The following is a 58,517-nucleotide window of genomic DNA, read 5'->3' as shown; positions in this document are numbered from 1 at the left end:
TTGAAAGCTTTTGTGATAACGTTCTTTCAGATATTAACAACGCAGTAACATTTCTTACAAATGCAATATGTCAAGCAACACAGTGTATGAAACGCAAACATGGCATAAATAGACAAAATTCACAACCTTGGTTTGACAAAGAGTGCACATTTCTAAGACATGAGAAAGACAGACTTCTGGGGTGTTTTAGGCATTTTAACGATGGAGCATCGCTACGAAAGTATGTACACGCCAGAAACAAGTACAATTGTACTTTAAGATCTAAAAAAAGACATTACTACGGATCTGTAAAAGATAAATTACTTACAAATCTGAATAACTCAAAATTGTTCTGGAACACCATGTGCAGGCTTTCTTCATCTAAGAATTCTATTCCCAACATAACAATGGACTGGTGGTATACACATTTCAAAACCATATTTAAACATACGGATACATTTAATGTCGATTTACATTCTATCGATCATGATATTGAAGAAAAGATAGATCAAGACAGCCCTGGTATACTTGACGCTCCTATTACAAGAGATGAGATCTGTGCAGCGATTACAGAACTAAAATCGTCCAAGAGTGCTGGGCCTGATCATATCATAGCAGAATTTTTTAAGTCCTCACAGGATACATGTATTTTAGTTCCCTATTCAGTTGCTATTCAATGTTCTGTTTGATCGAGCGTATTTTCCAGAATCGTGGTGTATGGGTCTTATTGTACCTATACATAAAAAAGGGGACACTAGTGTAGTTAACAATTACAGAGGTATATCAATTACAAGTATCTTCAGCAAGCTGTACATACATATTCTGAATAATAGACTAACATTTTGGTGCTCTTGCTATGAAAAAATCGTTGAATCGCAAGCGGGGTTTCGCAAAGGTTACAGTACTATTGATAACATTTTTATCCTACAGTCCATTATTGAACGCTATCTCTCAAAAAAGAGAGGTATGCATGTTTCATAGACTTTTCCAAAGCCTTCGACTTCGTGAATAGGACAAAACTGTGGAATATTTTAAGGCTAAGAGGAGAAGGCAGCAAAATGCTTAAATCAATCCAAGCCCTCTATGCAAGTGTTAAAGCGTGTGTCAAATTTAATAATAATTTATCAACATGTTTTGATTGTCCATTGGGTCTACGACAAGGGTGTATCCTAAGCCCTCTTCTTTTTTCTATTCTTATCAATGAACTAGCTTATGAAATCGAAGCATGTTGCGTACCAGGAATTCAGCTTCATCCTGAACTTGTACAGTTATTTCTTCTGTTATTTGCTGATGATGTTATGTTTATCTCTGATACAGTGTTTGGTTTACAGAAAAGACTTGATGTCCTAAAGATATTTTGTTCTGGGAATTGTTTGACGGTAAATATGAAAAAAACAAAGGTAATAGTCTTTAAGAAAGGTGGAAGATTGTCGAAGTATGAAAAATGGTTCTATAATGGTGTACAAATAGAATGTGTTTCCTGGTACAAATATCTAGGTATTGTATTCAGCAGGTCATTAGTATGGACCAAACACATAGAAAATGTATGTCTGTAGGCTAAGCAAGTTTTATTTGGTATTTTTAGATCACTGTCAATGTTTAAGCCCTTACCTTTTCACTTGTTCTTTAAGTTTTTCGACACCAAAGTTTGTCCAATTTTATTATACGGTGCAGAAATATGGGGACTGAATGTTGTTAACGAAATAGAAGTTATACATGTAGCAGCTTGTAAACGATTTCTAGGAATTAAATCCTTTGTATCAGCGCATGTTGTGCGAGGCGAATGTGGAAGATATCCATTGTATATTTATACCATCAACAGGTCTATCAAATATTGGTGTAAAATATTGAAAATGTCAAATGAGCCATATGTAAAGAAATGTTATAACATGCTTGTACAAATGGAAAGTAATGGTTGCAGGAGCTGGGCATCTAGGATAAAGCATATATTAGAAGTCTATGGATTTGGATTTGTTTGGCAAGAACAGATGGTTCGAAGTGAAACGCTATTTTTAAATGAATTTCTTGGTAGACTCAAAGTTTCGTATCAACAGGACTGGCATTCTGCACTAATAAAAGGCACAAAAACATTTGGATACACGTTGTTAAAATCTATGTTCGGTGTTGAATCTTATATCTTCATAGTTAGCTATTTTAAACATAGACGTGCGCTTGCTCAGTTTAGATCGGGGTCTCATAAACTACGAATAGAAACTGGCAGGTATATTGGTGAGGCTAGAAATGACAGATTATGTAATATCTGTAAATTGCCATATATAGAAGATGAATATCACTTCTTACTTATTTGTAATAAATATCAAGTATTGCGGCGACTGTGTATACCTTTACACTTTATGAATATCCAACAATCCAAAAATTTAATACGCTTCTGCAATCATCAAATGCAAGCATCTTAAAACATTTATCGGCATATATATATCAAGCTATGTTACTGAGACAGTCTTCATTATAACATATTTTCTCACTCTGTAATTCTCAAAGTGTAACCTGGGCCTATGGCCTATATTACTTTTCTGAAATAAACCACCATATGAACCATTTGTTTAGTAGTATTCCTAGTCCCTCTTAAAAACAGTGAACATTTTTCAAAAGAAGTGTTATCAATTCATTTGGAAGGGTAAAATTGATAGTATCCAAAGAAATATCAGCAGTTACCACCTAAGTGTGATGGTATCAGTGTTCCTGATGTAAACACTGTTATTGCTGCAGAAAAACTGAGATGGATTAGGAGATGAATCTATAGCAATGTCATCTGGACAAAGCTGGTCTCAGAATATATGTCATACCAAAAGACGTTAAAATATGGTACTTGTTGGTCCCTGCCTGGCGCTCGGCATTAATGGGTACAACAAGGACTGGTCGGCTCGGAGTCAGTATAATGTGTCTGAGTGGGGTATTCATGTTTCACTGCGTCATGGTATCTCAGTGAGCTAGCACTATAAAACCAGCTTAAGTCTGGGCTAGTACAAGCAGCCACACATACACATACACACGCATGCACGTCGTCATATGAGCGAAATATTCTCAAGCACGACGTTAAACCCAATTTCACCTCACCTCACCTCACCTCAGAATATATCATAGATTTGAATGTACTATATTTAGCAGATTCCAATTTAACAGTTCACAGTTCACAGTTCACCGTTTGTAGATTCTCAAAAGAACCCGCCAACGGTGGTACATGAGAAAAGTACAATGTAAAATCACCTATGATAATATATATATTATCAAGATGATAGGAATATGAGGTAAATGCATATAGTGAGTGAGATTTTCAGTGAAATATGACAAAATTAAGTTAACATGAGTCCCATACAGCTGCGACTAATCTAAAGATGATGTTGATGAATGTAGGCAAGTTTTTCACAATTTTTACTATAGTCCCCGGAACCATGTTTCATTATATCGAAGAGTACTCTCCTCATGGCTAACATACTTGCACTGCTCTGATAAAGGTGAAAACAGAAGTGATGAAGACATAATGTCAAAATCTATTTGGTATAACCATGCTATTAGAACTGGGAGTGAAACTATTTATCTACAGCAGTGGCATAAAAAGGTGTAACATATTGTAGAGACATGATCGATGATGATGGAAGAAGATATGATTATAAAAACTTTGTAAAAAGATATAATATCAAAACAGACATTTTGACTTCTAAGAGAGTGAACAAATCAGTGTCATCCTTTTCATACAACACCAATCCTTGTATCGAACCTAATTCTAGGCCCATTCAGAATAGAAGTTTTACAAAGTCCAAAACACTCTTGAAATGGGAAGATTATTTTCAAAAAGAGTACACTGATACAGAGTGGAAGAATATTAATCTTATGGCAAACCGATGTACACAAAGTAGTGAATTAAGATGGTTTCAACTGTAAATCATTCATAATATATTGAGTACCAATAACTTGTTATTTAAGATGGGAAACGTTGAATCCCCAGCATGCTCTCTATGTAATGATTCATTTGAAACCATTGTACATGTTTAAATGCCTGTCAATTATGCCACAATCATATGGAGACAACTTTCAGCATGGCTTGCAAAATATACTGAAGGAAACATCGAATTCAATGAAGAGAATGTATTATTTGGATTATATGAATAATAACCCTTTGATTCCAATATTCTTATAACAAAATCTATGCTGTACAGATGTACAATTAAGAAAATCAAACCTAATTTCAAACCTTTACAACAAGAAATATATAGATACACTACTACCAAACAACGACAGAATTTACAGCATTCTGAAACTGTAAACAAGCAAGCTTTCATGCCTTTTGGTCACCTCTACATATGCTTTTCAGCAACCCTGTGTAATTGTAATTTACCGACTCCATTGTTATGCCAAACAAACACTCTCGGGCGCGCAGTGTTTGCTCTTAACCCTGAAAAGCTGCAGGCCCAGAACCATATAACGTTGTGGGTCCTCATCAGATTGTGTAGGCCCTATATTTAATATGGAACTAATACTATTAGTTATTGGGGATGAAAAAGCTGTCGGCCATAAGGACCTGCAGAAAACAAAAGCTGTGGGTCCGAGTGGTTTTCAGTCGGCTTCGGGCCTAAGGTCATGTAGCGCCAGCACATTTCCGAGGTCATAATGTTGCGTCACCTCGGAAATGTGCTGGCACCATACCACTGTCCCCCGCCTTGATATTGCTGGAACATTGCTAAAAGCGGCGTAAAATCATACTCACTCACTCTGAGACTTTGAAATTCATAATGCACTCATTTTACGTACATTGTCGTATTTTAAACCAATTTTACGAGGTGATTGCTGAAAAAAATATCATCTTTTTTTTTATTCCGTGGAATATTTCTCGAAACATTATTTTTTCAGGGTAAAAATCGTTTTCAAGGATAGGACAGTAACTATTTGTATTACCCCCGAAATATAAACCGCTTGTGTGATTGACCGAGTGAGCGAGGGATGGTTGGTCAGGTACAAGACAGTCTGGGTTACTGGGTTAAGTCAAGGGCCCTACCTAGCAGAGTTGATATTCAGAACGCTTTCAGGGCCAGGACGCTAACAACCGTGCGGTGATAAAATGGATCCAGGCGTCTACATTTCCTTGATTTTAGGATTTTATTCAGTGGCCTGTCAGGATGTGTTTGTGACCGTGAATGAAGGAACTTTGCGTGGACGTTTAACCCGTGTTGAAGACAAGGATTTGGAAGTTTATCTGGGTGTCCCATTTGCAGAGCCTCCTGTCGGTAGGTCGCCGTGATCGTGATAGTCATTCACAGCAATGACCCACCAACCAGCACAGGTTTGCCTTATTAAGATAACTGAAAGGCAGTTGGAAGATATAACGCTTGCCATGGACTGTTTCATAAATTAAAATTAAAATCTTTTCAAAAAGGCTTCTTGCAGTCAATTTACACATACTTCCGACAAAATGTATGCAGTCGTTTTAGCCATACGTCCAGAAAAGAGCCTCTTGCAGTCGTTTTAGCCATACGTCCAGCAAAATGGCCTCTTACAGTCATTTTTTACCAAACATAAAACAACGGATCTGTTGAATGCATTTTATCCATACGTCCAGCAAAAAGGCCTATAGCAGTCATTTTATCCATACGACCGATGCAAGGTGATTCTAAACACAAACATATCCATTACGTTTGTGTGTGTCAGCGTGTTTACTCAGCGTGTTTACTTATTCATGTAGGCGAGAGGAGGTTCCAACGGCCCGTCTCTCCGAGTACCTGGGAGGGGCCTCGGGACGCCACATGGTACGGACCAGCATGTCCTCAATGGAACCTCAAGCCACAGTTCAATGTGACGATGGATGAAGACTGCCTTTACTTGAATGTGTACACAGTATGTCTGGTGGATTATTTACATTGGTTTCAATTGCATTTCATTTGTTTGCTTTTAAGAAAGGCCATAGGTCACATCAGGGTAAATAATGGTATGTATGAAATTACTGCATACATGTGTACGTTATTATGAGTGAGTGAGTGAATACGCCGCTTTCAGCAATATTCCCATTCCAGCAATATCACTTTGGGGGGACACCAGAAATGGGCTTCACACATTGTACCAATGTGGGGAGTCTAACACGGAACTTTGGCGTGACGGGCGAACGCTTTAACCACCTGACTACCCCATCGCCCCACATTATTATGATAAATACAGTCACACACCGTTATGTTGGCGGTCAAATATTGTTAAAAATCCCTGATTCGATACAGTGCACATAATGTCTAAATTGCTGCTCCTCAAGCACTGTGCATAGTGTCGTCTACTCTCTGTACCAAGATATCAGAGTCATGTCTGGATGTGCTGCGGGGTGATTCACCTGCAGTTCTTCGTGGGTTAACAAAGTGGTGAAAGTAGGTGACTTGCATCTTGGGGTTCCTCATACTAACTTGAGACATATAGGTGAAGTTATTGCTCGAAGCGCCATTAAGGTTTCACTCACTCACTCATTACTTTGTGTTGTAGAGATCCACATCCGTGCCTACTCTCCCTGTCATGGTATTCATCCATGGTGGAACATTTTTGACCGGATCTGGTTCTTTCTTCGATCCATCCATGTTGGCTGTCAGGGACGTTGTCATGGTGACCATAAACTACAGACTCAACGTCCTAGGTGAACAAATTCACACGGTTACCAGTTCTGAACCCCGTTTGTATCCAGTGTATTATGATTAATATGATAAATTGCAGTGATTAACCGAGAATAATGTCTGCATCTCAAATTGGAGTGAGTGCATGAAAGAATGAGTGAGTGAGTATCTGACGATGAAAGAAACCCTACGAGTGAGTGAGTGAGTGAAAGGATGAGTGAGTGAGTGAAATGATGAGTAAGGGAGTGAAAGGATGAGTGAGTGAGTATCTAACGATGAAAGAAACCCTACGAGTGAGTGAGTAAGTGAAAGGATGGGTGAGTGAGTGAAAGGATGAGTGAGTGAGTATCTAACGATGAAAGATCCTCTATGTGTGTTCCAGGCTTTCTGTCTACTGAAGACGCTGCTGCCCCGGGAAATTTTGGCATGATGGACCAGGTGATGGCCTTGACCTGGATCAGGGACAATATTGCCAAATTCGGTGGTAACCCTGGTGACGTCACAATCATGGGCTACAGCGCCGGATCTGCTAGCGTGTCCCTCCATCTGTTGTCTCCACTGTCCAGGGGTAGATGACGTTACGTTGACCTTCTTTAACTGAGATATTATCTACTCTTATTTATTAACTGCGTCGCGGATTGGCTTCGAAATATCGAAATTTACCTGCATATACATTATTACAAAATTTATTTTGTATTGGTCAAGGTCAATTCGAAATGTAACTCTATACGTTGTGTATTTATAGGATTGTTCCACAAGGTTATTGCTCAGAGCGGAAGTAGCCTAGCTGACTGGGCGGCGGCAAGCGCTCGCGATAATGTGTCTCCAAGAGACGTGGCCTTCACCTTGGCTAGCGAGGTCAACTGTACCGGTTCAAGTTCCGAAACTGTGGTTGCCTGTCTACGAGGGGTCAGCGCAGACGACATCGTTAACGCCGGCAGAAATGTTATGGTTGGTAATGTTGGGTATTTATACGCAAATTATTAATCTAAGATTTCTGCAAAATATTGTAGAACGATGACGTTTTGTATACAATTCTGAAATTGACAAAATGTTTTGTTGATCTAAGGCAATTCATGATTTAATTTTACAGGAAACACAAGCTTGTATTATTTGTAGTTCATGACTCGGATAAACAGTTCCAATAGAAATTGAAATAGTCAGTGATATGCATTTTTAGACCTTCCGCATTTTAGAGGTAGCACAATACATTGTACGTAAATTCGTCACGTGTTTGGCGTCACTACTTTATGGAGAAAGGAGTGTCATCTCAAGATGTCCATCTGATGTGCAATTCTCCTGGCCCGGGTAGCTTCGAGTTTTCGCGTCTGACCGTTTTTTGGTCAATATTAAAATGTCACCCATTCATGTAATAAGGAAACTTATAGAATCTGTGATATTCTGACTATTAGTCAGTCATGGCAAGTTTTGTACCGCATGACGCATGTCATTAACATAGGGTCATATAGAAGCTCAAACACACATGGAAGCATATGAGTACCATTGTGTAATTTTTGTTATCGTCTACGTAGATGATACTTAACTTCTAGGAAGGTGATATCTGGTAGTGTGTGGGTCGCTTATTTTCATTTGGTCTTTTCGCAACTGAAATCAATTCAAGTGTCAGCGTTATAAACAACCAAAAAGTGTTATTGAACTAAACTCTGACATATGCAAATGAAGAGGTACTTCCCTGAATGTGCTGATGGTACCGCAATAAAGGCACATCAAGGATGAAAGTAAAAAAAGTCATACATTATTTATTAAGCCAGAGGTTATGTAAAACTGACCGGGAAGTATTGTCGATTACTCGAGAAAATACCAACTCGATAATTCTATACTAGATGATACCTTCTCCGTAAGTAGATAATAATGTCATATATACATAATTTAAGTATCAACTACGTAGGTGTGAGTATCATCTACGTGGATGTGAGTATCATCTACGTGGATGTGAGTATCATCTACGTGGATGTGGATTGATATCATCTACGTGGATGTGAGTATCATCTACGTAGATGATACAATTACGTGGACACCTACGTAGATGATACTCTTCGTGGACACCTACGTAGTTGATATCATCTTCAAATTATGTATATATGACATTATTATCTACTTAGGGAGAAGGTATCATCTAGTATCGAATTATCTAGTATATGTCATCTACGTAGACGGCAATATCATCTACGAAGATGTGAATAAAAAACTGTCTCTAATACGCCCCCACAGTCACAGACGTTGAATACATTCTAAAATCTCTAAAGATGAGGATTTTATTATTCCTGGTTCCCACTTTCAGCGTCCCCCAAGAAGACTAACCTGGTCCCCGGTTATTGAGACGCTGTACGGCTTTCTCCCAGACTACCCCCGGGCCCTGGTTGACAGGGGTCAGACAGCCAATGTCCCGGTCATGATCGGAGTTAACAAAGATGAAAGTTCCAGATCTGTTGGTGAGCCTGTATGGGTGAAGTGGAAGTTGGAAGCATAACCAACAATGTAACATTCAAAATACCTCGTAATTATTTGGCGACGTGTTTGCATAAAAAATTACAGTTAATTTGTTTGTTTGCTTGATTTATTCCTGACTGAATTATTTGCATTCTCTTAGCATGTCTTATTTTCCCAATTACATGTGGGCGTTCTACTTTCTGCCGTAACTAAACGTATCTGACAGTTTTACATTCATACACATGGAAAATGACCAAAATCTTGAAAATCTTGAAACTTTGCGGGAATGTACTGTCTAAATCTTTCAATAATTGAAATTTTGATATCTGACATAGCTGCACTGCCCGGATCAAACGACGGAGTAAACGCCAGCGTCTTCAGGGACAAGATCTTTGACTTTGCCTCTAAGGAATATCCCGAATACACGTACACCGTATCGATGGCTATGGTGAAAGCGTACTTGAAGTATTGGATGGATCCTTTGGCTATCAGGGCGTCCTATGTCAATGTAAGTGTACTTGAAGTGTATAAACTGGTGGGAATAGTTGGTTGTCAGGGCGTCCTATGTCAATGTAAGTGTACTTGAAGTGTATAAACTGGTGGGAACAATTGGTTGTCAGGGCGTCCTATGTCAATGTAAGTGTACTTGAAGTGTATAAATTGGTGGGAATAGTTGGTTGTCAGGGCGTCCTATGTCAATGTAAGTGTACTTGAAGTGTATAAACTGGTGGGAACAGTTGGTTGCCAGGGCGTCCTATGTCAATGTAAGTGTACTTGAAGTGTATAAACTTGAAGTGTATAAACTGGTAAGTGTGTACTTGAAGTGTAAAATTGGTTGGTTGTCCTATGTCAAGGGAAGTGTATAAATTGTCCTATGTCAGGGCGTCCTATGTCAATGTAAGTGTACTTTGAAGTGTATAAACTGGTGGGAACAGTTGGTTGTTAGGGCGTCCTATGTCAATGTAAATGTACAAACTGGACTTGAAGTGTATAAACTGGTGGGAACAGTTGGTTGTCAGGGCGTCCTATGTCAATGTAAGTGTACTTGAAGTGGATAAACTGGTGGGAACAGTTGGTTGTCAGGGCGTCCTATGTCAATGTTAGTGTACTTGAAGTGGATAAACTGGTGGGAACAGTTGGTTGTCAGGGCGTCCTTATGTCAATGTAAGTGTACTTGAAGTGGATAAACTGGTGGGAACAGTTGGTTGCCAGGGCGTCCAATGTTATGTCGATGTGGGAACATTGGTAGGATAATTCAATATTCAGAGTTGCCAATGTGATAGTATACTTGGTGTCGATACATTGGTGGGATAATTCAATATTCAGGTTGTCCAATGTAATAGTATACTTTGTGTCGACAGCCTGGTAGGATCAGTTGGTTGTCAGATTGTCAGAGGTCGGCGTAAGCGCAAATACTTCATTCTCATTCTGCATATATTGTACTATAAAAGGCACGTAATAACACACAGATTGCAGAACATAAGTGTAAAGTACAGGCGAGGTCGTTTGACTCCCTCCTGAAACTAAACTCAGAAGTTAGCTTCAGAAACAGTTCAGACAGATCATAACAGAGCTAATATTCATACTCATGCCTTTTTTCTAGTTTCTGACCGACTATTATTTTACGGCGCCTGCCATTTTGGAGAGCGAGCTTCTGACAAGTCGACCAGGCAGAAGGTCACTATACTTCTACCGGCTGGCTCACAGACCGGCCAACAACTCTGACCCGCAGTGGCAAGGTGAGTTCCCAGTAGTCCTGGTTCGCTGGAACTTGTGGAACTTGTTCATAGGGCGGCCTTGTAGAACTTACGCAGATGGCCAGTATAGACAAACAAACCTGACCAAAATATACCAATCGCTGTATATCAACAGGGTATTCATAAACAAAGGAGGACATGTTTTGTATCCCTTATTAATGTACAATCGGCCCTGCATTCTGTATACTGAGCATCAAGTTCCTCACCCTATTCACGTACAATGTGAGATATATTCTTGATCAATATAGAACACACTTTATGGATAACAACTTCTTTTTATTCGTGAGTGCGACGTATTCTTGATCAGCCTTACAATATGTATAGTGAGCATCAAGTTCCTCACCCTATTCATATACAATGTGAGATATATTCTTGATCAGCCTTACAATATGTATAGTGAGCATCAAGTTCCTCACCCTATTCATGTACAATGTGAGATATATTCTTGATCAGCCTTACAATATGTATAGTGAGCATCAAGTTCCTCACCCTATTCATGTACAATGTGAGATATATTCTTGATCAGCCTTACTATATGTATAGTGAGCATCAAGTTCCTCACCCTATTCATGTACAATGTGAGATATATTCTTGATCAGCCTTGTATAATCTATATGTATAGTGAGCATCAAGTTCCCACACCCTATTCATGTACAATGTGAGATATATTCTTGATCAGCCTTACAATATGTATAGTGAGCATCAAGTTCCTCACCCTATTCATGTACAATGTGAGATATATTCTTGATCAGCCTTACACAATGTATAGTGAGCATCAAGTTCCTCACCCTATTCATGTACAATGTGAGATATATTCTTGATCAGCCTTACAATATGTTTAGTGGGCATCAAGTTCCTCACCCTATTCATGTACAATGTGAGATATATTCTTGATCAGCCTTACAATATGTATAGTGAGCATCAAGTTCCTCACCCTATTCATGTACAATGTGAGATATATTCTTGATCAGCCTTACAATATGTTTAGTGGGCATCAAGTTCCTCACCCTATTCATATACAATGTGAGATATATTTCTTGATCAGCTCTTACTATATGTATAGCATCAAGAGCATCAAGTTCCTCACCCTATTCATATACAATGTGAGATATATTCTTGATCAGCCTTACATATATATATATATAGTGAGCATCAAGTTCCTCACCCTATTCATGTACAATGTGAGATATATTCTTGATCAGCCTTACAATATGTATAGTGGGCATCAAGTTCCTCACCCTATTCATATATAATGTATGTGAGATATATTCTTGATCAGCCTTACAATATATCTATATTGAGCATCAAGTTCCTCACCCTATTCATATACAATGTGAGATATATTCTTGATCAGCCTTACAATATGTTTAGTGGGCATCAAGTTCCTCACCCTATTCATATACAATGTGAGATATATTCTTGATCAGCCTTACTATATGTATAGTGAGCATCAAGTTCCCCACCCTATTCATATACAATGTGAGATATATTCTTGATCAGCCTTACAATATGTTTAGTGGGCATCAAGTTCCTCACCCTATTCATGTACAATGTGAGATATATTCTTGATCAGCCTTACAATATGTATATATTGAGCATCAAGTTCCTCACCCTATTCATATACAATGTGAGATATATTCTTGATCAGCCTTACTATATGTATAGTGAGCATAAGTTCCTCACCCTATTCATATACAATGTAGATATATTCTTGATCAGCCTGTATTATGTATATAGTGAGCATCAAGTTCCTCACCCTATTCATATACAATGTGAGATATATTCTTGATCAGCCTTACTAATATGTATAGTGAGCATCAAGTTCCCCACCCTATTCATGTACAATGTGAGATATATTCTTGATCAGCCTTACTATATCTATATAGTGAGCATCAAGTTCCCCACCCTATTCATGTACAATGTGAGATATATTCTTGATCAGCCTTACTATATGTATAGTGAGCATCAAGTTCCTCACCCTATTCATATACAATGTGAGATATATTCTTGATCAGCCTTACAATATGTTTAGTGAGCATCAAGTTCCCCACCCTATTCATATACAATGTGAGATATATTCTTAATCAACCTTGTATTATCTATATTGAGCATCAAGTTTCTCACCCTACTCATGTACAATGTGAGATATATTCTTGATCAGCCTTGTATTATCTATATCTATATTGTATTATCTACATAAGTTCCCGACCCTTTTCATATAATATGTGGGGAAGATTTGCGATCGACTCTGTATTATCTATACTGAGCATCAGGTTCCTGGACCTATTCATCTACAAAGTTAGATCGTTGTGTCAATGTCGCTGAAAGTGTATTTAAATATTATTTATTCTGGAACACACGGTGTCGTCACTGATTTTCAGAGTTGCCTCGACATGGTCGCCATCACCATTTCACTGTTTACACTGTTGCGGCAGATAGTCGAAACTGGTAATTCTCCAGCGTTAACGTGTTATATTTACGTCAATTTGTTTTCACCTAAGCGAGATCTAATGTCCACCCCACATATAGGTACAAGCCACAATATTGGACTTCTCCTGTACACGTTCGGCGTGCCTATTATGGGGCCAGGGGGTTACAGCTGGAGATGGACTTGGAAATGGACTGAAGCAGACAAGGAGTTCAGTCGAGTCGTCATGAACATGACCCTCAATTTTATCCTATACGGGTACGTTCTGTCCTTCATTGTTTCCTGAACATATTCATTTCCATGGTTACAACACACTGGCATTTCCTAAATGGAAGACGCTGACTTCATGAGGCGTGTTCCCTTTATAGAAGACGGTGTGAGTTACCGATCTCTGTTTCCTCATTGAACACGGTCTTAGTGTTCTATGTTCCCTCATAGAACACGGTGTAAGTGTTCTATGTTCCCTCATAGAACACGGTCTAAGTGTTCTATGTTCCCTCATAGAACACCGGGTAAGTGTTCTATGTTCCCTCAGAGAAGACAGTGTGAATTAGTGATCTCTATGTTCCCCACAGCGAAACCGAATCATCAAGTATTTCAAATTGGGTCATGGATGTGTTTAAAGGGTGTGGTTACGAACTAGACATTCACTTAAAGATGTTGGTTGATTCTGATACATTAGTGCCTTTTTCGACATCACCGTCATAGTGGCAGTCGCCACGGACGGCGGAAGTATAGTTCCTCTATATCCCTGAGAAGATTGTGTGAGTTTCAAGCTAGTGACACTCCAAGAATGTTATTCTATTCCATTCAACTTTTAGCAGAAATAAACTCTTGCCAGAGCTCTACTCACGCACTTTACAAACTATTGCCTTTGAGAATCGGGGGCAGAATATAGCTTAACACTGTCCCATGCTTGTCATACCAGGAAACTGTTGACATTCTTGGGACATCATTTTGTGACAAAGGTGAATGTTTGTACTTTGAGGACGTAGATCGGTGCAACCTCCCAAACCTCCTGGGCAAAAGGGGGCGGTGGGGTAGTCTAGTGGTTAAAGCGTTCGCTCGTCACGCCGAAGGCCCGGGTTCGATTCCCCACATGGGTACAACTTGTGAAGCCCATTGCTGGTGTTCCCCGCCGTGATATTTTGCTGGAATATTGCTAAAAGCGGCGTAAAACCATACTCAGTCAGTCAGTCAGTCCGGGCAAAAGAACATTTATATTGGAAAAAAGGTATTACACACAATATCACAAACTCTATCAAACCGTTACGAGCATTGAAAACAGTTGCCCAAACACTGCAGAGTAAGGTGCTACTGTAATGCCTTTATAAAATACATCACGATCAAATAACAATTATTGTTTGTTTCATTGTTTTAAGAATGATCAAACACAAGTGTGTACTTTCTTTCGCCCGGCAGCGCGTTTGATATGTCTTGAAATTTCAGACGCCGGCGTAAAAGAAACATTCACTTAACCGTTTCAGGAACCCCACACCTACTGAAGTTGGCGGGGTCATATGGGAGCCATTCACAGCCTTTGACAGAAGATATCTTTACCTTGACTCCAGTTCTGTAATGAAGTCTGACCTTCGACCGAATGACATGATGTTTTGGAACAATGATATTCCTAATATTATAAATGAGCAGGTTATCTTCCCCAATTCAGCCTCGATGGACAGTCAAATCCCATTGATCGTACTTGTAGTGGCACTCATTTCGTTGTCTCTTCAGTAAGTTACGTTGTGTGGTCTGGCAGGCCAAGGAAGTCCATGCGTCATTTGGACATGGCGATCCAGTCCCAGGCCTGTTTCATTAAATCGTTTTCAAACAGAATATTGGATAATTCCTGCATTCTAGTTAGCTAAAAGAGCCAGGTGTTATTGCGTTCATTTCGCAACGAATGTAAAAACATTAAGCCACGTCCATCGAAGCGGACTACTTCCATCTCTAGGCAGTGTCGGCGAATGCTACTTGTGTATGGAAATGCTACTTATAGTCGGGGGAATTCCCATTTTACTCACCAGAATCATCCTACGTTTATCATCATAAAGTACTTATTTATATGTAGATGGCTATCAGTGAACGAGTGTTGGACCCAAGACGTATTAGTTTCAGCAATACAAGCCCCTGGGATCAGCCCCACATGGGATTTTCGATCACGCCTCAATGAAATGAATAACAGTAAAACGATAAAGGAATTTATACACCTATATCGCGTAAAAGTGACGAAAGGTATGTTAGCGATTGACCTTGTCCTTTTTCGTAACCTGCAAGAGGACTCCTTCCCGGATTAATGAATGCTATGTGCGAGTACTCAAATCGATAATTGTGTTTAGGAAAATGGTTTATACAAATCAACCTCGAAAATGTATTTATCTCATGTGTTATCTTTTATTCGTTACACTCTGTGTGCTTTAGATAACGGTGTTAGAACCTACAACCTCGCATCAACTGTAATAAACAGCTGTTTCATCCAATTCATTGTGTTATCTTACATATTCGTTACACTCTAGTGTGTGGACTTTAGATCATATGACCAAACGCCACTTTTCTTTGCAAACGCGTCGTGCAGTTTTAGTCGCCACGACTGTCCTGCCGCTGTAAGTAAGGGTCTGGTAACTCTATTATATCAAAGCGTTACGTGTACCAGGGTCGAGTCGATGCATTGTGAATCATTTAATTCAATTAAATCTTTTTAAATTCAAATGTTTATTGTATGCAAAAAATTCATAGGCCCATATACATTGAAGTGTACATGGTACAGTATAGGAACAATTAAACAAAATAGGTTCATGAGACTCATTTTTGGTTTATAATGCTATTTATAATGCTATGTCGGGTAGCCGTATCTGAACTTTAGTTCATCACGAATGTCTTGACCGGAAACATCCTCTAAATAACAGCGTCGTATCGGATGATCTATAAGGTTGTTACAGCAGGAAGTATACATCTGTAAACATTCCCAGAAGGATGCATCCCTTTAACCACCGTGTATCCTAGACTGGCAGTGGAACAACTCGGGTGTAGATTAACATAACACCACTTGAGTCTGCATCTTATTTATTGCGATTTCATTTCTCTACTTTGAAGTAAATAGAAACACTGAGAATAAGTAACAATGATAACAATAACCCAGATTCAGTTATCATATGCCTTGTGGAGACAGTGACATTTCACTCCCATAACCGTGTTGTCCTTTGAGGTGGTTGGTTTGTTGTTTAACGCCGCACTAAGCAATATTCTAGCTATATGGTAAATACTCGAGTCTGGACCAGACAATCCAGTTATCAACAACATGAGCATCGATCTACGCAATTGGGATACGATGTCATGTGTCAACCAAGTCAACGAGCCTGACCACCCGATCCCGCTAGTCGGCAGTTTTGGGCGTTTGCTTAATACGAGTCTGGTGTCACCTTCAATGAGCCTGGTGTCACCTTCAATGAGTCTGGTGTCACCTAAAATGAGTCTGGTGTCGCCTTCAATGAGTCTGGTGACACCTTCAATGAGTCTGGTGTCACCTTCAATGAGTCTGGTGTCGCCTTCAATGAGTCTGGTGTCACCTTCAATGAGTCTGGTGTCACCTTCAATGAGTCTGGTGTCACCTTCAATGAGTCTGGTGTCACCTTCAATGAGTCTGGTGTCACCTTCAATGAGTCTGGTGTCACCTTCAATGAGTCTGGTGTTTTATGACGACAAAGCCCCTCAGTGAACCTGTACAGTCCTCGGAGTTTTTGTATAAAGAAAATAGAAACCCATAAAGTTCTCGTGATGACTCGAAAGGTTGTGTAATAAGTGGCTAACACAGACACGTTTTGAAACGAAATCAAAACATATTTTTCAGAAACCACGTTCCTATTATAAAAATAAGTCCCATGGTTGTAGCTCTTTATGCAACAGAGTATAGTCTGTGTTGGTCAAAACCACTTATTATCCAGTACTGATTCTCTATTTCATTTTCAACTTTCTGTGCACAGTTTTGCCATATTGCTGGTGTTATTTTACTTATGGCTTTGTGTATTCGTTTTGAACGTCCAAAAGTTTGAACGTGGTATTGTTGTGACCACATCAAATTTTATGATACCCCAGATAAGTTCTATTGGATTGAGATCGCAATGGTAGTTCACCCACTTTGCCCGATTCATTTCATTTTGGTAATCTCTGTTGTCTTTGGATTTCGCCTTGAACACGAGTGAACAATCAGTCAGAAACCCCACACTTTTACAACCTGCGTGTAACACAATGAGTCGCTCGCCCTTTCCCAATGGCAATTTCCTGTTACACGGTTCTATAGATGACCTATCTACCCATTGTGTGCTTGCAGTGTGGCTGGCGTTCACCCATGTTTCATCCAAAAACACTGGTTTGAATCCTTCTTGACGTTTTTGTCTGAGAGTGCGTAAGTATGTGTTGCGTAATCGCACGATGTCAGTTCTTCCATATAGCATCCGCCTGTTTTCCCCACTTACCTTTTTGTAGACTTGTGCAAATGCTTGTTCATTCTAGACTTGACTATCGTAACAATTTACTCATACAAATTAGTAAATGTCAGCTGTACAAACTCCAGAAAGTCCAGAACACTGCTGCCAGGATAGTGACGAGAACACCAAAATCATCGCACATAACGCCAGCTCTTAAGGATTTGCATTGGCTTCCCATTAAAGCGAGAATCAACTTTAGAATTCTGTGTATGGTGTACAAATGTCAAAATGATATGGCACCACCATATCTTTCTAATATGCCAGTAGACTACATCCCTGTAAAGACTCTTCGATCTCAAAATCTGAATCTTCTGAACACACCAAAGTATAATCTTACCAGCTATGGACGGAAGTCTTTTAGTCACGCAGCTCCTCGACTGAGGAACAAACTTCCTGTGGACATCAAACTTTCATCATCATTAACTGTATTCAAATCAAAACTTAAGATGAACTATTTTCAGGCTATTATTCATAGACTTTATTTCACCCTATCATTCATGAACTTTAATTCATAGACATTTTCTCCTGCTATTATTCATAGGTTTTATTTCATACTATTATTTTACTACCTGTGCCTTAGTCTCATTTTATGTGCTTTGAGCATGCACCTTGTGGATGGATACAGCGCTATATAAATACTCATTATTATTATTATTATTATTATTAAACAGATAGTAGTAAGTCTATTTACTAACTTCATGAAAAATCTTTCTTCTAGCATTGGGGCGGTGGGGTAGCCAAGTGGTTAAAGCGTTCGCACCGGAGACCCTGGTTCGGTTCCCCACATTGGTACAATGTGCGAAGCCCATTTCTGGTGTCCCCCTACGTGACATTCCTTGAATATTGCTAAAAGCGGCGTAAAACTAAACTCACTCTTTCCAGCACTGAAACCTTTAAATCTGCAACTAAACAATGACAAGATGCTCCAAGCTTGCTGTGACTTGTGTTGCTGTACGCGAGCGCGCCATACGTGAACATGCCTACAGGCAAGATTACCGACCCTGACTTACATAGGTAGCAAAAGTAATTGGTTTATCTACACTCGTGCCTTATCTGGCCAGTCTCATTTCATGTTTTTTCATTTCTGAAAACGATGTTGGGCTGTGTAGTGTTGGCGTGTTTGGCAACGCTGTGTGTCGGGACAGACGTCATTTTGAAGACAAGGCAGGGACAGCTACGAGGGACGAGGACTGAGTACTTCAGTGACGAATATGTAGACGTGTACAATGGAATACCGTACGCCCTTCCACCTGTAGGTCAGTATAGACTATATCACCATAGCGCGAGTACCGGGAAAATATGACCTACTGTAAACACGTGATCACACATTGTACATATATGAATATACTGAATTTATTTCGATAACTATACAAAATTTCGCCTTCCACAGTGTCCCATCTTAGTACTCCACAACGTCCTCTCATAGTCTTCAACATTTTCCTATCTTAGCCTTCCACATTGTCTTGTCTTAGTCTTCCACAGTGCCCCATCCTAGTTTTCCACAATGTTCCCAGAAGGTGTCCCAGTGTCCCATCTTACCCTTTCACAGTGCCCCCTCTTAGCCTTCCACAGTGTCCCATCTTAGTCTTCTAAGTGTCCCATTCTAGTCTTCCACGATGTCTCATTTTAGTCTTCCACAATGTCCCCACAAGGTGTTCTACAGTGTGCCATCTTACTCTTCATCAGTGTCCCATTTTACTCTTCGTCAGTATCCCATCTTAGTCTTCCACGGTGTCTTGTCACAGTCTTCCACAGTGTCCCATCTTAGTCTTCACCAGTGTCCCATTTAACTCTTCCACACGCCACAGTGTTCCACCCTTGTCTTCCACAATGTCCCCTCACAGTCTTCTGCGGTGTCCCATCTTAGTCTTCCACTATGTCCCCTCATAGTGTTCCACAGTGTTCCATCTTAGTCTTCACCAGTGTCCCATTTTACTCTTCCACAGTGTCCCATCTAAGTCTACCACAGCGTCTCATCATAGTCTTCCACAATGTCCCATCTTAGCCTTCCACAGTGTCCCATCTTAGCCTTCAACAGTGTCCAATCTTAGCCTTCCACAGTGTCCCATCTTAGCCTTCCACAGTGTCCCATCTTAGTCTTCCACAGTGTCCCCACAAGGTGTTCCACAATGTCCCATCTTAGTCTTCCACAGTGTCCCATCTTAGTCTTCCACAGTGTCCCCACAAACTGTTCCACATTGTCCCATCTTAGTCTTCCACAGTGTCCCCACAAGGTGTTCCACAGTGTCTCATCCTAGTCTTCCACGGTGTCTCATCCTAGTCTTCCACGGTGTCTCATCCTAGTCTTCACCAGTGTCCCATTTAGCTCTTCCACACGCCACAGTGTTCCACCCTTGTCTTCCACAATGTCCCCTCACAGTCTTCTGCGGTGTCCCATCTTAGTCTTCCACTATGTCCCTCATAGTGTTCCACAGTGTTCCATCTTAGTCTTCACCAGTGTCCCATCTAAGTCTTCCACAGTGTCCTATCTTAGTCTTCCACAATGTCCCATCTTAGCCTTCCACAGTGTCCCATCTTAGCCTTCCACAGGTGTCCCATCTTAGCTTCCACAGTGTCCCATCTTAGCCTTCCACAGTGTCCCATCTTAGCCTTCCACAGTGTCCCATCTTAGCCTTCCACAGTGTCCCATCTTAGTCTTCCACAGTGTCCCCACAAGGTGTTCCACAGTGTCCCATCTTAGTCTACCACAGCGTCTCATCATAGTCTTCCACAATGTCCCATCTTAGCCTTCCACAGTGACCCATCTTAGCCTTCCACAGTGTCCCATCTTAGCCTTCAACAGTGTCCAATCTTAGCCTTCCACAGTGCCCCATCTTAGCCTTCCACAGTGTCCCATCTTAGCCTTCCACAGTGTACCATCTTAGCCTTCAACAGTGTCCAATCTTAGCCTTCCACAGTGTCCCATCTTAGCCTTCCACAGTGTCCCCACAAGGTGTTCCACAATGTCCCATCTTAGTCTTCCACGGTGTCCCATCTTAGTCTTCCACAGTGTCCCATCTTAGCCTTCCACAGTGTCCCATCTTAGTCTTCCACAGTGTCCCCACAAGGTGTTCCACAATGTCCCATCTTAGTCTTCCACAGTGTCCCATCTTAGTCTTCCACAGTGTCCCCACAAACTGTTCCACATTGTCCCATCTTAGTCTTCCACAGTGTCCCCACAAGGTGTTCCACAGTGTCCCATCTAAGTCTTCCGCAGTGTCTCATCCTAGTCTTCCACGGTGTCTCATCCTAGTCTTCCACGGTGTCTCATCCTAGTCTTCACCAGTGTCCCATTTAACTCTTCCACACGCCACAGTGTTCCACCCTTGTCTTCCACAATGTCCCCTCACAGTCTTCTGCGGTGTCCCATCTTAGTCTTCCACTATGTCCCCTCATAGTGTTCCACAGTGTTCCATCTTAGTCTTCACCAGTGTCCCATCTAAGTCTACCACAGCGTCTCATCATAGTCTTCCACAATGTCCCATCTTAGCCTTCCACAGTGACCCATCTTAGCCTTCCACAGTGTCCCATCTTAGCCTTCAACAGTGTCCAATCTTAGCCTTCCACAGTGTCCCATCTTAGCCTTCCACAGTGTCCCATCTTAGCCTTCCACAGTGTCCAATCTTAGTCTTCCACAGTGTCCCCACAAGGTGTTCCACAGTGTCCCATCTTAGTCTACCACAGCGTCTCATCATAGTCTTCCACAATGTCCCATCTTAGCCTTCCACAGTGACCCATCTTAGCCTTCCACAGTGTCCCATCTTAGCCTTCAACAGTGTCTCATCCTAGTCTTCAACGGTGTCTCATCCTAGTCTTCCACGGTGTCTCATCCTAGTCTTCACCAGTGTCCCATTTAACTCTTCCACACGCCACAGTGTTCCACCCTTGTCTTCCACAATGTCCCCTCACAGTCTTCTGCGGTGTCCCATCTTAGTCTTCCACTATGTCCCCTCATAGTGTTCCACAGTGTTCCATCTTAGTCTTCACCAGTGTCCCATCTAAGTCTACCACAGTGTCCCATCTTAGTCTTCCACAGTGTCCCCACAAGGTGTTCCACAGTGTCCCATCTAAGTCTTCCGCGGTGTCTCATCCTAGTCTTCCGCGGTGTCTCATCCTAGTCTTCCACGGTGTCTCATCCTAGTCTTCCACGGTGTCCTATCTTAGTCTTCTACAGTGTCCTATCTTAGTCTTCTACAGTGTCCTATCTTAGTCTTCTACAGTGTCCTATCTTAGTCTTCTACAGTGTCCTATCTTAGTCTTCTACAGTGTCCTATCTTAGTCTTCCACAGTGTCCTATCTTAGTCTTCCACAGTGTCCTATCTTAGTCTTCCACAGTGTCCCATTTTTCTCTTCCACAATGTCCCATCCTAGTCTTCCACTGTGTCTTATTATAGTCTCCCACAATGTCCCGTCACAGTCTTCCCAAATGTCTAATCTTAGTCTTCCACATACTATTCTCATATAAACTCATGGGCAAAAGAAAGTATAGGTCATTTTGAAGATCAGTAAAACAGAAACAACATCAGATTTGGATTATGTAATAGATGTAATTTGTAGCAAATTCATTTGCACTTTGCTGTGTGTACAAATCATTACCTGGTTGAAAGAACTGAAAGGTGACATTGACATTCAAACAGTCAGGGGGTAAATATCAAAGTTACAATGATATTCCTTTGACGAATTGCGCACACGAAGACAGAAACGTTTGTTCCAGAACGATCACAACGTCAGTAGCGTGTGTGTCCGCCAGCAGCCTCGATGCACGTCGTCGCATCGATGACGTCAAGCGTCGGATGACTTCATTTGGCAGTTGCTCCCATTTGTCCCTCAGTGCCACTTCCAACTCTTGTCTTGTCTGTGGAGGGTGATGACGACCACGAATTTGTCTTCCCAAATGATCCCACAAATGCTCGATCGGATTCATATCTGGTGATCGAGAAGGCCAGGGTAGAACATTAACGTTATTCTGATTAAGAAAGTTTATTGTCGCTATTGCTGTATGGTGAGTTGCATTGTCTCGCTGAAACAATACACCATTTGGTTGATTTTCAAGAAGGTAAGACAACAGGCTGCAAGACTTGATTTCGATACTCATTAGAGATTCCCCTGAATAACGACCAATAATGCCACCACACCCCATACCATTACACCACCTCCACCATGGGCATGGACTTCTTGAATGTATGCTGCTGCAAAACGTTCACGCCGTCGCCAGTAAACTCTCTGTTGGCCGTCATTTTTTGTGCAGACAAAACCGACTTTCATCGGTGAAGAGGACCCTACGCTAATCACGCACTTGCCAGCGGTATACTCGTCTTGCCCATTGCAGTCTGTCAGGTCGATGTTGTTGAGTTAGTCTCATTCCACGGAATGGTCGATAGCAACGTATTCCACCTGCTCTCAAACGTCTAAGGACAATCCTTCGACTGATGCGACGCCCCTACGCTCTTTCGGCCGTTGACGTTGCCGTAACAAATCGATTTCGGAGGTGTATCAGGCGTATATGGTGATCTTCAGGTGCGCTGGTTACACGTGGACGTCCACTTCCTCGGCCTGTCCTGTGTTCGACCTGTCTGTCTGAATCGTTGGAGGAGTCTTGCTATCGTCAGTGGCGTACAACCAAATCTTCTTGCAATTCTGACGTTCGTCGCACCCATACCGGACATCCCTATCGCCCTCTCTCTCTGTTCTGGCGTCAGTCGTGGCATATTTTTCATGTGTTTTCAGCAGCTGTAACATGAAGGGCCCGATGCATCGCATTTATATCGAAACTCTGCACGTGCATTACGTGCTAGGAGCATGGAACATGCTTTCCACAGTTGTGACGTCATCACTCTCACCGTTCGAACGTGTTGCGTTTTGGCGGTGTATTTCCCTTCCCAGTTGTGGGGCCAACATTGCCAGCATGCCTAATTCTCATAACCATGTCAATGGCAGTGAAAAAATATTTTTCCAGTCCTATACTTCCTTTGGCCCATGAGTTTATTTGCTATAGCCACTATATTCTATACAACAGGTATATTATGTAATCAATTTAAAACCATGACATTTTCGTCACTGTGCTTCAGGTGCCAGGAGGTTCAGGCCCCCCTCCCCAGCCGTGGCGTGGTCAGGTGTAAGGGACGCCCGATCTCCTCGACACATCTGCCCCCAAGTGCACGGCAAGCCTCACTCCACCCAGGACGAGGACTGTCTGTTCCTTAATGTTTTCACCTGGAAGGTGATTTAATGGTGTTTTCATTTCTATTGTTGTTTTATCACAGAGCTGCTTTCCCTTGATACATTCAGCAGGCACGTTTTGATATGACACGGTATTGTCATTACAGACTATTGACAGGGGCATGGGTGTTTAAAATACCATAATTCGCTTGAGTTGCGCCCCTTACTCGCACCAGGATGCGCCAATGAAGGCCAGAATCATGCATCATCCTGATGAGGATCCTTCAGTTGTCATGTACGTGCCAAACGCCTACGACACTTCATGAAATGATATACCAATGTACTCACACATTTTCTCCAGTGTATATCAAATGTTTTCACCTTTTTCAATTTACAGGGCCCTGTCTACCTAATCGGCTGCTGGACAACACAACGTAGTGATCACTAGTCTTCACTATCGAATGAAAATAAATAAGACTTAATACACATGAACTTTTAGAAAGTTGCCAAATGAAGCACATGTTATGTTTGGGATTACACTTTCTGAGTGTGCCTCACTATGTGAAGCATGATCTAGACAACTGGTTGTCAGACTTACATTTCTGTTAGAAACAGCGGTGAGTGATTGGGTTAGATCGTTGACTCTGTGTGCCTTACTCCGACAGTATGGGTCGAATCCGGATGGGACTCCACCCCCAATCTGTACATTACTGAGAAAGTGTAATCTCAAATATAACATATGCTGCATCAGGTTTGTGTGTGAAGTTCAATAGCAATCGCAAAAATTATCATCAGGGGGGCCCTTTGTTAGTATTTTCGTTCTTAACAAGCTTTCGAGCTGAACGACTACGACTACGTAGATGAAACAGCTCTTTGTTAAATTAATATCTCGGCAGCAGTAATAAGGACGTTACGCATGCGCAGCTATAACCAGTTATGGTAAAGATGCATAGGGCCTACTTCGTGTTTTGAATGCGCCTGTCAGCTAATGGCTAAACAACAGAATAACCAGTATAAGCATTAACCCAGCCATGTGCTAAACCAGTCACACTTGAAGCACTCATAAACTTCGAACATAAATGTCTCCATATATCACGAAAATTACTAGTCTGAAAACAATCAAATTAAAGTTTACTTTTGATGTAAATTTCATATTACCTTAATCACGTGTTAATTTCAGTCCAAGGCCAACACAACTCCACCGCTTCCAGTGATGGTGTTTATCCACGGGGGAGCGTTCAATGAAGGGGGTGGATCTCTATTCCGATGCAATGCATTGGCACTTCATTCCGTGGTCGTTGTCACTATCAACTACAGACTGGGTGCATTAGGTGAGGACGCGACAGTCAGACCGTTAACAGGTTACATTCCAGCTGTGGACACTAGATCCCAGGTTTATTTACATACCACCGAAATGGGAACAGTGCTCGTGGTGGTAAACAACCAAACAAACAACCATTTCCGCGTATGAAGCAGCCACTGGGTGGTCAGTGTATCGTTGACAATGAATGTCACAAATGGTTTGTGCATGTCATCGCATCCTAGCTGCGTAGATCATGATGCCACATCTCCCGGTAATTATGGGATGCTGGACCAAGTGATGGCGTTGAAGTGGGTGAGAGACAATGTCGCAGATTTTGGCGGGGATCCTAAGCAGGTGACGGTGTTCGGAGAAAGCGCGGGAGCTGTGAGCACGTCGTTGCATCTCATATCCCCTCTCTCCAAAGGTAGGAACGAATTATCTACTATTTGGACCTACTATTTGTTGTGAAGGTAAAAGGAGCTGTACTGACAAGTGAATCAAGAAATGTCTCTCTATATGACAATACCATTGCAACTTTCAAGTAACATTGCTTAGATTCTCTCGCCATACATTCTCCCTCCTTTGCATAATTATGGCAATGGGAATTTAAGGCAACAGATTTTTGCAAGGACGATTTTGTATAACCTCTCCACCCGGTTCCCAGCTAAAATGTTCACGTTGTCACAACGTTACGCTTTCGTTGTTACAACCTTATTCTGTGGACTTCCATTTACGTTGTGATACGTCATTTTTTACGTCGCCACAAGGTACAAATATTTGATGCTGGCGTTTTTCCATTGTCTTAACGTTCTATTTAACGTTAATAGTTGAATAGTTTTTTCAGTAGTGAACAGTACATAAGAAACAAAGCAGAAATTCACTTCAATGTTTATTCGTAAATTTGCATGTTGTTTTGGTCGTGTCTTTTCTGAAGCTGTAGCTGAATAGCGAAGAAAGAATCTCAAAGCGAAACGTTTTACAGAAAACTCTTGTGACAAGTTATAAGAAACGTTGTTATAACATTGTGACATAACGTTATAAAATGACGTAATACTAACATTGTGACATAACGTTATAAAATGACGTAATACTAACGTTGTGAAATAACGTTATAAAATGACGTAATACTATCGTTGTGACATAACGTTATAAAATGACGTAATACTAGCATTTGTGACGACGTTGTGTCATGACGTTATCAATCTATACAACCTTCCCACAACGTTGTGTGTTACCTACACACCCATATATTTAAGTAGTTACTTCGCAGTCTAATTCAGATTCGATATACTATTATATGCAAATTATTGTTTATTCTGAAGACTTTGAATCACTATCATTGACGACAACAGGACATGGGATATATTGCACACACACCCTCCTCCCTTTTCTACCATACCCCCAAACCATGACACCGTTGTTAACTGATTCAGGATTACTGGACGCTGCCATCACTGAGAGCGGAGTGTCCTTGTCCGAGTGGGGATTTAGGACCAGGCAGGACAGCCCATCTCCCCTAGACCAAGCACGGGCCTTGGGGAAAAGGGTTGGGTGCTCAGAAACAAACACGACCCTTTTGGTTGAGTGTCTCCGCAAAGTTGACGCTAAAAGGCTGACAGTCAATGATTTAACGGTGAGAATATCTCGAGAACTGGATATAGTTGTATGCCGCATTTATCATGATTTTATCCACATCCCCATGTGGGACACAAAACATTTGCTTCTCACGTTATACTCATTTTGGGAATCGAACCCGGAATTGTGGCCACCTTTTTAGACACAGCTACGACAACTTCCATCTAGACGTCTCGTAGATCAACAGGCATAAAGATCCATCATAAATCGTTGATATATGTTTGTAGTTAAACTGAAGGTCAAAAGAACGCATGCATTTTAAAGTTGCCTGGTTGACAAAGTCGCCGAAAAACTGCAAACCTAAGGTATAAAACACAGCCATGATACCCGTAGTGTATACTTGACCATCGAAGAACCATTCCTGTTTGTTTCATATTGTCCACCGTCGTACTTGGCCAGCACTTTAACTGTGATGAAATATAGTTTAGGTGTCTGTAATAGTGCAGTCTCGGTACACACTGATAGTCAGTGCAGATTACGTCACTCCAAGCCCCCGACAGCGCCATTCCAGCATTGTCACTGGTAAATGATCACATTCGCCCAGACAAACTGGTGAAAAGCATGGTAAACGATGGCACGCAGTCAGACAGACCACAGAGGCTGGCCACCCATTGTGCTGGCTTTAACCACAAATACCGGTTACCTGGGTATCTTAATACCCACAGGACAGACATGAACAATTCAGGGCAAAACTCAATGTATACGCCCATGTTTGAAGGTGGCCGATGGAGAAGATGACAACAATTGGTTATGCGACAGTGATGTAGTTCACATCGGCATCGTGTTTGTTATTCACGCTCAGCTTGCAGTCTTTCGGCGACTTTTGTTCAGCCGGTAACGTAGACTAACGCTTAGTCCCTGAATATATATAATTTTGATAGTAACAAATACACCCATTTAAATTGAAAAGGAGCCCCAGTGAGTTGGGAGATTCAGAACCTGGGAATATAAAGACTTGCTTCATTAAGGGCTTTAGCATTGCAGGGAGGGCTAGGCATAAGGGAAAATACTGTGGTTCAGAGACTGTGAGACAGACTACCGGTAGCGTTGTAATAACACTTGTAGTTTTGGGATCCACGCCAATTTCCCAGCGTTTACTTTATTAGATGGTCTCTGTTCCAGTTTACAAACTCTATGTGTTGTGTACATAACATAGTTCCATTGAATTGTGTGAAACATTTTTCCCCAGTAGAAAGCTGAGAATCGCCTCGTGTGGTCCCCTGTGGTGGAGACGGTGTACGGGTTTCTTCCAGACACACCCCAGACGCTCATCGACAGGGGGGACGCAGCTAACGTACCCGTTCTGAGAGGGGTGAACAAGGACGAACTTGCCGCAAAGATTGGTAGGCAAAAGGAAAACTGGATAGCGGATAGCATTGAATAAACTAACGAGCAAAAACAACGGTCGCTTTACACGAAACAGACACGTCAATGGAACAGCACCACGCTAGCCCTGACCGAGGATTGTTAATATAGGTCACCGAAATCGTCGATTTTCCTTTTGTTTCTACCTTAGATTAATTGTCGGAAGGTATTTAATTTGGCATCTTAGAAAGTAAATATAATCCTCGTACTTTAATTATAATAGGTCAGGGCAAAAGTGTGCTTTATTACACTATACTTTGTGGTAGAGGGAACTGTATTTCTTAATTAAAGTGTTCGGGCGACTGTTTCAGCCTTGTAACGTCTTGAAAACGTGCACGTTAAGGGTCAGTTGAGTGTGAGACGTCGTCTGTTTGTTTTTTCTAAGATTTAAAAATTAATTTTACCCATCTCCATGATTCACTCATTCTCTCCGACGTTGATTCCAGCCTGGTTCCATGGAATATCTACCGGCATGTCGCTGAATTCCGCAACTGCGTTTATACGACAGAATATACAGCGTGCCTTCACGTCCAACCAGCAAGCCCTGCAAGCAGCAATCGAGAAGGTGTATCTCAGTGACGTCCAACCGTCGGAACACGATGTAATACGTTCACGCATCATCCAGGTATCCCTGCGTCAGTGCACACAATGCCCCCTCAAGTGTATTGTAAACATATATCAATCAGTGCCCAGTTACCTGTATTACAGGCAATGTAACCGTGCATCAATGCACACAGTTGCCCATTTACCTGTATTCCAGGCTATGCAACCATGCATCAATGCACACAGTGCCCATCTACCTGTATTCCAGGCAATGTAACCATGCATCAATGCACACAGTACCATGCATCAGTGGACACAGTGCTCATTTACCTGCATTCCAGGCAATACAACCATGCATCAATGCAGGGCATGCATCAATGTACAGGTATGCATCAATGCACACAGTGCCCATTTACCTGTATTCCAGGCAATGCATGCAATCAATGCACACAGTACCATGCATCAATGCACACAGTGCCCATTTACCTGTATTCCAGTAATGTAACCATGCACCAATGCACACAGTGCCCCATTTACATTGCCATGCATCAATGCACACAGTGCCCATTTACCTGTATTCCAGGCAATGTAACCATGCATCAATGCACACAGTGCCCCATTTACCTGTATTCCAGGCAATGTAACCATGCATCAATGCACACAGTGCCCCATTTACCTGTATTCCAGGTAATGTAACCATGCATCAATGCACACAGTGCCCATTTACATGCATTCCAGGCAATACAACCATTAATCAATGCATACAGTACCATGCATCAATGCACACAGTGCCCATTTACATGTATTCCAGGCAATGTAACCATGAATCAATGCACACGGTACCATTTACCTGTACCATGCATCATCATGCACACAGTGCCCATTTACATGCATTCCAGGCAATGTAACCATGAATCAATGCATACAGTGCCCCATTTACCTGCATTCAGGCCCATGTAACCATGCATCAATGCACACAGTGCCCCATTTACCTGTATTCCATTCAGTAACCATGCCATGCATCAATGTATTCACACAGTGCCCCCCATTTACCTGTATTCCAGGTAATGTAACCATGCATCAATGCAGTGCCCATTTACCTGCATTCCAGTTACCATGCCATCAATGCACACAGTGCCCATTTACATGTATTACACATCAATGCCCCCCATTTACATGTATGCATCAATGGTAATGTAACCATGCATCAATGCACACAGTGCCCATTTACCTGTATTCCAGGCAATGTAACCATGAATCAATGCATACAGTACCATGCATCAATGCACACAGTGCCCCATTTACCTGTATTCCAGGCAATGTAACCATGCATCAATGCACACAGTGCCCCATTTACCTGTATTCCAGGCAATGCATGCATCAATGCACACAGTGCCCATTTACCTGTATTCCAGGTAATGTAACCATGCATCATGCATCAATGCATTTACGGTAATGTAACATGCATCAATGCACACAGTGCCCCATTTACCTGTATTCCAGGTAATGTAACCATGCATCAATGCATACAGTGCCCATCAATGCACACAGTGCCCATTTACCTGTATTCCAGGCAATGTAACCATGCATCAATGCACACAGTGCCCCATTTACCTGTATTCCAGGCAATGTAACCATGCATCAATGCACACAGTGCCCCATTTACCTGTATTCCAGGCAATGTAACCATGCATCAATGCACACAGTGCCCCATTTACCTGTATTCCAGGTAATGCCACACAGTGCCCCATTTACCTGTATTCCAGGCAATGTAACCATGCATCAATGCATCAATGCATCAATGCACACAGTGCCCCATTTACCTGTATTCCAGGCAATGTAACCATGCATCAATGCACACAGTGCCCATTTACCTGTATTCCAGGGAATGTAACCATGCATCAATGCACACAGTGCCCATTTACCTGTGTATTCCATGCATCAATGTATTCCAGAATGTGCATGCATCAATGCACACAGTGCCCATTTACCTGTATTCCAGGTAATGTATGCATCAATGCCATGCATCAATGCACGCATCAATGTGTGCCCATTTACCTGTATTCCAGGCAATGTAACCATGCATCAATGCACACAGTGCCCATTTACTTGTATTCCAGGCAATGTAACCATGCATCAATGCACACAGTGCCCCATTTACCTTGCCCAATTTACCTGTATTCCAGGCAATGTAACCATGCATCAATGCACACAGTGCCCCATTTACCTGTATTCCAGGCAATGTAACCATGCATCAATGCACACAGTGCCCATTTACCTGTATTCCAGGCAATGTAACCATGCATCAATGCACACAGTGCCCCATTTACCTGTATTCCAGTTACAATGTAATGCCATGCATCAATGCACACAGTGCCCCAGAACATTTACCATGTATTCCAGGCCCAATGTAACCATGCATCAATGCACATCAATGCACGCACAGTGCCCATTTACCTGTATTCCAGGTAATGTAACCATGCATCAATGCACACAGTGCCCCATTTACCTGTATTCCAGGTAATGTAACCATGCATCAATGCACACAGTGCCCCATTTACCTGTATTCCAGGCAATGTAACCATGCATCAATGCACACAATGTAACCATTTACACACGGTGCCCCATTCCAGGTATTCCATGTAACCATGCATCAATGCACACTGCCCATTTACCATCAATATTCCAGGCCCATTAACCATGCATCAATGCACACAGTGCCCCATTTACCTGTATTCCAGGCAATGTAACCATGCATCAATGCACACAGTGCCCATTTACCTGTATTCCAGGCAATGTAACCATGCATCAATGCACACAGTGCCCATTTACCTGTATTCCAGGTAATGTAACCATGCATCAATGCACACAGTGCCCCATTTACTTGTATTCCAGGGAATGTAATCATGCATCAATGCACACAACTTGCCCATTTACTTGTATTCCAGGGAATGTAACCATGCATCAATGCACGCAGTGCCCATTTACTTGTATTCCAGGCAATGTAATCATGCATCAATGCACGCAGTGCCCATTTACTTGTATTCCAGGCAATGTAACCATGCATCAATGCACGCAGTGCCCATTTACTTGTATTCCAGGGAATGTAACCATGCATCAATGCACGCAGTGCCCATTTACTTGTATTCCAGGCTAATGAATGTAATCATGCATCAGTGCCATGCATCAATGCACGCAGTGCCCATTTACTTGTATTCCAGGCTCAATACATGCATCAATGCACAGTGCAACTTCAAATTTTAGCAAAATTCCAGCAATAGACTTCAGGCATTTTACCCATGTGAGCAATCGAACCTGGGCTTTCGGCTTTGACGAGCGATCGCTTTAACCACTCGGCTATCCCACCGTCACCGACAGTCATGTAGTATTAAACGTAGGAACAACAGTTATCCTAGGACGATTCAACTTTGGTTAAGTGACATCAAATGCGTGAAAAAATATAACAGGAACAAACACATACACACTCACGTGCGCAAATGCACACATGCACATAAACGGTGTTTCAGCAAAATATCCTGTTCAGTGTTGTATACTCCGAGATTCTGGACGGAATTTAGGTTTTTATCATTGATATGTCTTGTATCTCCAGATGCTGTCTGACCGAGCCTTCTATGTGCCGACGCTGGTGGAGACGGAGAAACAGGCAGGGCGAGGCGGGAGCCCAGTCTACTTGTACGAGTTTGACTACCGCTCTCCTCGAGACAACAAGCCAGTTTGGGAAGGTGGGACATTGCTGAGCTGATTTTCATTGTTTATCTCGTATTCATCTTATCCATAATTGATAATTTGATTTAGATTTATATAATCACCTATAAAAATTCATTGATATACACACGGAAAAAAGTGTCGCAACACCCCATATTGTTTTTTTAGTATCAATATGTTACCATTAACTATAGCAAAGGAACTTATCAAAACCTCAATCTAACTTACTATCTGAATACACTGGAATCATTAAATGGCAAATACAAATAAAACAAAAAAACTTTAGTTTATTCAGAGAACCAAACATGGCAAAAGATTGACTCATGATGTAGAAGGGTCATTTTCAAGACAACTTCACAAAAATTTCACCACAACGTGCGTAAAAGCAGCACGGCAAAATATACCCAAGTTTGAACACATATGTAACTTGAAAAGAAATCCTAAAACATCTTTGACTCTTTGAAAAGACAGAGATACGTTTTGATATTTCATGCTTGTAAAAGTAATGCTATACGAACAAGTCTACTGGTATTTTTGCCTTTGAATTTGATACCTTCTCCTTTACACCTAGTGCAACTTGAAGCATTCATTTGATTGGATTACAGCTATGTCATCTTTGCTCAAAATACATACAGTCACATTTGCCTCCGACTTCATCCCGGTACAATTTACATGTCGCAGTGTACACGTCTCAGTTAAACCGTGAAGGCCGTGACACAACCTGCCTCTATCATCCGTCCACACAACTTTCACTGGGCGTAAAAGTCATACTGCCGACGAACAGCATGTTCCTTAAAAATTAGTGATATCACAAGGTATTAGCGAAAAGGATAATTTAATGTATGCCATGTTGTTTCTGACTGCTTGTAGTCGGGAAGAGAAGGGTGGGTATTCACAGTGTTCTATAGTTTGAAGAGATATTTACAAAAAAACGGGTCCACATGCATTTCATAATTTGGAATGTGAACGACATCAAAACATAACACTTTTGTCTTCATTCCATCTTTTCTTCAATGAGTGTGCATGATTGTGTGTGCTTGTGTCCGAGGGAACGGGGCTTTAACAGTTGTTGAGTTCTAACCATAGGTGGTCCGATTAATGATTTAGTGTAAATATACTTTCTGTGTTCTTTAAATGCATTTCCACTTAGGTACTGCATAAACAAAATATGACATTAACATTACAAATTTAAAGATTTTAACCTACAGAATAATTCTCACTAATGGGTTTTGTGGTTAATGTTGAACAACTTAGAGAAACAAACTCCGTATGATGGTTAACAGTTGGCACCCACCTTACCCTATTCACGACCTGTGACACCTCTTCATACCTGTCACGTGCATAGCTGACCTACATTGACGAACGTTGACCTTTATGACCCAACACTGCCGCTGTTACAGGTCATTGGCTCCCTCCCTCTGCAAGCAGTCTGCGTTCTGCTGTTTATTTTGTTGACAGTTACATAGACAGATTCTTTAATACAAATGCATAAAATCGGTGATTTACAATGTGATTAGGTTGTCTGACAAAACATCCACTTGCACAGTTTGAGATCGATTGGGTCATTGGATGAAGAGATATTTACAAAAAAACGGGTCCACATGCATTTCATGCCAAACTATAGTGGACATGAATATGACTGCAGGTGTCCCTCACGCGGCTGAGCTATCCTACGTGTTCGGAGCCCCGCTTCTAGGGGGAAATTCCTGGACCGAGAATGATAAGGCTATTACCAGTAGGGTGATGGGCTACTGGACGAACTTTGCAAAGCACGGGTATGTATACATTAGTGGGCTCACTCCCACTAGTTAGACGTCCCATTTGTTAGATATCCCAATTGTCAGGCACTGGACTAGAGATTAATTAGGGCAACACCCATATATAAATGGGAATGTCCCAATTCGATATTTCAACCAGTTAGTTGAACCTAAGGAAAACTGTTATTGTGTATAAATATCTTGGAGTTATTTCTGGTAGAAAACGTTCGGTGATGTACCGCATTTTTGAGTTAAGAAATTAGGCTATTTCAGCCACTGGGCATTAGTGAGTTAAGAAATTAGGTTATTTCAGCCACTGGGCAGCCATTATTGCTAAATATTGGCGTAGAAAACTACTGTCGTGACAAGATAAGCCAATAAAATAATGAAGTTCTCTCTTTGAGATTATTACTTTAATTGTTATTAATGCAGAGTGAATGCCTATAGATCGAGTTTGTAATTATTGAGAAGAATGCGCTTACCTGTTAGCTCGTCTTACTTAAGACCCTAGTTTGTTTCCTATATTTGTACAGTGTGTAACCATCTTATCGTGGTGAAACCAGCCCCACCCATTCACCCAACCTCATTTGGTTGGAACACTTCAACTGCTATGTTTGTATTTAATAGTAGTACCATAAGCATCATAGGAAATTCCATGTTGCATATTGCAGGGACCCATCTTATGGTCACGTGACGTGGAAACCTTTCACCACGAAGGAGAAGGGGTACCTGTCTATCGGTAACTCTTCAGTCATGAAGTATGACCCGAGGTCACAGGAAGTGAAACTGTGGACGGAAGTTATCCCCAATCTGTCGCAATCCCAGACAGTCATCATTGGATGAAGGGATATGCTGATGTAGAAGTATCAACGAATAAACGTCAAAGATGCTGTGGAGGATTCCTTTATAATTAAATCTTTTTTTCATTAGTTAGAGCCTTGTTCAGGTGAGGTGAAATTGGGTTTAACGTCGTGCTTGAGAATATTTCGCTCATATGACGACGTGAATGCGCGCGTGTGTGTATGTGCGGCTGTTTGTACTAGCTCAGACTTAAGCTGGTTTTATAGTGCTAGCCCACTGAGATACCATGCCGCAGTGAAGCATGAATACCCCACTCAGACACATTATACTTACTCCGAGCCGACCAGTCCTTGTTGTATCCCATTAATGCTGAGCGCCAGGCAGGGACCAACAAGTACCATATCTTAACGTCTTTTGGTATGACGCGGTTGGGGATCGAACCCGCGACCTTCCGCTCTCCGGGCGGACGCTCTAACCACTACACCACGGAGGCGGTCTAAAGCCTTGATCAGGCACAAACAGTCATGTCAAGACTATCAGCTGTCTAGACTGAGGTCCCACTAACAAGGAAAAGTCATGACCGTCATTTCGAGAGGACATTCTCCCGGTAGAGTCACTTAACGACACACACAAAAATAGGCCCGGGCACTCCTTCGGGAGCAATTATGACGGCAAGGCTAATATGGTGAAATCTTTTACGATGTTGGTACGCTCACTATGGTGTAAGGAACCAGTTTTTAAATAACCAAATACCCATCACACGTGTTCTTATGTACCGCTGCCCTTGTCCGCCATGCTGGAATACTCCCTATAGGTTACATATCCTATCTTTCGTCCAATGAATGACGTCCGTTCAATAATCATATTTCCGAAAAATGTTTTAGGTGCACCCGTTGATTTTTATGACTGAAACTGGATGTCGTGTGAGATATGTTACCTGTGTTACGTTTGACGCCGAATGGATCGCTATTTCGGAAATAGGGTTGAGTGAGTTTAGTTTTTACGTCGATTTTAGCAATATTCCAGTAATATCACGGCGAGGGACACCAGAAATGAGCTTCACGCATTGTATCCATGTGAGGAATCGAACCCGGGTCTTCGGTGTGACGAGCGAACGCGGAGAGTCAGTTGTACACATGTCTGGATCCAGACAAGTGCTGATGCAGTGGAGGGGCATCACTCTCATAAAGCGCATGTTTTGCATTTAAATACTAAGACATTTTATGGTTATCTCATAAACTAAAAGTGGGGTGGTGGGGTAGCCTAGTGGTTAAATCGTTCGTTCGTCACGACAAACACCCGTTTTCGATTCCCCACATGGGCACAATGTGTGAAGCCACAGCAGCGATAAACTGATTGCAGCAGGAAAACATTCCACAATTACCTACAAGGCGACAACGCCACATTTTGACGTTTGCCAACGATATGTAATAGTTCTTGTGTATTTGGAATAATATTTTTCCTACCAAAGGGAGACATTGAGACAACGTGGCAATATCCCACTAGGATTCCATATTTTCACGTGGCCGAATAATTTTTTTATTATTTATTTTTTGATATTTTCATGAAACAAAAGTCTTCAATCATAATGGTCGTTACACAATGACATATACAAATACATATGCATAATCAGAAATCCAACCTACCAGGATGTAACACAATTAGACCTCCGAAATACTGAGGTGTATACCGTGTTGTATATAGCGCCACCTCCGACATATGTTTTATATAGCGTAACATGCAGCATACAGTGTTGTATATAGCGTCATATGAGACACAGCATATTATACATGGGGTCACATCCGACATGTTGTATATAGCGCAACATCCGAAATATGTCGTACATAGCACCATATCCGACATACCATATTGTATACAGGGCCACATCTGATGTATCCTGCTGTATATTGCGTCACATCCACCATATCGTATTGCATATTGCGCCACATCCGACATATCATGTTGTATGTAGCACCATATCCATCATACAATGTTGTATATAGCGTCATATCCGACATATCATAAAGTATATAGCATTACATCCAACATGTCATGTTTCATATAACATCATATGCGACATATCAGATTGTTTATAACGCCACATCTGGCATATCATGCTGTATCTTGGGTCACATCCAACATATATTGTATACTGTGCCACATCTGACATATCATCTTGTATATGGCCTCACATCCAACATATCCTATTGTATATTGCATCATATCTGACATATCATCTTGTATATTGCGCCACAACCAACATATCATGTTGTATGTTGCATACACATCCGACATATCATGTTGTATATAGCGCCACAATCGGCGTATCATGTTGTATATTGCATACACATCCGACATATGTTGTATGTAGCGTCACATCTAACATATTATGTTGTATACTGCGAAATCATCAGATATATCACGTTGTATATAGCGCCACACCTGACATACCATGTTGTATCTTGTATGACATCCAATGTATCGTATTGTATATTGCACCACATCCGACTTATCATGTGGTTTATATTGCGTCGTATATCCGACCTATAATATATACTAGCCACATAAAGAAACTGTGCATTGTCAAAATATTATCCCAGTTGAAAAATACGATATCAATGTCAAAGGTACATATAAACTTTAATGGAGGGATCATGAGGAAGGAAGGCTTGTGGGATGTCACGCCAGATTCTCTCAAGTTCTGTTGTAAGGTCAAGGACGTTATCTGGCGGATGAGGAAGACGGCGTAGACGTTGATCCATCTCGTCCCAAACATGCTCTATCGGGGAGAGATCCGGTGAATTTGCAGGCCATGGCAGTAAGTCAACGTTGTGATGTTGCAAGAAATCCATAGCAACCCTTGCCGTATGAGGGCGGGCATTGTCCTGTTGGAATGTTAACCCAGGGCCATGACGTTGCAGAAAAGGAATTGCCACAGGTCGAAGAATCTAATCCCTGTAGCCCACACCAGTTAAGTTGCCCTGAACAAACACCAAAAGAGTTCTTTGGCGTGCTGTTATTCCACCCCAAATCATCCCGGAACCACCACCAAAGCGATTCCTCTCCAAGACACAGGCCTGTTCATAACGTTCTCCCACGCGTCTATAGGCATGTTGACGTCCATCACTTTGGGAAATGTTAAACCTGCACTCATCTGTAAAAACAACATTTCTCCACTAAAACAAGGGTCTGCGGACATGATTTCGGCACCACATTCGGCGAGCTTGTCGATGACGTTGTGTCAGGATAGGCCGTATGGCGGGACGTCGTGGTCTGATCCCGTGATGACGTAAACGTTGTCGAACTGTGTTGGGGTGGATACGGCGAAGTCCTGTGATGGTTCGGGCAGTCATCACTGCAGTCTGAAACTTGTGGCGAAGATGGGTCATGGCCTCATGACGTTGTACAGACGTGAGCCTTTGCATGCTATGCGTTTCAATAGCCGTTTAATTTTTTGAACGATCGCAAGGGCAGGGCTTGAGCTTTCCAAAGTGACAGTATTGTGTGGCATTCATTTGCTCTGTTTCTCTTTCCCGGAATGCACGTGCAACAACGTATTGCACGTCTCAAGGACGAACCCAATCACGTCACGGAACGTGGCACGTGCATGCATGTTGGAGACATGTCACTAATCTCTGAGTTTAAATCCTTATTTGTCTACACAGGTTTGATAAATTTAGATTTTAAATTTTTGTATGCACAGTTTCTTTATGTGCCTAGTATATGTTCCCAATGTTACATGAGTGCACCTATAAATACGTTAACCAATTAATCAATATGTAACTTAAACAAAGATAAGTTTTCGAAAGGGGAAACCGATCAAGATGTTACAAACGTGGTTCCTGCATACACAGGTCAGGTTTGAATACTGGGAATAATGGATGCCATTTATTTGCAAATTTCTTAATTTTATTCTTTCTTTTGGCAATGAAGCTTTCAACGGAAAAGATATCTTTTAAGGTCTTTATAAAGTTATCACATTTTGGAATGTTGTTTTTCAAAATAGACATAAATATGTCTTTTAGCTGAAATGATTATATGATTAAGTAATGGGTTTTCACTTAAGGAACCAAAAAACACCAAATATTTTGTGAAAGTATCTTTTTGTATCAAATTAGTGTTAATCCAAATTTGTAGATCATTCCAAAACTTCTTAATTTCACTACATTCCCAGTAAACATGAAACAAGTTTTCATCATCTTTACAAAAGCTGCATGAGGCACTTTGGATAAGGTTCATTTTCAAAAGTTCCTTTTTGGTATAGATAATACCATGAAAAATTTAAATTGGAAATCTAAGAGTTTTACATTATTAATGTCTTGTCTGTAAGACTTAAAAATCATTGGCCAATCAAAATCAGTATCATCAAACACTTTCTCCTATTTATGACACATATGAGGGTTAGTATTGTTAAATAATAATATATCATAAAATAATCTTGAGCCATGTAATGATTTCATTAAATTCTTTTGATACGAATTTAGATTCATGTCATAGTTATGTATATACTTGTGATGTGTTATTGTATTTTTCCATGATTCAGGTAAAATATTTAGAATATATCTATGATCTAATTCTGTGCCTGTTATTGCATATTTACTTTTCAAAGATTCAAAAGACATCAAACCTTCTTCATTACACGTGTCTTTGATGGTTAATAGTCCTTTATTTGCCCATTGTCTGATATAGTGATTTGGGTTTTAAAATTATGATTAAACCATAGTGACTGTGCTAAACTGTCATCAATGTTGCTTTCATCTATGGTAATGTTTGTACAATACATATTTCATGCTTTTAAAACATCTTTCCAATATGGATTATGCATATCAGCAATATTATAGAAATAAGCACCAAATTTACTGATATCATGTAAAGGAAAATTGCATGGATTACATATTGATGATTTTTTAAAATAAAGTCTCAAGGTAGATAGTTTCAAGGCATTGATAAAACTTTTTATGTCGATCATTCTTAATCCCCCATGTATATAATCTTTTTTCAAAGTACTTCTCTTGATTTTGTCATTTTTGTCATTCCAAATAAATTTGCAAAATATTTTTTCAAGGGAAGTAACAAAATCTTGGGGTGGGTTTGGTATTGAAATGTGAACTAATTTTGAAATGGCTAGTGTCTTGATAACCGTGATTTTGCAGATAAGTGTTAAATGTCTTTTTCTCCATACTGCCAAGAATCTGTTAATTTCCTCTAGTTTTATCTTTGTATTGATGAGCCATAGATCTTTCAGTTCAGCATTAAATTTAATTCCCAGAACATCAAATTCAGTTTTTCGCCATTCAATATTCAAATCCTGACATAGATTATCTCCACAACCTGCTTTTGATCCAATCCCGATTGCTTTAGTCTTATCAATATATATTTTTAGTCCTGATATCTTATTGAAGGTGACCGCCTCCGTGGTGTAGTGGTCCGTCAGTATAATGTGTCTGAGTGGGGTATTCATGCTTCACTGCGGCATGGTATCTCAGAGGGTTAGCACTATAAAACCAGCTTCAGTCTGGGCTAGTACAAGCAGCCGCACATACACATACACACGCATGCACGTCGTCATATGAGCGAAATATTCGCAAGCACGACGTTAAACCCAATTTCACCTCACCTCACCTCACCTCTTATAGAAGGTATTAATTATATCAATAGCAGCATAAAGACATTTTACTGTACCATCTAAAAACAACTCAGTATCATCTGCATAATTGTCCTAATTTATACTCCGTATCATCAATTACTATACCTTTGGTATTTTCATTTTCATTATCATGCATCCAAGGATTTCAGCTACAAAAGGAAAAGATATGGTGATAGTGGATCCCCTTGTCTACAGCCCCGATCATTTGAAAAGAATTCTGAGAAATGTCCATTTTGTATAACACAAGAAGTTGTATTATAGGTTAGGATATTTATCCAGCTAATAATTTGGGGACCAAAACCAAACATTTTTAATACCAAATTGATAAATTCTTTAGAGACAGTATCAAACGCCTTTTCAAAATCAATCAAAATTAATTCACCTGGAATGTCTCTTCTTTTTGTCACAAACATAATGTCATACAGTAATCTTGTGTTTTCACTTATATTTTTACCAGGTATAAGTCCAGTCTGATTTTCATGTATAAGAGAATACAAGGTTGTTTTTAAACGATTAGAAATACATGTGCTTACTATTTTATACAGTGAATTCAATAAAGTTATTGGTGTCCAGTTTTTTTAAAGGGTTCTGTTTTTATTTGGCTTAGGTATACATGAAATGACACCTCTTTTCAATGTAAAAGATATTTGATTCTTCTCAAAAATATTTTTAATAAATCTATAGATCCAATAGTTAAGGTCTTTCCAAAATATTTAAAGATATCTATTGGAAATCCATCTACTCCAGGACTTTTGTTATATTTCATATTTTTAACAGCAAATGTTATTTCTTCCATGTCAATATCTTAGATGGTCACTTAAAGTTGGAGTTACTACATCTTGTAAACAAGTATTATCCTCGTATTTCCAGCCAGAAGAGTATAGATTTTTATCCCCCGGCATGTCAATCAAAGTATTTTTAAGTATTGAAATATAATTGAAATTTCTAGAATTACGCTTGAGTTTGTAACTAGATATATGCGTGGCCCAAGAATTGATGATGCGTTTGAACATGTGCAGTAATGTTTATTCGGGTGATAGACCACCTCAAGATACAGGTAAATGTATTTCTTTCTCAACATTTGCCATCACACCGGATCTTCAATACATAGACACACAAATAATCACGCTCGGAACATTTTTAATTAAACAACTGAACATCTTTCTTTATGGTTGTGAATATGGTGTAACCTTTGGCCCATTTCTGGTGACCCCCCGCCGTGATATTGCTGGAATATTGCTAAAACGCAACTCACCCATAACCTAAAGGTAAACTTTTAACACCATAATGACGAAATTTGTGATATATTTGCAATACGTAACACAATTACAAAACGCGAAAGGACGAAATGCAGGATTTGCATTAATGTTGAAAGACGATAACAACCGAGCTGTCATGTCATCATGCTAACCCATTGATGTTCTGCTGTTCATGTACACGGGTCCGTACTGTTGCATTGACCTAACTGAGCAAAATGCCATCACAGACGCTTCCGTGAACAAATCTCATATACATTGACATTTCTCCCCCAACCCTTTCTATGAAAACCATTGATGGTGTTTATGGCGTCACATAAACCCTTTTACCCATGTTCACTGGTTGTAAATTATCTCCTTGACAGGCGGTAATGCACTTTTTCCTTGACAGTGCAGCATGGACGCGGTAGAGTGTAAGACGTCAAATATCGCTGTACTGAGACAGTTTAAGTGTACCATGTATTTTAAGCAGTAGATGGGGCGTCGCATGAAGTGCAGGTGTACAGACATCAAATCAGCATTTACCTATACAAACCAGGCACGATCAAGATGTAACCAGTAACGTCAGAATATACAGTGAGTGAGTGAGTTTTAGTTTTACCCCGCTTTAAGCAATACTCCAGCAATATCACGCCGGGGACACCATAATGGGTTTTACACATTGTACAATTGTGGGGAATCGCACCCGAGTGTTCGGCATGACGAGCGAACGCTTTAACCACTAGACTATACCCTACCGCCCCACAGATATATACTAGCCACATAAAGAAACTGTGCATTGTCAAAATATTATCCCAGTTGATAAATACGATATCAATGTCAAAGGTACATATAAACTTTAATGGAGGGATCATGAGACCATAACAAGTCGGGAGAATTTCAATTGAAAAGTCAATCACAATGACGTCACGAGTCCACAAGCGGGACAGGGGTCAAACGACCATGTCACAAGCTCAATAACGGGTATGTCCACCATCGGCATTGATAACAGCAGTACATCGACGACGCATAGAGCCTATCAAACGTGCAAGGAAGGCTTGTGGGATGTCACGCCAGATTCTCTCAAGTTCTGTTGCAAGGTCAAGGACGTTATCTGGCGGATGAGGAAGACGGCGTAGACGTTGATCCATCTCGTCCCAAACATGCTCTATCGGGAAGAGATCCGGTGAATTTGCAGGCCAAGGCAGTAAGTCAACGTTGTGGTGTTGCAAGAAATCCATAGCAACCCTTGCCGTATGAGGGCGGGCATTGTCCTGTTGGAATGTTAACCCAGGGCCATGACGTTGCAGAAAAGGAATTGCCACAGGTCGAAGAATCTGATCCCTGTAGCCCACACCCTTTGAGTTAAGTTGCCCTGAACAATCACCAAAGGAGTTCTTTGGCGTGCTGTTATTCCACCCCAAAACATCACGGAACCACCACCAAAGCGATTCCTCTCCAAGACACAGGCCTGTTCATAACGTTCTCCCACGCGTCTATAGGCACGTTGACGTCCATCACTATGAGAAATGTTAAACCTGGACTCATCTGTAAAAACAACATTTCTCCACTAAAACAAGGGTCTGCGGACATGATTTCGGCACCACATTCGGCGAGCTTGTCGATGACGACGTGTCAGGATAGGCCGTATGGCGGGACGTCGTGGTCTGATCCCGTGATGACGTAAACATTGTCGAACTGTGTTGGGGTGGATACGGCGAAGTCCTGTGATGGTTCGGGCAGTCATCACTGCAGTCTGAAACCTGTGGCGAAGATGGGTCAACCTTATCCATCTCTCTGTCTTGGCGTTGTTACACGTGGACGTCCAGAACGTGGCCGATCGATGACGTCATTTGTGTTCTGGTAGCGTCTCACCAGTGCAGAAATGGTGTTCCGGTGGCAGTGGAAATGTGCAGCCACTTGTCGTTGAGACATTCCCCCACGGACCATCCCAATGGCCTCACGACGTTGTGCAGACGTGAGCCTTAGCATGCTATGCGTTTCAATAGCCGTTAAATGTTTTGAACGATCGCAAGGGCAGGGGTTGACCTTTTCAAAGTGACAGTATTGTGTGGCATTCATTTGCTCGGAAATGCACGTGCAACAACGTATTGCACGTCTCAAGGACGAACCGGAATGCACGTGCAACAACGTATTGCACGTCTCAAGGACGAACCCACTGACATCACGGAACGTGGCACGTGCATGCATGTTGGATACATGTCACTAATCTATGAGTTTAAATCCTTATGTGTCTACACAGGTTTGATAGATTTAGATTTTAAATTTTTGTATGCACAGTTTCTTTATGTGCCTAGTATCTAACTATGAGTTTAAATCCGTATGTGTCTACACAGGTTTGATAGATTTAGATTTTAAATTTTTGTATGCACAGTTTCTTTATGTGCCTAGTATATATAGGCAGTAACAAAGTTTGAAAAGAACAACAGCAGCGATGATTGCAGCAGCAAAGTTAGTCAAGGAAGGACAACCCATTCGTCATTCAACACACTATAGTTGGTTGTCTTCTGACATAAAGGTTTTGTGATTTAGCTATTGTATGTTTTTGGTGCTCTGTATAATTTCTTTTAGATTTCAAAGTTTGAGATGAGTGATATAAAATGTTTTGCAATGATGTTTAGAATTAAACACACCAGACTGGACCCGTGGGAATAATTTTGAAGATGCAACTATTTTTTCTATCCAGTATCAGAAGGAATATGTATCTTCACATGCAACAGTATGATCTAAATGATCATAGGTCTGTCAGTACTTCTACAAACATTCTCTACATCACGACATCTTTGTCAGAAGCAAACGATTTGAGCAGTTGTAATTCCGTGCATTTATAAAGGAAAATAGCACTATTTTATTTTTTGATTTCAGTAAACTGGGATAACAATCACAGGCGGTGACCATGGGCGGATCCAGGAATTTTGAAAGGGGAGGGTTCAGGGGGTTCAAACGCCCCCATTGGCTCCGCTAACGCAAAAAAAATCTTCAATCTGGTCTTTAGTCATTTTCAAAAGGGATCCGCCAATGGTGACCAACACAGAAAACATTACACGGGACAGAAGACAAGCCTGATGTACATATGCAGCATGGACGACCCGTTCACAGTACTCGGCGTTGATTGGCTCACTGTGTCACGCGTGTGATCCTCGGGTATCCTGGATTGAAGAAGGGACCAGATATATGGTTACATCGCGCAGGTCAACACCATTGTGTACAAAACCAGCATTAGTTAACTCATGCCCTGGCCAGGTATTTACAGAAACAAGTTTTCCGATCCAGATTTCTTCAGAAATAAAAATATGTTCACACAAAACTTTACTTTAGGGATGCTGCATTCCTCATCTAGAACACCACTAACACGATTACAGATAGGTTTTATGTATTATACATGCGTACATGTATTCAGTATAAACGTGTCTATATATATTTACCAGTAATATGTTTTTCCTGTAGCGGTATTTGAGTAAGCAATGCTTTGTGTGCCTAAAATAATGTTTCTATTGGTTGTTTTAAGGCAGAAAGGTTTAAAGTGGACTTTATTAACTATTCTCACAGTAAGTTCGAGAGTTTAACGTGGGTCAAGAGGTCACGCGGGTGGTGTTCTGTTGGGCGTTGGCTGTCTCAAACTGGAAGCCATATTGCCCTTGCCAGTGAAGTACGTGGCCCTGTTTGAATGGGATGTTTGTCACACGCTTCGTTGGTTGAGAATGAACCGGTCTCCCTCAGCAGACAGGATGGGTCTCTGACAACTCGAGCTGTGTTTTTCAGCGTTTTCACAGTGAAGAGGATTACACTAACATGTGGTGGGATCCATACGTACCTTGCAGGACACCACACGTATAACTTACATCTGCAGATATTTTCCAGGTACGTATAAAATGTATGTATTTATGATCGGTCTTCCTTGATTCGAGTTTTCAAGATGGGTATTCAGAGCTGATTTCATCTTCAGTCAACGTGGTTTTACCGTATTTATCAATGTCCTGTTCTTATCACGAATTAAAGACATCGGTTATAGCCTCGAGGTTTGTTTTGTTGGGATTGGGATCTGTGAACGCGACACGGGTAATGCACTATCAGTAATCTCCTGACACCCGATCCCACCCAAAAGTAGGCCAAACTGTCACCGAGTTGTTAGAATCAACAGTGGAGTCGTAACATGGTGGGTTAAAAGAGGGTATAAGTTTTTTTCATTGAACATTTTACAAAACTGTTTGGAAATTTTATTATGTGTATTTAACCATTACTTATTCAGTGTGTAAAGTATAATCTGTAACTTTGAAATTTTCAGTGGCTACGGCTCTCATCGAAAAGTATTTACAATATCAATTACCTAATACATGTCCACGACAATTAAATAGGTTATATACAGACAGACAAACAGACAGACAAGTTTATTCAGTAAAAGGCCACAGGCCCATCATACAGTCATTTGCATATGATATAGATAGTTTAGTGCACATGCTGTGTAAGAGGAACATTTCTAATGTGCTGAACTACATGATACAGAAACATATCTTATGATACAATCATTATTTGTTTTCGTAATGTTAATAAAATTGGCATTTGGATCAGAATCAGTCAAATATTTCTGAATATATCTCAACTTTAAATCAGAAAAACGTTCACAATTAAGGAGTACATGGAATTCATCTTCAATAACATTTTTGTCATTCAATTTACAAAATAAAAATAATCTCTCATTGTAATTAACTTTATTGTATCTTCCAGTTTCAACTGCTAAATTAAAATTACCACATCTAAATTTCGACAGTGCAGATCTGAGATGTAAAGGAATATCAGAATTTAGATATCTTTCCACATGTTATATACCTGTACTATGTAACTGAAGGCAACGTTCAGAAAATACACCACGCACAACCTAAAAGGGATCTCCAACACTAAAGGTTGGTTACCATATTTCTACAGCTTTTCAACTTTATTCAACAGTAAGTATGACTTAAAAAGTTTCATGGTGTTCGCAGTCGATCGACATTGACAAAAGTTGACATCTGGACAGAGACATTTTATGAAAATAAAGAAAATATTAACGTCTTACATTTGCGCGACCATATGCCTGAGGTATGGACATCAATGCCCCCATATATTACTAATGTTTTCAAACTTGGCCTCAAACTTGACTTTTATTTTCAAAGATGTGAAATTTGAAACAGCAAGGATAAAGCATGACCTAAACTGAGGATCAAAGAAACTGTTCCCCTCAACTGATTCCATCATTTTTTCAGTTGAAAAGATCGTATGAAAGCGATATTATAACACACATCCCCCCAAAAATAAAATATATATATATATATATATATATATGTGTGTGTGTGTGTGTGTGTGTGTAATAATAAAAATAATAATAAATAAAATAAATAAATAAATAAATAAAAAAATATAAAATAAATACATACATACATACATACATACATACATACATACATACATACATACATACATACATACATACATACATACATACATACATACATACATACATACATACATACATGCATACATGCATACATGCACTGCTGCATATGAAGCAAATGATTAAAAGAACTATAAGCCAAACTACACCACTGACATATGCACAGGTATGTCACAAACACAAATACGCGTTGTAAACATGTTACATACAAGTCATTACGGGTGTAACATGTTTGGAGCATGTATGATTGATCTTCAGTAACCCATGCTTGTCGTAAGAGACGACTAACGGGATCGGGTGGTCAGGCTCGATGACTTGGTTGACACATGTCATCGGTTCCCAATTTCGCAGATCGATGCTTATGCTGTTGATCACTGGATTGCCTGGTCCAGACTCAATTATTTACAGACCGCCGTCATATAGCTGGAATATTGCTGATTGCGGCGTAAAACTAAATTCGCTCACTCACTACAAGCCATTACATACAGCTGACCCTTTTAGCAAGATTCCAGCAATATGATACCCGGGATTATCAGAAATGTACTTCATATATCGTACCCATGTCTGGAATCGAACCCGGGCGAACGAACGCCACTGGACTATCCCACCACACCTACCCTTGTATGTATTGTAATACAAAGATATGATGAGGGAATTGTTGAGATGTTTACGGGAACACTAACTCAATGAGGTAACCGAAAAAGAGAATGTGAATACATAGCTAACAATGCAACCATTCATTTGAAAAAGTTAAGCGCATCTACTGTTCTCAACTAAAGTATGAATGCAGCTGCGACGGATCCTCTGGAGCGTGGAAGATCTCACGTGATCTCCTATATTAGGCTATTATTTATAAGTAATACAAGTACTTGGATTGGAATCGAAACCAACGGGGAAACAAAAGAGTTTATACCCATTATAGTGGTCAATATGGAACAAACAAGAAATGGTTAATCGATATTTTACTGTATTTTCTGCCGATGAAGAATGAGGACAGTTTTTTATGGATGTACAACTTCTTTATTCTGTATCTCAGAATTCGACATAGGTTATAATGTCGTTGTCAATCTATGTCGAAACGTCGCCTATACAGAATAAAGAAGTTGCATATCCATAAAAATTGCCCTCATTCTTCCTCTCACCAACTTCTAAAATGCCAATCATAGAAGTTTCTGCCGATGGTTTCAGCCTAGTACAGCTTGGACAACCTATGTAAAGTCTGGTCAAATCTAGTATTAAAGTGTATACTTTCTTCTGCCTGTCATCTTATAACAGTAATAAAGTGGGCATGTATACCACTCAGTACCCTTGCTGAGGGCACATTATCTGAGCACAGTTTATCACACAATTCATGAACTTCACATATCCTGGATCCCGCTTGTGTTTAGGACCATGTGTGTATTAGTGTATTGTTCAGTTTTATAGTGATCGTTCAACATGTGTATTATGCATCCATCCCTGCCCCCTTTCCAACACAATACTGATAGCACTGGTTCTGTAAATCGTCTGTCATCCGTGACGGTTACAAGTCGGACCAATTCACCAAATGTTTGAATGATTGTGTGTGTGCACCCGAATCTGGGTGTCTCCGTCGTGACATTTCTGGTATGCTGCAAAACAATCGGCCAAAAATCATTCACTACTGAAATAGATAATTGATCAGGTATCTTAACATTATGACTACTCCCAGTTTGACTACTCATGAACATAAACATATAATGGAGCACCCCTACACTTAATAATGTACTGTACCTGTATAGCTGATTACTCCCAGTTTGTCTACTCTTTGAAATAATCACAGAGACTCCCAGGGCCTACCTATAATGTTTAGAAGCCAAGTGAATGGGGATCTTGTGATCATTCATTGTTTGTTTTGATATTTGGATTAAAACTTTGTAAACTTATAGTACAGGTTGTTTGTTTTGAAAATTGGACATAATCCCAACTTCCATTCAAAATATTAACTGTAGAACGCAAACGTATTCTCAATCATTTTTACCGAGTGCGATTATGTCGTGGAATTTATTGCCCGATGGTGCTGTTAACGCTATTTACCTGAATCAATTTAAAACCATGATAAACCCAAGAGAAACTCGCAATTACTTTGATTTAAATTTTAGGACTAGATTTTGTCAAATCATCTATTGTCGCCTCAAGCTCGGCTGTAGTGATCTAAACGCAGACAGATATAATCGACATATATCGGACACATCTAAGTGTTTATTTGGTCATTATAACGAAGACATTATTCACTACCTGTTTACATGTCAGAACTAACAAAATTTCAGAACAAGTGTGTATTTTCATATTCAAGGATACGATGTTAAAACTACTTTATACGATAACAGTGCATTGGTTAACTCAACAAATAGTGACATTCTCAACTCATTACACCAGTTCATTTCTAAAAGTAACCCTTCCAGTGATTATCACCTTTAAATAATTATATATTCAATGTAAGACAAGTTTTATATAACTTGATTTTCTGCAGCAGCTCATTTCGTTGCTAGGCATAACAAACACCATATCGAAAATATTTTTTATTCAATCATTTATCTGTTATTTTGAATCAGTATTATTCTTTTGTTGTCAAATTATTTCATTTATGTATCCAGCTATTTGAACAATGTACTGGAGCGGCGTTTATATAAGCCACTTGTTCGCCTATTCAGGCTTCTGCTTTGACGAAATAAATATTGTATGAACCTGGTACAATTAATTGTACCATCAGATATCACAATAATAAACCAGTTTATAAGTGTTAGTGGAACAGTCTACCTGATGGAGGGGAGAGACTGGAACAGGTTGTGTATTGGACGGGTAGACAAACTGGGTGTAGTCATAATGGGAATGAACCATGCATAGCGAGCGGAGTCATTATAGTGCGAAACTCACAATCATGTGCGTGGTCACTCTTGGATTTGTATGGTGGGTGGTGGCAAGATGGGCCTGGGTGTGTGAGCGAGTACGCCAGCAGAAGAAATATAGACAGCTATTTCAAATTGTAGGATGTCCTCCCACAATGACGCAGGTTTACCATCTCTGTTACGAGTAAATGTATCATGCTTTCAAATCAAGGTTCACAATCACTCCACACCCGGGATTCAAAACCACTGGTCGATATTTGCGCAAGTTCCAAAGTGCATGGGAGTAGTTGTATATTCATTACATTCATTTCAGCATGAACCTTTAATATAATTTTGATAAGATCATTGGAGTTGCTGATTCGAATGTTCACAGGTCGCTATGGGTTTGCTTAAATGTTACTAACCGCAGCTGAAGAAAAACACACTCATTCATTTTAAGCTGCATTTATACTTGAAACCCCACTGTTCTCACAGTTACCGCGGAGGATGCTGATGCTTACAGTGTTAAATTTTCAAATTTAAGGGCATTTGAATCTTCTTGCTACTTCCTTCAAATTTGGGGCGTTGGGGTAGCCTGATGGTTAAAGCGTTCGCTCGTCACGCCGAAGACCCGGGTTCGATTCCCCACATGGGTACAATGTGTGAAGCTCATTTCTGGTGTCCCCCGCCGTGATATTGCTGGAATATTGCTAAAAGCGGCGTAAAACCAAACTCACTCACTCACTCCTTCAAATTTGAAATAAATTGGTGTAGTGCTGTTGATCTTGCGGTGGTTGTGTACCTACACCACAGTGGCCACAATACATAACCCGAAGTCCTGTGAGGTGGAAACGTGGAAGTCAGTGTGGTCAGGAAACAAGTTTGTTACACAAGGAAATATGAATTGTCACGTGTTCGTAGGGCGCGTACTGATTTATGAATTCAACTTTATATGAAGGTAACATTCGGATCATGTTTACTTTCCTCGTGTACTTAGGACTTTGAAAGATGGTCTATGAACATAAACAATCTGACTTTTTATGCACGAATATAATCATATATATGCCCGACCTTGGCATTTGTACACCAAGTAATAAAATAGTCTAAAATATAGACCCTTTGAGTTATAACCTGACTAGTAAAGTTGTGTGTTGATATGTGTTGTCGATCAATAATATATAAATGGGCAGGTGGACGTTCATTGATGTGCGGCCGAAGTGGTTATCTCGTGACTCGAGTACAATTCTGACAGGCGTGTCGCGTTCGTTTCGAACACTATGGAATCTTAGAAGGGACATTATCGCGCTGTCGCCCATACAAACACAAGGATCACATTCCACAATTACCTAAATCGCGACAATGCCACATTTTGACATTTGCCAACGTTCTGTAATCGTTCTTTGTACTTGGAATATTTTTCCTTCCAAAGGGAGACATTGAGACAACGTGACATCACCACTAGGATTCCATAGTTTGACATGACCCAAGAATTGACGATGAGTTTGAACATGTTTATTCGGGTGATAGACCACCTCAAGATACAGGTAAATGCATTTTTTCTTAACATTTGCCATCACAGCGGATCTTCAATACATAGACACACAAATAATCATGCTCGGAACATATTACTTGAACAACTGAACATCTTTCTTTATGGTTGTGAATATGGTGTAACCTTTGACGTGATGTATACGAAATGTTACTTAATCTTCAGTGGAAGACACACCTGGAAAGTAACATTAGACGTGTTCAAGGCTTAGGTTTACCAAGATGTTAGTTCTACAGTTAGTTTATTATCGTTACTTCAAGCAAGATTGAAAGATATGAACAATCATGAACCGACTAGTGTATCAGCATCTGGTACTAGGTATGTACAATGTTTCAGATAAACCTAGCAGAAGGGAAATGTTAACAGATATGATCTTGTGTACATTTGCTACCGGCGTGGGTCAACTTGGATGTACAAGGCTAAATATTGATACTTGGAGACAAGGCAAAATGATCAAATTTGAAAGATTATGTATACGAACACTATCGAAGATCTGTATCATTTAACCTTTATATGACCACCCTAACAAATAAAAAATCAACGAAAGCATAAATGTTATATATATAAATTTATAGCCTAACTCTCTCTTCAACTCCCCCTATCCCCTCCCTCGCACAGTCAAAAATGCCACAAAGAGGAGATATAAACTGAAATGAAATTTGTGAATCTATTTCCTGCACTTTAAGGTGTGAAATTCAAAAGCATGTAATACAAAAACAGCAAGAACTGCAGCATTGTAATATCAAAACTAACATTTCTTGTTCCGCGTACAGACAGCAATTATTTCAGGAATACCTGTATGTCAGCAATAACCTATGCGATACTAATACAATACACTTTTATTAGCTTTGGTTGATTTTAATAATCAAACGTCTTGAGTTGTTTTCACACTGCAGTGTATATTGGACAAATACCTAGAGGTGTAACATGGATCGGCGAAGGACTATTCTAACCCAGACTTTCACAGTTGGGCGTAGAATACAAACCACTGCTGAGTAGTTCAATGTCATTTTAGATTTCCTGTTGGTGGCGTGTTCGGTTGTCAGATACATATTTTTTTTTTTTTTTTTTTTTTTGGGCCTTAGACTCAATGGGTTTACTTCTTTTTTTTCCCCACATTTTCTTATTCACATCAGTCGGTACGTTCATTCTATACAAAAGTCATACACGTTAACAGGTGACATAACTAGTTGCAGTCGTTTTATACGAATATCATCCAAACAAAGTTGTATAATTGCGGATCGTCTAAGTTTGAGCAATTAGGTAAGTCGGTGCTATGAGTAATATTGCTTGTTTGCTCCTGGGTTCATTTGGTTCGTTTTCATAATAGCACCATATCCTTCTGGGTAACCAAGGGGTAGAAACATTCATACATTATTATACAGATGTCATGCCTAATACAAGCTTGTACATGTTGACAGTTCACAACACATCAGTCTTCAAACATGAGTAGATACATTCAAGTATTACTGCACAAAGATCATAGATTGTATACATTGAAGAGTCATAACACATCAGACCATGTTGTGTAATGGGCGCCCGTTTACTCCACATGTTTTAGGGTCAATATTAAATTTTTGATACAGCTTATGCATATAAATATGTATATCTTTTCCCATCCGTGGATTGACACATATTGTAATTCGCGATCTCAAAATTCTACTTTAAGCATGTTGAAGAGTCATGACACATCGGTCCATGTTGTGAGTAGTGGTAGCCATTTACTCTTACATTCTTTTAGTTGTTTTTTTATTCTAGCAACATATCTCTCAACTTGAAAAATATCTTTCAAGGTAGCAATAAAGGATTTGAAAGATAGAGATTCATTTCTAATACAACTTATATATATATATATATATATATCTATATATATATATATATCTTTCCGGCCAAAAGAATGTGGTTCACCAGTTTGAAGTTTGCGGTCCCCTGGATACCAAAGAGGATGGATTCAAGATTAAGCTGAATCTCATAACACAGATGTTGTCTCAAACATTGTTCCAGATTGTACCAAAAATGACTAACATGGGGACATTCAAAATATACATGCACAATCGATTCGTTTTCATTGTTACATCTTTGACAAATACTATTGTCGATCAGCTTCATTTTCAATAATTCCTTTTTGGTGTATATAATGCGATACAAAAATCTATATTGGAAATCTTGTAGCTTGATATCTCTACAGCATTGTTTAGGAAGACTAAATATTTCCTTCCAGTTTAAGTCAGTTAAGAACATTTGTTGCCATTTACTACAAATAATAGGGAGATAATTATTTTGCACAAGTATATCATATATCTTCCGAGATCCCTTTGCTGGTTTAGTCCATTCCATTAAAAAGTTATTCATCCTAAGATCGTAGACACATATAGGTTTAGAATTGTCTATCACCTTTATCCATTCTTTAGGGAGATTACTAACAACTCGATGATGGTCCAGATAAGTACCCTTGAGATTGAATTTTTTTTTCAAGTCTACAAAAGATAAGAGCCCGTTCTTATCACATAGGTCTCTTATATAATGCACTCCTTTACCGAACCAGTTTTCTATAATAAAATATGAGTCTGTACACTGGTGGTTAAACCATATCGGTTCAGCTAGAATAGCCTGAATATCTCTTGCATCTGTCAAATGAGACCTATAGTATTTACTCCAAATATATATCAAATCCTGCCGGTAGGGGTTATCAATTTTACAAAGTCTGTAAGACGATACATGGGCACCCAGTTGAAAAAGGAGTTTTAAGGGGAAAGTAGCTATCATAGAGGCTCTTAAACATGCTTTTTTTGTAGGATACTGAGCTTTAGCGATGATATGAACACATTTATATCTACCATTCTCAATCCACCATTCTCATAGCTTCTTGTCAAATTCGCCCGTTTAATTTTATCAGGTTTAGAGTTCCAAATAAACTTTTAAAAAATTGAACTTAGTTCATCAACAAATTCTTTGGGTGGTTGCGGCAAAGCAGAGAATATGTGAACAAGAGTAGATAATGCTAAAGTTTTTATCACAGTTATTTTTCCAATTAATGTCAATTTACGTTTACGCCAATTGGCTAGTAATCTCTTAATGTTTTCTAGTCTTTTTCTGGTGTTGATAACCCATAGTTTTTCTAAATTTGCGTTTAGTTGAATACCAAGAACTTCAAAGTCACCATGAATCCAATCTAGATTAACATCTTCGCACACTTTAATATTCTTTCCAATCATTGACCCAAGCCATATTGCCTTAGTTTTATCTGAATTCGTTCTTAATCCTGAATAATAATAAAAACTTTCCAAAGTATTAAGTGCAGCTCTTAGGCTTTCTTCTGAGCCGTCCCAAAAAAGCTGTGTATCGTCAGCATACTGCCCTAATTTATGCTATATGTTTATTAAATAAATGCCTTTAATCGTATCATTGTCTCTAAGCATAGTGGTCAGTATTTCGGCTACAAAAAGAAATAAATATGGGAAGATTGGGTCCCCCTGTCTGCAGCCTCTACCATTGTCAAAAAATGAAGAGAGATGGCCATTTTGTATGACACAAGAGGTTGCATTGCTCACCAAAATGTGTACCCACTTTATCATCTGAGGACCAAAGCCAAACCTTTCCAAAACTTTAAGTATAGCTATTTTTGACACAGAATCAAAGGCTTTTTCAAAGTCTATAGAAAGTAGCATACCTTTCTTATTCTTAGATTTTGTTTCCAGGATGATGTCGTACAATAATCTTATATTATCCGCTAAAGATCTCCCTGGAATGAATCCTGTTTGATTTTCGTGTATCAAAAGATCCAAAACAGTCTTCATTCTCTTAGTGATACATGTGCTAATAATCTTGTACAGACAATTTAAAAGGGTGATTGATCGCCAGTTTTTAAGATAGGACCTATCCTTGTTTCCTTTAGGCAGACATGTTATAATTCCTCTGTTAATGTTCAAACTCAAACAGCCGTTATAAAGTGATTCACTGATATATCTGTACACCCAAACCTTTAGTTCTTTCAAAAAAAACTTTAAAAATTCTATTGGAAAGCCGTCTACCCCGGGGCTTTTGTTATTTTTCATTCCTTTTACTGCTTTTGAAATCTCATCCAATGTAATTTCTTTTTCCAAATTGTCTCTTTGTTGTTTATCTAAAGAAGGAACTGGAACTTTTGAGAGGAAATCCTGAATTTCCTTTTCTGAAAGTCTATCACTTTGGGAGTACAGATTTTTATAAAACTGTTTTTGGTCTTCTAGGATTGTTGTACCATCTAATATTATTTCTCCTTTATCATCTATTAATTGATTAATCAACTTGATTGTGTAACTTCGGTTTTCCAAATGACAGAAGTATTTTGTCGGCTTTTCACCTTCCTCATACCATTTTATTCTGTTCCTTATTTGAATCCCTCTAGTTCCTTCCCCCCTTAACTTTTCAATTTCTTCTTGAAGTTTTGTAAGTTCATTAGTTTTTCTTCCCTTATGTTTGAAAGTTCCCCCTAATTTCGTTGTCAACTTCGCATATTCTATCTTCCAACTGTTCAATTTTACGGCACCGGTTTTTCTTCAGAAATGAGGACATAGATATGGATTCACCTCTAACTTTCATAAGAAATGTTTCCAGAAACAAAGTGTCACTAATGGTTAATTCAAGGTTTTTGTCGCTAATATCTTGTATTTCTTGATATATGTTTCTATTGAGATATTCTTGTTTCATATATTTCAAAATTGTATTGACTTTTTCAACATAATCTTTATTGTGTAATAAAGAGGTATTAAATTTCCAATAACCCTTACCTTTTTCTTTAGACAAAGTATTTGATATTGATATTATAACCGCTGAATGGTCTGATTTGTATCCTGGGAGAATATTGCATTCTATTGTAAGATTTGCCAAGTCTTGTGATAGTAAAATGAAATCCAACCTATCCTGCTGTCTAGGATTTTTTTTCCACCATGTAAAACATTTAGAGCCTTGGTTGTATTGTCTCCAAATATCCAACAAATCGTAATTTTCTATCATATCTAAGACAACTTGCCTGGCTTTAGGGTTGTTAACATGACGATAGTTCTCTAAATCTATTGATGGTTCAAGTACGAAGTTCCAGTCTCCACAGCAAACCAGAGAATCATTTTCAAGGCTATCGATGTTTCTAAAAATATTCTCATACAAAGTTGGGTGATCATTGTTTGGGCCGTAGATATTTGAGAGGGTAAATTTTATACCATAAATTGAGATATCTGCAATAATAAAGTTGCCATTAGGATCTTTTATTGTTCTATGTATTTTGACTTCAATATTGTTATTAAAAAGAATGGCAACCCCTCTTGCATTAGATCTATAGGGGGCGATAATGCACTCTAATCCCCATTCGTTTCTCATTAGTAGTTCATCTTTTTCAGCAACGTGAATATCTTGTAGACAAATAATTGAGCAACATTTTTTTCTCCACATGTTCATTATTTCTCTACGCTTGTTTTTCTCCCCGAGGCCCCTGCAGTTTACCGACACTATTTTAATTTTATTATCCATGGTCATGTTTGACAAAGTCAAAGGTATTCATAAGTATTAATACATGTACGTCTATGGCAACATGGTTATTTTTGGAAGTGATTAACGCATAGAATGAAGTACCTACAAATGTGGAATTTCTAGTTAATAAACAGAAGTAAAAAGACAGAAAACAAAATGTATAAAAACAAATAAGAAGCCTGGAGGCGATGTTGGTCAACCTGGATTCACCCTGCCCACATAAGTTAAAAAAGCATTATGCAGTTGTATGTGAAAGTAGATGATATTCGTTGAACACATTTTTACTTATACAACAAAAACTACTTTGAATGGTGCAAAATAACAGAGAAGTAAACATTTACATTCGAACAGCAAACCTTCACTGGATACATTGCACTTTGTCAATAAAGCAAAGTGGCATCATATTCATCGGTGTAGAGCTGCTGTGTCCACATAGATTACAAGTGACATAAGCAGCATCAGTCAAGAATGCCTTATGAAATAGTGTGTCTAATAATGTTTAATCCGTAGTATTGAAGGTAAGCATCGACTAGTTTCCAGTTCGTATAATGTGAAAAAGCAAAGGAACACCATTCAAAGTTCTGAAAACATACATTACAGGAATCACTGTACCTTAAGAACATAAGAGACATATTGTCTGGAGGGATGTCGCCCCACTTTGGAGATCTCCAGTTTGAAGACAGGTTAAACGAACAAAAGACAGGCTGGATGGTCAGCAATTTTCTGTTTCCCTCTGAATTGAAATGGTATCACCAAAAGATACTCAACTTTGCAGATATGTGTCTCCATATATTTTGTCAAAAGGAAATTCAAAGTAGTACATTTCCAAATGCACTGATTTCAGTTGGCAATGATTTATAAATTCATATCTAAATACTACAAACAACCAGCTTTCAAAGTGTAAAGATTTCCAAACATTTTGTAATCTAGCACAGGTTTAGAGTCTAGCAATTAATAATATTTCTTAACAAGTCCTTGAACATGTCAGACGTTTTAGTGTTTGATTTGCAGAAACTGCATGCAAATGTATAATTGCGATCGTTGACATGCGTAGAGTATGTTATCGCCATTCGTAGCAACTGATTCATTGCAGAAAAGATTCCTTTTTTAGATTCGGATAATGAAGTATGGGTAATAAGTTGAGAAATGTTTGGTTATGCAGGACGTTAGATGGTAGAAATGTGAGTCAGTGAATATTCATGACACTAACGCAGTGTTACTATACAGTGTCATTGTGTATGTGTATTACGTTAGGGTGACGTGAACCTTGTTCAAGTGATAATTGCAGTTATGGAA

At 39.9% G+C, this 58,517-nt stretch overlaps 3 protein-coding genes across 5 annotated transcripts in view; all 3 read left to right on the top strand.

Moving 5' to 3' along the window:
• The first annotated feature begins 4,985 nt into the window (after positions 1-4,985).
• Positions 4,986-15,129, top strand: LOC124275290 (neuroligin-4, X-linked-like). The gene is made up of 10 exons (XM_046710774.1): positions 4,986-5,222; positions 5,678-5,829; positions 6,457-6,604; positions 6,964-7,149; positions 7,327-7,532; positions 8,884-9,034; positions 9,368-9,540; positions 10,636-10,771; positions 13,319-13,475; positions 14,705-15,129. Exons 1-10 carry the CDS (start codon positions 5,057-5,059, stop codon positions 14,952-14,954), a joined length of 1,725 nt encoding a protein of 574 aa, XP_046566730.1. The 5' UTR covers positions 4,986-5,056; the 3' UTR covers positions 14,955-15,129.
• A 3,618-nt stretch (positions 15,130-18,747) lies between these two features.
• Positions 18,748-35,080, top strand: LOC124275242 (neuroligin-2-like). Its single transcript, XM_046710724.1, has 10 exons — positions 18,748-18,957; positions 23,770-23,921; positions 25,041-25,191; positions 25,414-25,587; positions 26,597-26,796; positions 27,991-28,141; positions 28,610-28,788; positions 32,317-32,449; positions 34,078-34,207; positions 34,861-35,080. The coding sequence occupies exons 1-10, from the start codon at positions 18,795-18,797 to the stop codon at positions 35,030-35,032; spliced, it is 1,605 nt and encodes a 534-aa protein (XP_046566680.1). The 5' UTR covers positions 18,748-18,794; the 3' UTR covers positions 35,033-35,080.
• Positions 35,081-45,123: 10,043 nt separating this feature from the next.
• The window catches only part of LOC124275289, a 24,942-nt gene continuing 11,548 nt past the window's right edge, over positions 45,124-58,517 (top strand). Inside the window, exon 1 of one of the 3 annotated variants that reach the window (XM_046710773.1) lies at positions 45,124-45,754. The gene's annotated coding sequence lies outside the window, so the exon portion shown is untranslated. The remainder of the gene's footprint in view (positions 45,755-58,517) is intronic. The other 2 variants (XM_046710772.1, XM_046710771.1) reach the window with 2 other exon arrangements.

Source organism: Haliotis rubra, unplaced genomic scaffold, assembly GCF_003918875.1.
Source record: "Haliotis rubra isolate DU_JTF1 unplaced genomic scaffold, ASM391887v1 Scf2, whole genome shotgun sequence".
NCBI lineage: Eukaryota > Metazoa > Mollusca > Gastropoda > Lepetellida > Haliotidae > Haliotis > Haliotis rubra.
This window is presented reverse-complemented; position numbering and strand designations above follow the sequence as displayed.

Excerpts from the sequence above, each read along its gene's own strand:
- LOC124275290 (XM_046710774.1), top strand. The coding sequence starts at position 5,057 with ATGGATCCAGGCGTCTACATTTCCTTGATTTTAGGATTTTATTCAGTG. Across the intron at positions 9,541-10,635 it reads TCAGGGCGTCCTATGTCAAT|TTTCTGACCGACTATTATTT; the intron begins GTAAGTGTACTT and ends CCTTTTTTCTAG. Across the intron at positions 10,772-13,318 it reads CTCTGACCCGCAGTGGCAAG|GTACAAGCCACAATATTGGA; the intron begins GTGAGTTCCCAG and ends CCCCACATATAG.
- LOC124275242 (XM_046710724.1), top strand. The coding sequence starts at position 18,795 with ATGTTGGGCTGTGTAGTGTTGGCGTGTTTGGCAACGCTGTGTGTCGGG. Across the intron at positions 18,958-23,769 it reads GTACGCCCTTCCACCTGTAG|GTGCCAGGAGGTTCAGGCCC; the intron begins GTCAGTATAGAC and ends ACTGTGCTTCAG. Across the intron at positions 28,789-32,316 it reads TACGTTCACGCATCATCCAG|ATGCTGTCTGACCGAGCCTT; the intron begins GTATCCCTGCGT and ends TTGTATCTCCAG.